The sequence below is a fragment of the Lactuca sativa genome, chromosome 9, assembly GCF_002870075.4.
Source record: "Lactuca sativa cultivar Salinas chromosome 9, Lsat_Salinas_v11, whole genome shotgun sequence".
NCBI lineage: Eukaryota > Viridiplantae > Streptophyta > Magnoliopsida > Asterales > Asteraceae > Lactuca > Lactuca sativa.
Genome location: NC_056631.2, coordinates 43,384,696 through 43,456,784, shown reverse-complemented (window position 1 = coordinate 43,456,784; position 72,089 = coordinate 43,384,696). Strand labels below are relative to the sequence as shown.

Here is a 72,089-nt window from a genome sequence, read left to right as displayed (position 1 = left end):
GTAAAAGTCAAAATTAGGAAAAGACATAACATTTTTTTTCCCGTTTTTAAATGCATGTTGTGTGTTTTTTTTTTTCAAGTTTTTAGGTTTTTTTTTTCATTGTATGTTTTTTATTTTATTTTAAGTTTTTAGTTTCATGTTATGTATTTTTATTGATGTATATATATATATATATATATATATATATATATATATATATATATATATATATATATATAAATAAGCACAACCTATTGTACATATATATGTAAAAAACCTTTATATATCTTTATGTTTAAAAAAAACTCTTATGTTAATGTTTACCATTCAAATAAAATAAAAATATGAGTTTTTAAGAGAAAACATCGGCTAAAAATCTGATGTTGCATTTTTTTTTTCTAATATGACTAGGATGTTAATTGTTATAAAAATGATTAGTTAAGGAAAGCGAGAAAATCAAATGTATAGTTTCATACATAAAACACAATCAAGCAAAATTAATCGAAATAAATGTCAGTTCGACATGTTTTTACATATGATCGACAAAATTTAATGTGTATGTCATATTATATTTTTAGTTTGTCATTTCTCATCGGTATTTTACTTTTATTTGAAACGTTAATAATAATATAAGAGTTTTTATATATATAAAAATAATATAAATGTTTTTTATTTATATGTATTTGAAACGTTAATAATAATATAAGAGTTTTTCTGAATATAAAAATAATATAAATGTTTTTTATTTATATGTAGAGTCGGTTGTATTTTTTTGTGTGTTTCCATTTTAATTTAAATTAATACTAAAATTTAAGATTTTTGTTTTAATTGAATTATTTAAAAAAGTTATAAAAAAAATAAAATAATTAATGCATGTCATTGGTTACCATCGTAGTGTGGTAAGAAAAAATAAAAGTATGATAAAATTGAGACAACCTTGATGTGATCAACAAAAGAGACTCTCCTCTCTCCATTTGTCTCGAAAATTATTGCAATATGTTTAGGCTACAGGTGAAGATTATGTAACTCTTGGTTGTAAAATCGCCTATGTCATCCGCACATCAAAAGTGCGTCAGCACCCACCAGTAGAGACTATAGAGTGGATCCTTGCGATTTCCACACCAAGGCTTTACATCAGCTCCCACTCACAATTTTACCAATCATATTATAAGTATATAATAATAATTATAAATATATAATAATAAGTAATAACTAACTCGTAGATTAAATATTTAAAGTTCTTATATCAATAAAAATACATTTGATAAAAATCAATATCATTATACTTATAATTTTTTTTTTTTTTGGAAAGGGAACTTCCCTAACGAGGGTTTCTGGGTCAGCTTACGCGCACCGACTAATCCTCCGCTGCAGCTCATGCCTTGGAGTCACTGCAGGCGAACCTTCATGGTCACAAGGGCTGAGTAATGTTAGGATTTGAACATGGGTCAATAGGTTATCCATCATATCTTCCACATGTCTTACCAAGTCACCACAACCCAAATGGTTTATACTTACAACTTAATATGAATGTAAAACGTAAATTTAACATAAATTAAATTTTTAACTATAATAATAACTAAGTCATAAATTAAATATTTAAAGTTCTTATTTTAATAAAAATACATTTGAAGAAAATCAATATCATTATATTACATTTGATGCTCCCCTTTCAAAACGGCGAATGATATTCAAATCCTTTTGTTCAATTGGGTAAAGAATAGATTGAAGTTTAATCTTATCATAAGGTTTAATTGGTGTATTTCTTTTTTGTGCTAGAGTCTTGCTAGTTTATAATGCATTTGTTGTTAAAAAAAGGTAAAATTAACATAACTTTTGTGTTAAGAAAAATATTAAGATTGATTTGACAGATATTTCAAAAAAAAAAAAAATATAACTTATATCAAATGTGAAATATTCTCATTAATCATCATAGAAATAGATATTTACGAAGCACAGCCAATTTTATCAATGACTTGTGACAATGGTTAACAAACAAATACAAAGATTTGAACTAAGATCTTCTATAAGATCTTTAAAAAAAAACGTTAACATCACAATCCTTCTACAATAAGCTTTCAACAATAACAACAAAATAAAGAAAATCGGCCCCCATCTAGTCAACCAATTACCATCTCAATTTTCCAACACACAAAAGCAACTTATCCATAATTCAAGAGTCGATCTTTAACTCAGTTTACATACGAACATTTGAGATGGATATTTCAAGAGCAACCTTTATCCTTTAGACATTATATATAATTGAGGTAAAACCGTAAAAGAAGTCAAAGTAATAAGTCCAAAAGGTTATAGTGTGATTTGGATTTTGGTGACTCGAATAAGTACTCTGATTCGAAACGGAGTAAAAAACACGAATGATGATTTCAAAGGGATAAATGTTTAGAGTAAACTACTTGTAATCTTGTATAGTTATATATGTGCTCGACCCAACAGTTGCTAGATTTTATGATTATAAGTATTTACAATTAGGATTCCAATATAATCACTTTTGAAAATAAGTGTAAGCATGGGAAGTGCAAGGGAAACAACAAAATGCAAAAAGGCATAACTCCCAATCTACAAGGAAGTACATAAGGCATGAGCAAAGCACGTAAAGGTCTTGGTGCATGGGTTTGGCTCGACCGTCAGTCCCAAATCTCTTCATTTGTGTCTTCAAATTCCGTATTTTATTTATATTTATTAAGATTTTTGGTTTTATAAATTACTTTTTTTTTGTATAATAAACCACATTACATATTAGTTAGTCACATGATATTTTAAGAAATAATTACCAATCGACTTTGTTGCTTTCTAATTTGAAATTTAGATGTATATGTGAAAATTATAACTCTTTTATATAAAAAGATCATATAGTGTCTTTTATTGCGATGAAGAGGTTAAGGATATTACAATTTCCTTTCTCCTTAAGACCTTAACATTTGTAAACATCATGTATTCTCACTTTGTCATGCGTAAGTATGACCGACAAACCTCTAAAAGCCTTTATAATCCAATGAAAACCCCTACCACCACATTAGGTAATGGTTGGTAATGGTATGTAGTAAATAAAGAGATGATTAAAATTAAACAATATGTTTGTTTGTCTATAAAGAATGTAACGGGACATTCCTCGTGAACTTATTTACATTGTCAATGAAGGAAAAAAAAAATGGGGTGAAAGAAAAGCGGAGGGAATCCCTCCCGACCGGCTTATATCTTGAAAGATATTTTCCAAAGAAAAAATGTTTATAACTTTATTTCTCTTTTTTTTTTTTTTTTAATTAATAACACGCTACATTTCATTTCTTTCTAAAAAAAGTTAAAAAAAACACATTTTTTTTATCTTCCTTTCCTTTTAAAACTCAAACACATTGCATAAGAGCGGTGTTTTTTTTTTCTTCAAGAAATGCAATGATATATTATAATAATAAATTACTTTTTATTCACATAATCTTTCATAATACCAATCTTTTAAAAAAAATCAAAACTTCAATCAAAAATACTTTTTATTTTTATAACTAACTAAAATTTATTTTTATTATAGTTCTATATTAAAACTTTAATTAAAAACATTTTTTATTTTCATAAATAAATAAAATTATTTTTTATTATAGTTATATTCTAAAATTGCATGGTATTTCTTTTTCGTAAACAGTTTTTTAATGTTAAATAGTTATTAACTATTACATGACATATATTTTTTAATGAAATGAAATATGATTATATTGTAATTTATTTAACCATGTGTCCTTAGTGAAATGTTGTAATTTAGCTAATACTATACATTTATTTTATTTAAGTTTATTATTATATGATAACATTTTTTCTTTATCTCGCAAAATAATCTTCTTTAGCTTTTTATTTATAGAAAGTAGACAAAATATTTGAATAATTTATTTATTTCTTCGAACTAACTAAATATGACAATATATTTTAATAAATCATTTTTACGTTGTTTAATTCTTTTTTCAAGAATTTATTTCATCTTACAAAATAGATCCTAGAGATTTTTAATTGTTAAAATAAGTTCTAAATATTTTAAATTATTATCCAAAATAATGCTTTTCACACATTTAGTATAAAAGATCATTCATAAGACTCTAAAACAATAGTAATATGAAGTGGCAAAACTTTGGGGCCTTTATGCATAAAACATTCTTATTACTTAAAAAGACAACTAATTTGAGTGAATTGAGATCTCAACCTTTTAGTGAGTGGGGTGACAACAACACCATCATGACTCTTCCCCAACTATAAAGACACTCACATTCTCTATGCCAATATACCATCATAGTAATGTATAAAATCGATGTCGCTTATTAAAATTACATAAATTTTATCATAAAAATGTTGCATCTATTTACAACAATGTATAACAAAATTAAATATGTTTAGCTCATTACATATTGCCTCTGTATAGTGTATGCATGTAGATATTATTATAACACAAATGAAGTAAAGTATCTCTATCTCCTATGAGAAGTTTCTTGAAAGATCGATCAATAATATTGCATTTACTCAATTACTCTATTTAATTTCACATATTAAAATGAATTTATTTTATTAAATATTATTTTTGGATATGTTTTTTTGAATATGATGTGTCTAAAACTAAAATATTATATAATAGACTTTATTAAACATCTAAAAAAGATTAGATGAAATTAGTTGATGGTTGTAAAAGATTTTTGATAATAGTATTTTTTAAATAAAATTTATATAAACTGATTTGTCAAATTAAAGTCATTAAAACGTCAATAGTTCTAGATGCTAAGAATGATAATTATAAACACAATATATGCAAGTATCGTGATTCAGTAATGTAATGATAAGAAAAAAAAAAACAATAATAAAAAGATTATGTGGACCGAAATTAATGTACCAATAACTAATACTAAAATTCCGCTTTTGAAGGTAATGTATCATGCCCAACCAACACCATTAGCCATAAGTGTCACTAAAATACTATTTATAATGTAAAAGAATACATGAGGCCACCTTTTATGGAGTGGGATACAACACAATCATATCCACTTTGCTCCCATTGGTTGACTTATCACCATTTGCACACTAAACACAATAACTATGTGAAACTACACCCCGAATATTTTCTCTCATGAACCTACTTTCATTACTTGCATTACTCATTCATTTCTCATCTCATTTTTATGGCCATTGTATCACCAATAACATTCATCTTGGTTCGGAAACTACCCTTGATGTACCCATGTTGTACATTACAGGACTTGTCGAAAAAGCATTTATTCTCGAGACCAGTCAGCCTACACCTAACTTTCAGGCAGGGCTTATTGTTGAAGCAACTGAAGACAAGTATGTTTGTTCGTTTGTACTTTTTCTTGGGAACATTAAGGTTTGGAGTTCATCTCATTTATCACGGTTTTTCACCTCTGGGAAATGTATGCTCACTCTCAATAGGGATGGTGACCTACAATTAACAGGCCAAAAGGGTGAGATAGGATGGCGAACCGCAACCTATGGGCAAGGTATAGAGGTAATTCTGGTATATTCTGGTGTATTTTGTTAATTAAGACCCATAAAAATGGTTTCATTTGTTAAGTGCTTATTATGGAACATGCATTAGGGACTTGTATTGTACAAGTCGCCAATGCATATGGCATACGTCTCATGGTATACTTTTTTTTTTGTGTCATGAAAGTTTTTGTTAGAGAACCGTTAATACACACATCTCTTATCTTACTTTTAAATCTACAGACGCATGCATTGAGCTTCTCAATGTAGGTAACTTATTTTGTCTTGAACTCTGAAGTATAATTCATTTGGTATACACGTTAAAAAACCCATAAAATGAAATAACGAATATTTGTTAATTTGTTACTTTTAAACATGCATTGGTGACTTATATCGTACAAGTCGCTAATGCATGAATCGAGTTTCTATCTTAGAAATACTTTTTGCATGCTAGAAGTTATTAATGAGTTTCAAGTTATAAATGTAGTTCGTGAAGAGTACTATTCTTCTATGCATATCTAGAATAACAATACACCATATGCCACAATCATCATATATGAAATTCGAGTATAATACATGGTCTCATACATGCATTGCTTACTTGTACCATACAAGTCATTGATGCACTCACTTGATATCTAGAACCCCAACTATATTCATTTTTCACAACATTGGAAATAAAAATTGCTTCAATTTCAGTTACAAAGTTTTTTTTTCCATGTTTTAGAGGCTGCAATTATCAAACACCGGGAATCTTGTTCTTTTGGACGAATTTAACACGATCAAATGGCAAAGCTTTCATTTCCCCACAGATGTAATGCTTTGGGGACAAACATTAGACGTTGGAACAAAGCTAACTTCCTTCCCTACGAATTCAAATTCATTTTATTCATTCGAAATTCATCGTGAAAAACTTGCACTTTACCTAAACTCAGGCAACTTCAAGTACTCATATTGGGAATTCAACCCTACAAAACCCCAAAAAATCTCGTTCATTCGTTTGGCATTAAATGGGTTACAGTTATTCAACGATGACAACCACAAGATCGCTCAAATCCCCTCAAAAAGACTCCAACGTTTAAGGTTTTTAGCCATTGAGAACACAACTGGAAACATAGGGTTCTACTACTACTCAACCACCACAACAAAATTCGAAGCTTCATTCCAATCCCTAAGAAACAAATGTGATCAACCGAATCTTTGCAAAGCCAATGACATTTGTACCCTTTCAAAGGAATGTTCAAGGTTGGAAATCGAGGGGTTTTCGGGTAACTTTTGTGGGAATAGAAGGGTTGATATGCAAGAGATACGTAGCGCAATAAGCATCCTGAGAGATGAAAACAAGAAGATGGTTAACATGACGAGGGAGACGTGTGCAGGTTCTTGCATGGATGATTGTACATGTGTTGGTGCATTGTTTACAAGTGGGAATAACGAGTGTTATTTATATGAAGAAGTTAGGGGTGTGAAGGAGGTTGGTGATAATGAAAAAGTGAGTACTTTCATGGTGAAGGTTTTGAAGAAAGGCAGTAATGGACTGAAGAGATGGGCATTGATTTTGATTGTTGTTAGTGATGGATTGATCCTTTTTATATGTTTGGGAGGATTGTGTTTTTATATATTACGAAAAAGAAGATAAAATGAAACAAACTTAATTGTATCTTTTAAAGCTTGTGAAAATAATTTAAATGTAGTTTTGATCTGAACATGATATTGAATGTTTTGTATTTGTTGTTGGAAAGCAAAAACTGTATTTATGTTCATGAAATACAACAGTATATTGAATATGCCACTATAAAATGTAAATATATTTTGTAAACTTGAATAGGACTCATTGCCATGGCCCAGTGGGCCAGTAATATAATTTGCTATGCGTATGTACTATATACCTCACAAATCACATATATCTAAATTTTAAAGTGTATCATGTCAAATAATCTCAAGTTTCACATGTTTTAGTCTAACTACATTACTATAACATAATGTTGTATTATTTTTATTGCATATTTGAATAATTACGATCTTGGTTTATAACATGTTTTCTTTCATCTCGGTTATAAGTACGGACACTACAAAATAACCAGGTTTTTAGAGGAAATAAAATACCTATTTTTCTGCATTATTTATAAATCACAATCATGTTCAACGTTATAGTTCCAACCGGTTATTTTTGTCTTCTTTTAGAGTTAGATGATATAAAACTAAACACTCCGTATTAAGATCGTCCCAACCTTTAACATTACATTAAACTGATAAAATTAATGTAAAATATATAAACATTAAATAATTTTTAACCTATTACATTATATTTTACACAAAAAGTATTATATATATATATATATATATATATATATATATATATATATATATCTACCCTAATAAATGAAAATGTTATTGTCACTTGTCATTCTCTCGTTTAATTTGCCACATGTCATTTTGTTATAATTTTGAAATATATTTATTTTCCACTTGTCAATTACATCATTATTCATTTCCACTATATCATTAATTTAGTTTCCAAAAATTAAACCTACTATAATAACTATTAATTTGAAATTTGAAATTTGAAATTTCAATTTCAATTTCAAATAAATTTACACTTTAAACCATTGTATTTAACATTTTATTATAATAACTCATTTAGTACACGGGTCTAACAATTAAACACATAATTTTAATTAATTTATTTTTTGCATGTTTTTTTTTTCATAACTTTCACTTATTTCATATTTCAAACTCAAATAAACTTCTCACTTAATCGCTCTTATTTAACATTATGTTTTAATTAACCCGTATAATATACGGGTTTCACAACTAGTATATATATATATATATATATATATATATATATATTCCTTTTTATCAAACTTTTATAATTTTATAAAAACAATTTTTATATTTATTAGTTTTTTATAGACTCTAACATATATCCTTTTTTTTACAATAATTTTATACATTATATTGTCAAAGATTCATAACCAAAATTAATTATTCCATTATTACAATACGAATTGCATTTACATTATTAGATACATTAACACAACTAGATTTATTAAAAAAAACATTATAATCATATAAAATAAACTAAAATAAATGAGTTTAAAGTTGAAAGAGCAATTTTTACCATTGAAACCTTGGTGTTATATTTGTAACCAATATTATCTTTGATGTAAATTTTAGTGTTGGGTAATTTTGATGTAAGTTTTGAATCCTAACAATCATTTGATGGGTTTTTAGGTAAAACAAATAAACTAGAAAAACAATTCCTAAGTTCACATGCAACCTACTTTGGATCTATGTTTTATCTATTGAACATACAACTTTGAATTGCATAACAAGAACCCTAGAGGAGAGAGGCTATAATCGAAATTTACAACCTAGGGTTTAGTAATTACATACCTTTCAATTGTTATAGTAAACAATTGATAATTCCCTTGATCTTGATCTTGATCTTCTTGGAAGCTTAGCACCACAAGTGTAATGCCTCTAGTGGAATCACACCCAAACTAGCAAGAAGGAAAGTAGAGGAGAGAGGGGAGAGGGAGTATGCAAAATTTTGGCCCTTAGGGTTTCTTCAAAAGAAAGAGTGACCAAAACATGAACCAGGAGGCTCCTTATATAGCTGAGGGATCTAGGGTTTAGGGGAAACCCTAGTTATCCTTTGCTTAGGGCCTAAGCAAACCCAAGGGCCTTATCCAAGCCCCTATGGACGAAATTATTAGGGTTTCCTCTAAAGATTTCGTCCACCCTTATCCAAGGGGGTTCTAGAGCCTTCCACTCAACTATTAGATAATTGCAAACTAGTCCCTACACTCTATAATTAATTCTTTTAACCCCAAAATTAATTAAACAAAATGATTTCTTATTAATATATTAATCTTTTAACATATTCATTTATATTAATTTATTAATCTATTAATAAATTAATATCTCTCCTTTCATAATTTCCTTGTCTGGTTGCTAGGTTTGAGGGCAACCCAAAAGGACTGTGCTGCTATCAATTCAAGTACATATCAATTATAGTTATGGGCTTAGACACCTAATCCAACAGTCTCCCACTTGGATAAGTCTGTAACTATAATTGCTAGTATGCCTTCTAAATTTGACCAGCAAATTGTAGCTTCCAAAAAGTTGCTGCCGAACTCTGACCCAGTCAGTTACGTGTCCTAAGATAAGTGATCATATAATCCTTCGTTCTACTAGATATCCCTAGACAAAAGACATGGAATGCAATCAACCTCTTTTTCCAGAATCTATGTTTCCTGATTCCTGATTTGTGATGATGTAGGACTTCTAATTGAACACATCAATTTAGTCCTTGTTGGGCCCAGCACACAAGTCAACACCAAATCATCGAGGGGCCCACAGATATCGCTTTTCCTGTTAGGGCAAAAGGAACGAATAAACATTGACTCATATTCTTGTATCTTTTACTCATCAAACCATACATGATAATACGTTTTATAACACCAAGTTACTGATGCGTTTTCGTATCACCAATGCATAGCCGACTTGCAAATCACAACTCATATATCTTCTGTTTCAAGATTATAAGATATTATCGTCTCAGTATTACTCGTGATGAATTCCATGAAGTAATACTCTGAGCGAGGGTTTATCCAATACTCAAATCTCAATTTCTGAGTACTCATGAATGTTGCAGCAAATACATTGCCATGTCTATCCTTAGACAATCTACAATCCAGTTCATGACAGCCTTGATTCACTACTTACTTCCAAAAGTACGAGCGACTGTGGAGTTTGAATAATCTTATTATTCGGGAAGTAAAACATGCAAAAATGAAACACAATAATAAACAATTGACAAAAGGTAGAACCCAAACTTATAAATAATAATTTATTATTTAATCACCAAAATTCAATTACATTTACTTTGTTACAAGTTTCAGAAAACTAATCTAACTACTAAAACTAATATCATCTTTCAGTCCTATGCTCCGAGCATGCTGAATATGCTTAGCCCTACTCAGACCCTTTGTGAGGGGATCTGCTGGGTTATCTTCAGATGACACCCTCTTCACTATAAGATGGCCTTATTCTACTCTATGTCTGATGAAATGGTACTTTCTGTCGATATGTCTGGTTTTACCATGATCTCTCGGTTCCTTTGTCAAGGCAACCGCTCCTTCATTATCGCAGAACAGTTCCATAGGCTCCTGGATGGTTGGAACAACTCCAAGATCCCCGATGAAGTTCCTCAACCAAGCTGCTTCTTTCGACGCTTCACTTGCTGCTATGTACTCTGATTCACAAGTAGAATCAGCCACCGTATCTTGCTTGGAACTCTTCCAAGTAACTGCTCCTCCATTTAATAAGAATACCCAGCCTGACTGAGAACGGAAGTTATTTCTATCCGTCTGAAAGTTGGCATCAATGTAACCATCTACTCTCAAAGTATCATTGCCACCAAGTACAAGGACCCAGTCCTTCGTTCTTTGCAAATACTTTAGTATATTCTTCACGGCTATCCAATGAGCTCTACCTGGGTTTCCCTGATAGCGACTGACCATGCTCAAAGCAAATGCCACATCAGGGCGAGTACATGTCATAGCGTACATGATCGATCCGACAGCGGAAGCATAAGGTACACGACTCATATCATCTATTTCCTCATCTGTACTCGGGCATTGAGTCTTACTCAATTTGGTATTGCTCTGGATAGGTAGCTCTCCCTTCTTGGAATTTTCCATACTAAACCTCTTTAATACCTTATCCAAGTATGTGCTCTGACTAAGTCCAATTAGTCTCTTCTTTCTATCTCTCAATATTCTAATCCCAAGAATATAGGCGGCTTCTCCTAGGTCTTTCATGGCAAAACACTTTCCAAGCCAAGACTTAACTTCATTCAAAGTTGGAACGTCGTTGCCAATGAGTAATATGTTATCGACATATAACACCAGAAAAGTTACTATACTCCCACTAGCCTTGATATACACACAAAACTCATCTTCACTTCTAGAGAAACCAAACTCTTTGACTTTCTCATGGAAGCAAAGATTCCAGCTGCGAGATGCTTGTTTCAATCCATAAATGGATTTCTCAAGCTTGCATACTATATTGGGAAACTTTGCATCAACAAAACCCTTTGGCTGACTCATGTAAACATCCTCAGCCAACTTCCCGTTAAGGAAGGCAGTCTTGACATCCATCTGCCAGATTTCATAGTCATGAAAGGCAGCTATGGCGAGCAATATCCTAATAGATTTAATCTTAGCCACCGGCGAAAAAGTCTCATCATAGTCAACCCCTGGGGTTTGAGTGAAACCTTTTGCAACCAGTCGAGCCTTGAACGTATGCACGTTCCCATCCATGTCTGTCTTCTTCTTGAAGATCCATTTGCACCCAACTGTCTTCCGACCTGGTGCACTATCAACCAAATTCCAAACTTGGTTGTCATACATGGACTCAATCTCACTGTCCATTGCCTCTTTCCACTTGGAAGCCTCTGGGCCTGCCATTGCTTCCTTATAAGTGACTGGTTCATCTAAGTTTACCAGTGTTCTGTCACTTATGAATGTGTCACCATCTGAAATAATATGAAAACCATACAACTCAGGTGGCACACTCACCCTAGTGGATCTTCGAAGAGGTAATGATTTATCAACCGGTTCAACAGGAACTGTTTCCTCTGGTTGAGTGCTAGTGTCATATAAGGTTCCTTCATTGGTTGACTCTTGAATCTCTTCAAGGTCAATGGTACTCCCACTGTCCTCTTTGAATATGAGCTCTCTTTCCAGAAAGACTCCTCTTCGAGCTACAAACACCACGTTTTCACTAGGTCTGTAGAACAAATATCCAAAAGACTGCTTTGGGTAACCAATGAAAACACATTTCTCACTTCTAGCTGCTATCTTGTCGTGAGTCTCTCGTCTTACGAAAGCTTCACAACCCCAGACTTTAATATGTGCTAACGAGGGAACTTTCCCTGTCCACATTTCGTGAGGTGTTTTGGCAACCTTCTTTTTAGGGACAAGATTGAGGATGTGGGCGGCTGTCTCTAAGGCATACCCCCAGAAGTGAATTGGAAGTGAGGCACGACTCATCATAGAACGAACCATGTCTAACAAGGTTCGATTACGCCTCTCAGCTACACCATTTAACTGTGGTGTCCTAGGAGGAGTCAATTGTGAGACTATTCCACATTCTCTCAGATAGTCGTTGAACTCGGTACTAAGATACTCCCCGCCTCTATCGGATCTAAGTATCTTGATCTTTCTGCCCAATTGATTTTCGACTTCATGCTTAAACTCTTTGAACTTTTCAAATGTTTCTGACTTATGTTTGATCAAGTAGATGTAACCATATCTGCTATAATCGTCAGTGAAAGTCACATAGAATCGATTAGCATCCCTTGTGGTTGATCTGAAGGGCCCACACACATCTGTGTGTATGAGATCCAACAGACCTTCACCTCTTTCACAAGACCCTGTGAATGGTGATTTTGTCATCTTTCCCAAAAGACAAGATTCACACATATCATCTGATTTTAGGTCAAATGATTCCAACACTCCATCCTTTTGGAGTTGGGCTATGCGTTTCTTGTTAATGTGTCCAAGACGACAGTGCCACAAGCATGCCTTGTCTACACTATTAGACAAATCAATATTAAGTACACTATTTCCTAAGCTATCAACACAAGTCACTGTTTCATACACATCATCACAAGGTAAAGCTTCAAACACAAAAACACCATTCTTATAAACAGAAATTGAACCATTCAAATCATTAAAAGAATATTTAAAACCTTGTCTGAACAATGCATGAAATGAAATAATGTTTCTCGTCATCTCAGACGAATAGCAACAATTTATTAAATCTAATCTAACATCATTACTGAGCAAAAGTTGATAAACTCTGGTCTTGGTAACTGGTGAAGACTTTCTGTTCCCCGTGATCAAGTTTATTCTCCCATGCTCTATCTCCTCACTTTCCCTTAGCCCCTGCAAATCAGAACAGATATGAAATCCACATCCTGTATCAAGGACCCATGAACGAGAAGATAATGAGTTATTAGCAGAAATAGTGTAAATACCTGCCGAGGATGGCTTCACTTTGCCATCCTTGATATCTTGCAGATATTGTGGGCAAGATCTCTTCCAATGCCCCTTTTGATTGCAGTAAAAGCAAATGGCCTCTTTTGGATCAGAAACATGGGGAGTGGAACCATTGGGCTTAGCCTTCAGGCCATTACTAGATGACACAGCTTGAGCCTTGGTCTTCCAATTTTGCTTGGGAGGACCTTTCCTCTTCTTCCCCTTTCCCTGTCCAATGGCCAAGACAGGGGCACTTGCAGGTGTGGAGGGTATACTTTTACCCTTCATCCCTGCCTCAGCTGTCTGCAACAAGTTGTGCAATTGGGCCAAAGTCTGCTCAGTGTTGTTCAAATGGTAAGTTAAGATAAACTGACCATAACAATCAGGCAACGAGTTCAAGACCATGTCAATGGCCAATTCCTCATCGAAGTGAATGTTGAGCTTGACCAAACGCTCTATGTAGCGTTGCATTCTTTGCACATGAGATACAACTGATTCCCCCTCTTTCATCTTGCAAGCCATGAGTGACTTGACTACCTCAAACTTTTCTTGACGAGCTCGCTTATGGTACTTTTCCATAAGGTCCTTGTTCATCTCAAAAGGCCAGTAGTCCTCATAGTACCTCTGCAATTCTGGGGACATGGTTGCAACCATGATGCATGCCACTTTGGTAGCATCATCATAATGTTTCTTGTAGGCAGCATACTCTTCGGGAGTGGCTTTTGACTCATCAAGTTCTTTGAGCTCCTTTTCAAGAACATACTCTTTGTCCTCGAAACTAAGCGCCATCTTGATGTTACGCATCCAATCGTTATAGTTGGAGCCATCCATAACGACTTTGGAGCAGATGTTTAGTAGAGAGAAGTTGTGGCTGGAGGATGATGAAGCAGAAGTGTTTCCAGGAGTAGACATCTGAAAAGAAAGATAGTTTTAGTTAGATTCCATGACACCTCAATATAATAACCCAAAGATATCATATCAAGGTTAGGACCCAACTATGACGATTTACAACTTAGAAATGGGATGCCGAGATCCAAGTTCAAATCTCATAAAGGTATGTGAATGATGATTCACCAATTCCACCATTAGACAAAATAAACGAAGTGAAATTCCTAATTCTTTTGAGATACATTAAAACTATTTAATGGCATGTTTTAATCTCGGATTATGCTCTACTATTTGTGACTGGGATACCGAGGATCACAAACTAGATGTGAATAACCATGCAAATGTGCTTGGTAGCCTTATTGTCTTTATCATTAACTATTGATGTGCCGGTAAACCACACACGCTCCATCAAAATGATAATTATAAGATACCCATTACTACTCTTTATTAGTTCCTTTTAGTGTGCCGGTTAACCACACACGCTCCACTAACGACCAATAAAGCATAATGTGCAATTTCATGGATTAGCATACTTTTCACATTTTTCCTAAAGTAACTAGAGTTGGGATTTTGAAAAATAGTGTTCTAGTACTTTCTTTAATAGCATTATACTTTTAATGGGAATTAATTGTCCTATCAAATTCGTTCTGCTAACGACCCTCCACTAATCAAGGAAGCGGTGGGTGAGAGTGGACATCCATTCAACTACCATTTTATAGGCAGTTTCCTTATACCCCCCTTATAGACTAGCTTCGTGAATGAGGCATACTACCGATTTGACTGGCCATATTCTTATACATATATAATATTTAACTTTTAATTATAATATATATAAGGTGTGTTTTAAAAACATTTTAAAACTTCAAGGGTTTATATAAATTTTTTCGAAATTTAAACTATTAAATTTTAAATTTAAATAAACCAATTAATTAGATTTAATATTTATCTATTAATTAACTTTTAATTAATTTATTAAATCTTGTAAGAATTATCTAATTAAATTAAACAATTAATTTAATCCTAATCCATATCCCTTCTAGATTTCGAAAATATGGGGATAGGATAATTTCCTTATTTTTCTCAATTATCCAATAAGGCAACTATTATCCAAAACAAAGAAACCCTAATCTTTATAGCATATTTCGAAATTTTCAAGGGAGGAGGCTAGGGTTTTCAAAACCCTAACCCTAATTTCGATTAGGGTTCTTTGGAGGCTAGGGTTTTCAAAAACCCTTTGATCCACAACCCTAAAAATCGAAAAAAATGGCCTTTAGGGTTTAATAGCTATAAACCCTAATTTGCAATTCAACAATTATAACAATTCAATTTAAAACAAACAATGGCTCTGATACCACTGATGGGTTTTTAGGTAAAACAAATAAACTAGAAAAACAATTCCTAAGTTCACATGCAACCTACTTTGGATCTATGTTTTATCTATTGAACATACAACTTTGAATTGCATAACAAGAACCCTAGAGGAGAGATGCTATAATCGAAATTTACAACCTAGAGTTTAGTAATTACATACCTTTCAATTGTTATAGTAAACAATTGATAATTCCCTTGATCTTGATCTTGATCTTCTTGGAAGCTTAGCACCACAAGTGTAATGCCTCTAATGGAATCACACCCAAACTAGCAAGAAGGAAAGTAGAGGAGAGAGGGGAGAGGGAGTATGCAAAATTTCGGCCCTTAGGGTTTCTTCAAAAGAAAGAGTGACCAAAACATGAACCAGGAGGCTCCTTATATAGCTGAGGGATCTAGGGTTTAGGGGAAACCCTAGTTATCCTTTGCTTAGGGCCTAAGCAAACCCAAGGGCCTTATCCAAGCCCCTATGGACGAAATTATTAGGGTTTCCCCTAAAGATTTCGTCCACCCTTATCCAAGGGGGTTCTAGAGCCTTCCACTCAACTATTAGATAATTGCAAACTAGTCCCTGCACTCTATAATTAATTCTTTTAACCCCAAAATTAATTCTAATTAATTTCTGGCTAACAATTAATTAAACAAAATGATTTCTTATTAATATATTAATCTTTTAACATATTCATTTATATTAATTTATTAATCTATTAATAAATTAGTATCTCTCCTTTCATAATTTCCTTGTCTGGTTGCTAGGTTTGAGGGCAACCAAAAAGGACTGTGCTGCTATCAATTCAAGTACATACCAATTATAGTTTTGGGCTTAGACACCTAATCCAACATCATTTTCAACCTTTCACTAAAACTCATATTTATACTAAACTTTTATATTAAATTGTTTAAGCCAACACTAAATTGTATAATAAATATAGTATCGTAAGATTACTATGTTATTCGTTAAAACTAAATTGTATAAAATAAAAATCAATGTTTTATAAATAACAAGTTCTATATGCAAAATATTTTTGACTTAAACTTGTTTTAAATCAAACTCATCTTTGGCATTATTATCTTTATTATATAAATGAGATTCACATATTCCAACCTCAAGAAAAGAAAATTTGAAGACAAATAACGTAGTTTATTTGACATATGTAAATATTATTTATATATAAAGGATTCCTAATGATATTTTCACTAAGTAGTTGAGAAAATAAATTATTAAGGAACTATACACTATGGTGGATGACTTCCTTTTTAATGAATGTCTAAGATTTATCATAAGATACCAAATCAACTTTATTAACAACTATAGTAGTTATAATTTATATTTTACATGTTAATTCATTTTTGTGAAATCTTTGTTGAAGGTTCCAAAACAAACATTGTTTTATATTATAAGTACATTATGTAAGTAGCATAATTAATAAACTAAACTCCGAGAGTATAGTTTCAACTTGATTGTGCTCCGTTGGTTACTCTTCTGTAAATATCTACAAACTATTTACAAATATTATATTAACATTTAAGTACCAAGTACCTGAGTGTTATATGAAAAGTATGAGTTCTATCTAATAGATACCTGAAATACTAGTCTCTTTCAAGCTTTCTTTCCAGATAAGAGGAGCATATCCTCTTCCAGTGTCCAGTTTCTTCATAAAAGAAACAAGATCCATCCATATGGGCCTTATTGGATTTCTTGGGCTTAAAGATGTTCAATCCATAAAACATGGGCCTCTCAGATCACTTAAGGTGATTCTTTTGGGCCTTGAACTATTCGTAGTTTAATGTTAGAAACATCTTTGGCATCACGTTGATGCCTTTACTAGGTATCATGTTCAGGCTTATTGCTCAAAGCAAATAGTTTAGGACTAGGACCTTTAAGAGTATACAATTTCATATCTCTCACAAGATTGTCTCTTAAGATATGAACTCATTCATTGAATTTGTATCTAGTGAATGATATTGTTTCATTAAGTCATTAAAGAAAAATGACAATTCAAGGTAATGATAATAGATTATCATACTACAAAATTTTAACAAAATTCATTTACTATTTTCAATATTTAAACTCTTTAATAACTAATACCCTTTTAGTTTCCAAAAACATTAATTATCACAGTCTAGGATCCAAGTTGCAAAACAAATAAATGGTTAGGTATCCTTTATCCCATCCATTTGAATTCAACCTGGTAGATATCAATTATTAATTATATCTTACTATCTAATTCCTAGATTTATGAGATCGCTAATAACAAATTCAATTAGACATGTTTGATCCCATCTATGCCTCGAAGTTCTCTTGCTCAGGTATACTTTATCACAAAAGATTTTCAATCAAATCGTCCAATTTGAAAAACATGTGTAATCGACCTATAACTTGGTTATAGAAATCGTGAATATACCCCGACCATCTAAAGATAACACTAAGCGGTTAGTTATCTTTTATCCCACTGGTGCACACAAGAGATGTGTAAGTGCTCTTCAAAACGGATTGCATATATTTGAGGTTTGTAAAAAAGGTCTTTTATATGTTTTATAATTCTAATTTTAAAAAACACATGATATCATGGTTATTACATGCATATAATAAACCATGGTACCAAATTTCAAAAGGAAATCACTTTTAAAGGTTCAATATAAAAGTTAGTTTTTATATAATTTAACTTGATTCAATTTTAATAACCCGTATTAAACCTTTTATATTTTTAATAAAACTTTCACTTGTTACTTACATGTTTGGAGTTTGTACAAGTTATAAAAATCACCATTTTAAAACTTATAACTGAGTATTTCAAAATTTGACATTATTAACATTTTTATAAAATTAGATTTTATTGTAAGACAATAACTTGTTACATCTTATATCCATATTATAAATTTTGAAAACCAAACTCCATGTGATGTTTATTTTGTCCAAAAACTATTTTAGCATGCGAAAAACTAATTTATCAACCACACATAATAATTGCATTAAATAAATAGCACAAACATGCATAAAATAATATGTGCATAAACATATAATTTTTATGGCCAAGTGAAGATCATGGGATTTGGAGCTTAGCCGAGTATGCGGGGCGTACTCACCAAGTACGCTAGGCATAAAGGGTTAAATGATCGCGAGTCCCTTTTTAGTTCGCTAAACGTACTAAGGGGTACGCTGGGCGTACTCCCTTCAACATCAAACCTTAATTTTGGGGTTTTACCCCTATATAAGCAACATTATATTCTTCCTCTGGACATTTTAGGACAACCTCCATCCCCTTTAGCCTATATTGAAACCCTAGAGTGCCGTGAGTGAGTTTTGGAGCTTGGAAGAGTGTTTGTGGTGGTTTGTGTTAAAGAAGAAGGAGCTTGAAGACTCATTCTTTGGAAGAGGGATTTGAGATCCAACTTTATCATCTTCTTTTGGTGGCTTGTGAGGTATAAAGTTCAAACCTTGCCATTTCATTCCCTAGATTTGCTATTTGGTATGTTTTTGGTCATTTAGGGTCTCCTTGGTTGGTGATTGGGAATTAAGGCCATTTTTGGAGTTTAGCTTTATGGATGTGGACATATTAAGGATTCCTTATGCATAAAGGTACCAACTTTGTGGTGGCTTTGGTCTCATGCAGGTATTAAGACATTTATTAAGCTCATTTGAGCTCTAGGGTCCCATTTAGTCATGCATGCACATAAAGTTGGCAACTTTATGTGATTAGCCACCTTAGGGAAGTCAGATATGAGTTTGGATCGAAGTCTTATTGGATTAAGAGTTGAATTGGGAAAATTGGCCAAGCTGGTGAGTACGTGGGGCATACAAGCATGTACATTGTGCGTACAAGCCTTTAAGTCGTACGTTTCGCGTACTCAGCAGGTTGGAATTCTTTTGGGCTTTGGTTTTGGGCTTGGTTGTATTGGGCCATTTTGGGCCATCAGAATTCATGGTTTGGGTTGTTGAGATTTTGTTGGACTTTTGGGGTAAAGGCCCATGAAAAGGATTGGTCCTAATTTGGTAAATTGGGCCATATTTGGGCCTTAGATGCTTATTATGGATTTTGGGCTTTTGGACATTTGGATTGGGCCAAGTTAGTGGAAGGGCGAAAAGGTCTTTGACCTTAATTTGGACTCTTTGTGTGAGTCAGGGTCTAGTTATTAATGGGTTGTCATTTTGATATTTGATAGCGCGTTGATTTTAGCGGATTTGCAATTAGATTTTTATCCGTGGGTTTCACTTGTCTGAGGTGAGTCTCCTCGCTATACTATGGGTCGAAGGCACCAATGTCGACCCATTGGCTTATGTATTATGGAAAAACTATGGGGTGACCCTTGTCATTTGTATGAAACACCCGAAGGTGGCTCCTGGCAAATCAGTATGCAAATAAGTAATGAGTTAGTAGTAGATTGTATACTAATTGTTTTTGTGATGCTTGCATGGAAGAACATGAGGTGGCTCCTAGAACTTGTCTGTATGACTCAGCTTTTTGGCCCCTATTATGGCAGGGAAAGACCATGACACGAATTGTGGTATGATGGTAAGACTATGGTTGGCACATAGCACCTCCTATTGCATGTTTGATATGTCTGAATTGTATCTTATTTATGGTATGTGGTATTTTGGGGAACTCACTAAGCTTTGTGCTTACAGTTGATGTTTATGGTTTCAGGTACTTCTGGCTCTAAAGGGAAGGGTCCAACTTAATCGCAACGCATATACCCACGTTTTCTACAACTTAGTGATTTTAAGATTGTACTCTGATAACTATTCTTCTATGTTATACTTTTAAATGTTTAAGTAAAATATAATTGGTGTTTTAATTATATCAAAAATGAAATTTTTACCTTGATATTTTGGGATGTTACACATTAAAACCAAACTCCTTGTGGTCATTTTATGTTTAAAATACTATCTAGCATTTTAAAATCTAATTTTATACACGTGCATAATATAACATAAAAATAAGCATCACAAAACATATAACATATAACAATAAACTAATGATATTTTGTGAGCCATCACAAAAATGTCAGGTCCAGTCCTAGGAGACATAAATGGATCAAAAATATTATGATGTCTTCATGCTTTTTCAACACCTTGTAGCAAGTTCATGAAAAATAATTTTATAAAGTTTATAAAATTTTAATAAAATTAAGTGCATGGGGTTTTGATTTTTAAAATGGTCATCATCTTCATTCTTGTTACATTTTTATAAAAATAAACTATTCTAACTAATTGATTACTTACAAAAACAAAAACAAAATGAAAAACTATCTATTTAATTATTGCATGCCATATGAATAAATATATATTACAACAAGTTTAACAAGTCAACACAAATAACATCACAAATAGTCTATGACTAGTTTATACACATCTCACACACACACACACATATATATACACACACACACACACACATATATATATATATATATATATATATACACACACACACATACATACATACATACATAAAAAATATGTAAAACAACTTTTATGACTAAAAGGATGCATGTAAACTTTTAGTACTAAAAAAATAACAATCATACATATTTAAAGGTTGTCTTAGAAAATATTGATGATATTTTCCTATAATAGAAAACCATCCATGTTTTTCTAAAACAAATATTATACCAAATAATCTAATAATCTAGCCAATCTTACAAAAATGGTTCTGATACAAATTGTTGGGTTTTATTCGAAATTCTACTCTAATGAATAAAAGTTATTTTTGCAAAATGTCATGATTTTATTGAGTTTGACACATGTCATTTTCTAAGATATTTTGAATTTTTTTTCACTTGTCATTTTCTTGTGTTTTTGAATTTCTTAAATTTAAAATCCACTTTTTAGTTATGTAAAGTAGACCATTGACCATTCTATTAAATTTCATAATAAATGTTCGTTTTTTCTTTTTTCTCTTTCAAATCTCTTAAAATTAAATCTTAAATCAATATATTACTTCATTTTTTAAAATGTCAATATTTTTTTATTAATATATATTGAATTGCTTACTTTATTCATTATATTCTTTGTGTTAATCTAAAAGAAATTCTTTAAAAAATATGTATTTTTACAACTTTATATTCAACTTTTATTTTTACTAAACCCATATACTATATGGGTCTTACACCTAGTAATACAATTAACTATGAGTTTATCAACAAAAACATTAAAATTTGAATAACATTAAAACCATTTTATACCTAGATTAAATCAACAATAGAAAAGAAAAGAACCACAACCTTTGAATATTTGAATATCATGAGAGATTGGAAGTTGATGAAATGATGCAAAAGACTCAAATTAGAGGTTCTCTACAAGTATCCACTAAGCAAAGTTAAACCACCAAAAGATGCTAGTCTTCACTTGTATTAAACACTTATTAAGCCTTAATGATCTTATACCAAATAAGCCTTAAAGGAGAAACAACTTAGAACACCTTAACTCTACACAATAACATATAATAGAGGAGATGAGAGAGAACTACATGCTCTTGACATTTAGAGAGAATAAGAAGAAAATAAGTCTTGAAAAAACTAGCCAAGTTTATGTTTCTTCTCTTGTTTATATACTTATTGTTTATATACTTACACATTTGTACAAATGCACCATACCTTCTACTAAGTCAAAGTATGGTATTATAAGAAGTATGGTATAAAAGAAGTAAACACTACACTTAACCTCACGTTCCTCTTGGTAATTCACGACAAAGAGGTATGGGACAAGATGATTGTGTGTGTTTCACTCTTTCTTACTTACTAGCATGTGCACATTTTAATTATACAAGCTACCTTTATATAAATGGACTTCAATATTTCAAAAAAGATGTACACAACATATAAATCATATTATATGAGTTTCTAATTGTTATTCTCTTTAGAAAATATTATTTCTGTAAATAAATAATTTCCAATTAAATACAAATGTTGATAATATTTATTAGTAATCAAATTCTAGTAAATAATCAATAAGTAGTAACCTGCTATAAGGTGTGACTCTATATGATTACATGTCACTAACAAATATCATTTTATAATGACTACCAAGCATATATATATATATATATATATATATATATATATATATATATATATATATATATATATATATATATATATATATATATATATATATATATATATAGGGAAGGGTTATTTGGAAAACAAAAAAAACCCTAAAATTCATAAAAATGCATTAAAAAAATACCAAGACATCACAAAACTTTTTTTTTTTATTTTTTTATCAAAAAATCGCAACATTTTTTACAATTTCTGTAACATCGAGAAAATTTACAACCAATTTAAACTTTTCAAAAACAACCATATTCATTAAGTTATTACAAAAAAGTTTTCAATTCATTTATTATCAGAGTATCCCAGAAACATCAACATAAAACTGAGGAGCGGTACGATCATGCCTTCGTCTTGCCACAATCTCCTGAAGTACCTGAAACAATACACTGAAACTATAAGTCCGAAAGCTTAGCGAGTTACCCCTAAAATACTACATACATCACATACGCCCTTCTAGGCCATAAACACCACGTACGCCCTTCCAGGCCATATCAGCACATACGCCCTTCCAGGCCATAACTCCATAGGATCTTCTGATCCATATGTCTCAGGGGATTTCCATCCCATAACTCTGTTGACCTTCCCATACTCTGTTGACCTTCCGGTCCATATCATCTTGACCTTCCGGTCCATATCATCTTGACCTTCCGGTCCATATCATCTTGACCTTCCGGTCCTTCCATACATAACATACATAGTACATACATATCATATAACCGCATATAACATGATGACCTTCCGGTCCATAACATACTGCTCATATCGTAACATAACACATACAACTCTCATAACATCTAACAACATATATCTCATACTCTTCATAGCACATAAGACCTTCCGGTCACACATATACCATCCTAACTATCAGGAGACCGACCTTAACCAGGTCCCTAACATATACCATCCTAATTACCAGGATGCAAACATATCAAAGCAATAACATAACACCAATACCCGAATTTCCATCCGATAGAGGGCCCGCCTTGGTGTCGTAGACCCTGTCAGTATAGTGAGGATAACTCACCTTGCAACTGCCAAAATCCTGCAAATCTCCGACCGCTGACTCACCTGGACTCCCAACTATCACATGATAATCACCAAGTTAGAGTCTGATCATGACTTTCTAGACCAAGGGCCCACATCACTCATTAAGTCCATTATCCTCTTATTGGACTAAGTCTCAAAATCAAATCCTCATGCAAAGCCCAATATTGGCCCAATTTACTAAATTGGGCCCACCTCACCAAATGGGCCTAGATCCAAGGTCCATAATAATTATTGTGTCCAAAATACTCCATCCATAATGTTCAGTCACGGCCCAAGCCCCACTAGCCCAATAACAACCCAATCACTTAGGGCCCAAAATAAAAAACCCAACAAGAGGGCGTACGTTGGGCGTACTCCTCTGGTATGCGGGGCGTACTCCGACTCAGGTTGATTGGAAAACGGGTTGTTGACCCTGTACGCTGGGCGTACAACTTCCTACGCGGGGCGTACGCGAGTTCCACAACAATCCTCATAAGTGCTTAATGGCTTAATCTCTTAAGCCCACACTTCAGATCCATAGACCAAATGTGCCTAGGATTCATAAAATCTCAAACTTTATTACTTAGGACGTCCATAAAGCTCTTAACCCAAGGCCTTAATCCATTAAGACCTACTTATATCACACATGAGATAACCAAAGCTATTGGGACCTTATTTTTCTCACTCAAGACCTCTCCTAAGGTCTGAAAGGACATCTAATCTCAACCAACTCGCAACATGCATCACTTTGGGGCTTTTGGGACAAGAAATGGTGTCAATACCTCACAACACCAAGATCTACACAAAATAAATGTCAAGCAAGAGACTTTATACCTCAAAAGGGCTCCAGAAGATGATGTTATTCCATATCTATAAGCTCCAACTTCCCAAGTCCTTCTTTGACAACTTCCTCTTTTCCTCTTCCAAGCTTAAACCACCAAAATGAGCTTCCCAAGGTCAAGATCTCACAAAAATCGTTCTAGGGTTTCTCTGAGGTTGGGGAGGTTGATAATGAGGCTAGGGTTTGAGCCATTATGTTCTTTATATAGTGGCTCACCATCAAATTAGGGTTTAGGGACTCTGAGCGTACGTTGGGCGTACCTCTAGTACGCTGGGCGTACGCGTCCTTGCACCCATGACCATTCGCTATACAACGTTGGGCGTACCCACACGTGTCCCAATTGCATTCATGGCCTGCTTCAACAACTTTTTCCATTAAGGGCCATAAATGTCACTTTCTTTAAAATGCCATCCTTCATCCTAAGTCCGTTTCCGACAAACTTTATATCCACGAAAAGGTGGCGAGAAGCCCTATGCTTCTAATGACATACCCTGGTCCGAAACCTTCTTGAATGAAACCCAATGCCCAGAAAAGACCGAAACGCCCTTACTCTTGATCTCGGAAATTCATAAATAAGTACTTCTAGAATGGGGCGTTACAACTTCGCTGAAAAAAAAATCAATTATTTTTTTGTAAAAAAAGGAATTATTTCAATGATTTTGACCTAAAAGTTGCGGTTTTTTGATAAAAAAAATTAAAAAAAAAAGTTTTGTGATCTCTAAGTATTTTTTTTATGCATTTTAATGATTTTTAGGGTTTTTTGTTTTCCATAGAACCTAAACCTATATATATATATATATATATATATATATATATATATATATATATATATATATATATATATATATATATATAGAGAGAGAGAGAGAGAGAGAGAGAGATTTCAATGAACAAAAGAAAGTAGTTTTGAAGATACAACTTCAACATTATTAGATTGATGTCGTTCATTATTCAAATTATAAACTATTGCCGTCTATGTTAGAATTGTGTCAATGATCGATAAAGATTAGAAGGGTAGTGAACTTTCGTATTATTTATCGAGTAGATAGTATTATACTTACTCTTTTAATTTCTCCTATTACAACAAATAGATCATTTTCAGCAATGAACCTCATTAAAATAAAGTTACATAATAAAATGGAAGACAGATTTTTGAACGACTCATTGGTTTTGCACTTTAAAATAAAACTTGCTGAAAATATCAGTTTAGAGACATCTGTAGAGGACTTTAAAAATACAAAAGATCATCGCGTTCACTTTGATAATCAATATAACAGTCTTTATATTAATTTTCTTGTTTACATTTTTGACATGTCATGATTTTGAACCAAATAAAACTTGTTTATATAGTTTAATTATGAAGTTTTGATTCCGACCCCCTATTTGTAGTGTTTGTGTTCCGTAACTGATTGGAACACCATTGCAACAAAACTTATATGGTATCAGGTCATTATGTCATTGGTGAATGCTCATTTTGGCAATGATTACAAATTTTGTAACGCTATAAAACGTGTATCTTTTTTGAAAGAGAATACATATATTGGCTATCTTTAAATAGATTATCAAAGAAATTGGTTATTTTAAAATTTGATTATTTTAACTTTAACAAATCAAAATCAAAATTACTAAAAAAATAAAAAAAAGATAAACACCACCCCTATGCATTTTCATTAATCGGTATTTTAAATAAACTATTTAAGACGATAAACAAATTTAAAACACATGTAAAATAAATAAAATTCACCATGTGGTTTAATGAAATGTGGGGAGTGTTCGGTGTCATTTCCTATAAAGCCTTTTTTTTTTCTTCAATATTTTAACCCCGGAAAATCCACCATTTCGGACCTCCTTTCTCTCGTTCTCTCTCTCTCTTCGGTTCAGCCGCACTACTGTACATGCGCCTCCATATCCCACCATCATCAATCACCTGCTTCTGCTCTAGGGTTTCTTCTACACTTTTAGGGTTTTCAGATACCCAATCTTTCTCATCGTTTCCCATCTAATCATCCTCCATCCCAGGGGTTTTGGAAGAAGCTGGATAATCCCCTCACTTTTCTCAGAAGAATCTCCATGCGCCGCTGGTTTAGCGGCTTCGTTGATTAGGGATTCACTTGTCTCTTTTTCAAAAGGTACAAATCTGTTCTCAATTTGAAGCGGGGCAACACACCGTTGTCCTATCTAGGGCTAAGGGTTTGTTTGTTTTCAATTGAATGGCATTGGGAGATTTGATGGAGTCTAGATTTTCGCAATCGCAGTCGTCAATGGTGGCGATGGTTTCTAATCACCTCGACGGGTATTCGAATTTGCAACATTCTAATTTGAATCCAACTGTTCTCCTTCAAGACGGAGTAGTGGCTGGTAATAGAGATAGAGATTCTTCTTCTGATTCAGTAGTTGCAGTGCAGAGGAGGGAGAATCACATCAACAGGGAAAATAGCGATAGGGAAAGGGAAGATTCTGAGACTGTTGCTAGTACTACTAGCTGTGGATTTGGAAATGGGAATGCGGTGGCCACTGGGATAACGGCTACCAGTATGGCTTATTTGCCTCAGAATATTGTTTTATCTGAGCTTCGGCATGATGCATTCGAGGCTTGCACTCCATCTGGTCCTGCTGAAAGTGGGTTGGTCTCCAAATGGCGGCCTAAGGACCGGGTAATCTGTTGTTTCTTGCATTTACCCTTTCATCATTTTCGATTTCCTTTTGCATTTTATACGCTTATGAGATAATCTGCTATCAGACAAGATGTATGCCTGTTTCTGTCTTGACCTATTAGTTTCCCACTAATACTGATTAGATGAGTAGGGTGACTTGTAATCATGTATGCTTGCCACATAAAGTTGTATTTTGCCATACCTGAGTTACTTGCACCAACAGTTATTAAGCAAAAAGCTTGTAGTGGGTGATTTAGTTTTATTAGTTGGAGTTCACATGGTTATGAAAGTAGTTCGCTTTAGAGATTTGCTGGAGGCTGCTGTTGCTATATGCTAAACCCCAGCAGCATATTGCTGTTGCTGTGATAGACAAAGCTCATCATGCTGTTCTTGTAACAGTGATCATTCATTGCTAATTCGGCTATGCATTTGAAAACAAAGGCTATGTTGTGTTGGGTGATTATTGGTAGTGTATTTTAACTATAGTTACCTCTGAAATGATGTTTTTTTAATAACTGCAGATGAAAACAGGATGTGTTGCTCTTGTTCTATGTTTGAATATCAGCGTGGACCCACCCGATGTAATCAAGATTTCACCTTGTGCCAGAATGGAATGCTGGATAGGTATAGTTATGAGTTTATGACATTCAGATTCTTCTTCTTGCTATTAAAACATCTGTTTCTTCTTTCAAGGCTGTTGGTTTTTTTTTAGTTATATACTGCTTAAGATGGTTATACTCAATGTATTTGATTTCAGATCCATTTTCTATGGCCCCACAAAAAGCTCTTGAAACAATTGGAAAAACATTGAGTTTCCAGTATGAAAGGTGGCAACCCAAGGCCAAATACAAGATTCAGTTAGATCCTACAGTGGAAGAAGTGAAGAAACTTTGTACTACATGTCGCAAATATGCCAAATCTGAAAGGGTTCTTTTCCATTATAATGGTCATGGTGTACCTAAACCAACTGCCAATGGTGAAATTTGGTTTTTTAACAGGGTAATACAATAGTTTTCGTCATGCCCTATCTTTCCATCTCCATGCCTTGTATACAATAGTTTCCCTAGACTAATTTCCTCTATTCTTCTCAAATGTTGTAGAGTTATACACAGTATATTCCTTTGCCTATCAGCGACCTTGACTCGTGGCTCAAGACTCCCTCCATATATGTTTTTGATTGTTCTGCTGCAGGGATGATTGTCAATGCCTTCATAGAGGTATTATTAGCTATTTATTTCTTGACAACATTGTTATTATTGTTTGACTAAATGCTTAAATATCATTTATATGTATATAGCTCCAGGATTGGACTCCTTCAAGTTCTTCTTCTTCAGGAACTTCACCAAGAGACTGTATTCTACTTGCAGCATGTGAAGCACATGAGACTCTACCACAAAGTCATGAGTTTCCTGCTGATGTCTTCACTTCTTGCCTTACAACTCCCATCAAGATTGCCTTAAGATGGTTTTGCACTCGATCATTATTACATGAATCACTTGATTATTCACTTATAGACAGAATACCTGGGAGACAAACTGATCGTAAGACACTTCTTGGTGAGCTGAACTGGATTTTTACTGCAGTTACAGACACAATAGCCTGGAATGTGCTTCCACATGGTATTATTGATAGACAATTTTTCCTTTTTTTGACTATGGTTCTTTATTTTGGTGATTGAAATCATTACATGATTATATCTTTTGCAGATTTGTTTCAGAGATTATTCAGGCAAGATCTTTTGGTTGCGAGTTTGTTTCGGAACTTTTTACTTGCAGAGAGAATTATGCGTTCTGCAAATTGTTCTCCTGTATCTTATCCAATGTTGCCTCCAACTCATCAACACCATATGTGGTAATAATAAACACATGAACTTGCTTATGATGTTATAATTTTTGAATCTTTGATTATTTTGGTTATGGTTTGACCAATGTGTCATTACAGGGATGCATGGGATATGGCTGCTGAAATCTGTCTTTCTCAACTTCCAACATTGCTCGAGGATCCCAATGCAGAATTCCAGGTCTGAGATTAAATTGATTTTTTTCTAGTTAGTTCTTCAGATGCTTTCTTGATAAAGTTATTGATTAATTGTTGGTGTGGCATTAATATTTTTCAGCCAAGTCCTTTTTTCACTGAGCAATTGACAGCATTTGAGGTGTGGCTGGATCATGGTTCTGAACATAAGAAACCACCTGAGCAGTTGCCTATTGTTCTTCAGGTTTTACTCAGTCAATGCCATAGGTTTCGTGCACTTGTGCTTCTTGGAAGATTTCTTGATATGGGTCCATGGGCTGTTGATTTGGTAGGTTATTTTACCTTTTACAGTTTTACTCAATCTGCATCACTTATTACATGTTTCTAAATGCATCCCATATTGAATTAGGCCTTGTCAGTGGGAATATTCCCATATGTTTTGAAGCTATTGCAAACAACCACACCTGAACTCCGACAAATTCTTGTGTTCATCTGGACAAAGATCCTTGCACTTGACAAGGTATGACTATGTCTACTCTTCCCTTTTGTTACTTTTTCTCTAGCATGATATTGATAGCCTTGACTGATGTTGACCTTTTGAATCTATTCTACAGTCATGTCAAGTTGATTTGGTGAAAGATGGTGGACACACGTATTTTATCAGGTTTTTAGATAGTGTGGAAGCGTATCCAGAACAACGTGCAATGGCTGCATTTGTTTTAACTGTCATTGTTGATGGACACAGAAAGGGGCAAGAAGCTTGTATCGAGGCTAATTTAGTAAATGTCTGCTTAAAACATCTTCAAGGTGGTTCCTCCCCTAGTGACACACAAACTGAGCCACTGTTTCTACAGTGGTTATGTCTGTGTCTTGGAAAGCTTTGGGAAGATTTCACAGAAGCACAAATCATAGGCCTACAAGCCAATGCTCCTACTGTATTCTCCCTTCTATTATCCGAACCCCAGCCTGAGGTTAGTTAATAACTTAAAATGGTCTTTAACTCTTCATTATCTGATAACTTGGGGGGGAATTCTTCTCAATAATTGGATACCATTTCTTTTCAGGTTAGAGCTTCTGCTGTTTTTGCATTGGGGACTTTACTTGATGTTGGATTTGACTCATCTAGAGATGGTGGAGATGATGAACGTGATGATGATGAAAAAGTTGGGGCTGAAATAAGTATTGTTAAAAGCCTTTTAAATGTTGTTTCAGATGGAAGCCCTTTGGTCAGAGCAGAGCTTGCAGTAGGCATGTTTTCACTTTATATCTACTTAATTTCTTTTCTCAACATTATATAAAATCTTAAATTAACTTTTTAAACTGATTTTACAGCTCTATCGCGCTTTGCATTTGGACACAACAGGCATTTGAAATCAATTGCAGCTGCATACTGGAAACCACAGTCTAATGCTGTTTTAAGCTCTCTACCTTCATTTACAATCAGGGGTTCAGTTTCTGGCTACAATACTCCCAACCAGTATTCCCAAATTGGTCCTTTATCAAGAGTAGGAGGTGGTGACAACCAATCAAATTCAAGAGATGGAAGGGTTTCTTCCGGAAGCCCTCTTGCCACATCTGGAATCATGCATGGATCTCCACTCTCAGATGACTCATCACAACACTCTGATCCTGGGCTCCTGAATGACATCATAACAAATGGTGTCACCAACCATACAACAAATACAAAACCACGCCAGCTGGACAATGCCCTCTACTCCCAATGTGTGTCTGCCATGTGTACATTAGCAAAAGATCCATCACCACGCATTGCAAGTTTAGGGAAGCGAGTTCTTTCCATTATAGGGATTGAACAAGTTCCCACAAAGTCTGTAAAACCAAGTGGAAGTGTAAGGTCAGGGGAACAGTCATCATCAACTGCTAATAGTCTAGCTGGATTAGCTCGATCATCTTCTTGGTTTGATATGAATGGAGGTCATCTGCCTTTGACTTTTAGAACTCCCCCTGTTAGTCCACCTAGACCAAGTTACTTAACAGGAATTGGAATGAGAAGAGTCTGTTCACTGGAGTTCCGACCACACTTAATGGATTCAGGCCTTGCAGATCCTCTTTTAGGCTCACCTGGAGTTCCAGGAGCTTCAGAGAGAAGCTTTTTACCTCAATCAACTATTTACAACTGGAGCTGCAGTCATTTCTCAAAGCCTCTTCTTACAGCAACTGATGGATCTGAAGAGATTATGGTTAGACGTGAAGAAAGGGAGAAGTTTGCTCTTGACCATATCACAAAGTGTCAACATTCTTGTGGGTCCACATATCAGTTGTGATATAATTTTAGCAATGGTTAAGTTGATTTTTGATTTATGTATTTGAAACTTTTTATATTTTTTTCATTTTCAGCTGGTAGCAATCTTCATAATCCAATTGCTCGATGGGATACAAAGTTTGAGACTGGTGCTAAAACAGCTTTGCTGCAGCCTTTCTCTCCAATAGTGGTTGCTGCAGATGAGGGTGAATGCATCAGGTATGCCACCTTTGTTTTCCTTTTGTCATGTTTGGAATTAGTTATGTTATGTCATTGTATGCTTTATCTTCCATTTGATTGATATTTATATATATCATATGCTTTATATATGGAAGTTCTTGTGTTATGATAAATATACCAGGATCATTGAGTGGTGGTAGAGTAGTATGTATGCCTGGGTTTTTTCTTGTTTTTCTAAAAGATTTCAGTTACAGATTTGGGAAATTGCGTATGTGAACTCTCAGTCCAGGTTGCATTTCAGAGGGGCAGGACCAAATATGGAAGTACAGTTCTGAATGCTGTTTAAATAAGGGTCATTGAAGTTCTACTTTTTAGGTCTAGGTTGGAAAATGTGTCTCCACTTTATGAATTTCGTGCAGAAGTTTTAGAGTGTTTTAAGTTATAAAGTACAAAAGCTTGTTGTCAACTGGATGAAGTATGGATACCAAATAATTTGGTGGAGTGTTTTCTACCAATATGTGACTACACCTTCGGAGTTAATGTTCCATTTGTTGGACATCTTTTTGTGGTTTCTTGACCAAGAAAAGCATATATATATATATATATATATATATATATATTATATCACCCCAAGTAAGTTCATGTTCCTTTTGAAATAATCAAGGAACTGCTTCTGATAGGGTAAGACTTTTCTTGCATATGCACCCATGGTGATCTACAAGACTAGGACTTGAAAGATTTATGACTTGTAGGTTATCACGAACATCTTTCTAGTTTCTACGACGTGACATGGAAAGTTTATCATATTGGTTTAAGTATATTGTGTTTCTATTCTCGTTGATTTCTTTTTATATCTGATTTAGAAAGGACTAATTGCACGTTAAAGGAACTTAGTAACTCGATCATGATTAATCAACTTTCTTTATCTAGGAACTATAATTCATTGAAGTTGGAATGCGTTTTGGTACTCTATAATTCAAAAATTTAGAACTCGAGTTTGGTTACCATGATATATTGTAGTTGACTGCTACCCATCAACAAGAAGTCTCAAAATCCTGTAGGAGGTAGATGTAGGCGACCATACCTTTTGTGGGGGGTAGAGTGGCTGCTTCATAAATGACCTTTGGCATAAGAAAAAGTAACAACTCTGTACCCTTTATTTAGAGATGATGTCATTGGAAAATGCCAACTCTGATATGTTTTATAGGGTGTCCTTGCCTCTTACCATCAACCGTAACCGTCTCTACCATCAATATCCTTCTTTGGACATGTCCGATTGTCCATACCACCATAATTTTCTTTCTCTCAATTTATCGATGTTTGGGGCAACTCCTAATGATTTTATGATCACCACATTCAAAATTCTATCTACCACATATTCATCGGCACATCCTCATTTTCGCAACTTCCCCTCATAATCGACCAAAATTTGGATTCATACAACTTCCACGCTGTAGAACTTCCCCTTTAGTATCAACGGAACCTTCTTGTTGCACAAAAGCACCCTATTATAATGCTCTACCCATTTTTTGTGATTGTGATGTTTGAGTCTGGACACTTGAATAGGTTTTAGATATCACGAATATAGAAGGGAATCTATTTGCTTCTTAGTGAATAAAACCATATATGGATATATGCAGTGTATCGTAAACATACATGCTTGAAAACGGAACCAACTTGTACAATAAATTGGTTGTACTACATATACATGTGTTACGAATCTTTGGTTTTATTATCAAATCCCATGTTGGTTACATTCACACTTTCTTCATTGAAATAATGTGACGCTTCTTGCAAGTTGCAACAACAAACACCAATGGTGGAAAGGACATTTTGACCTTATACTACTCTGTTACCTTGATTTTAAGCTTCCACACCCTCCTATCTATCTAACTATCTATCTATCTGAGGTCTTGTCGTCTGAAAGAGCCAAATCCTTCGACCCTAATCTCATGCTATCTTCCCACTTTTTTCTCGTGCATCCTCTTCTCCCCACACCATCGATTGTGGCTGTCTTACTTAGAAATTGGTTAGCAGAAGTCTTTGTATTTGTAAAACAAGGCCATTGTTTCATCTTGGAAGTTGGGTTAATCAAACTTATCATGAAAATAAGCTGCTAAGATTGGAAGTTCAATGTCTACATTCCACCAAGAATTGCAATCTCTTCATGATTTGATTTGAGTTGTTCATGCAAGCTTCCAGGAGTTATTATGAGTTTATGGGACTTGAGAGTATTGAGTAAAACACCCATAGTGAGTTTATCATATCACTTTTTGTTGGCAATGATAGCAGTTTTGTAATAAGGAGAAGATAAATTAAATTAGAAGGGGGTTTATATGGAGCAAATTAATGTGTATGAAGTCATTTAAGGTAAAAATTAGGTTTTCCATTTTCATAATAAAAATAGCCATGTTTTACCACCGTTATATTTATATTATGGTATTTTCAATAAAATTACAGCATGCATGTGCTTTATAGTTATTTGCCATCTCTGTTGCCACTTATTATTGCTGTATTAGATTAGAATGACATTTATTGTCTTATTGTAGCAATGAGCTTAGAAGTTTGATATTAGTTTTTTAGCATACAAGAAGCCTCTTATACTACCAAACTACTTATAAATTTGAGAATAAGACATAAAACACATGAAATCTAGTGGCTAGTAGATAACATATAAAGGTCAGCCACATAAGGTTGTGGGATACTTTATTAATTAGTGACATTTCTGTTCATGATTGTTAACATTTACAATTTTAAATGCATAGTCAAACCTTCCTTTTTTTGTAAAATCCAGTATGTCCTGTTGCTTTAAAACCTTATTATTATATTCCTTCTATGGATCAATACAACACATGCAAATTTTTGTCGTTTCACATATCTATCTATACGCTGTCTAGTTGAAAATTTAACATTTTTTGTTGATTCACAACTTTCACATGAACAAGTCCATATTTATTTTCTCACATGGTAGTCCCGATATGCGACATGCCATCCAAATATGACTTTTATTATATTGATTTTCGGAAAATATAATCTACATATGTTTTGATTTTTTATGTAAATTTATCAATCCATTTCCATCTTTTATGGAAATAGATTCCACACTTGATTTCATTGTTTGTATCTGTTTGCATACATGTTTATAAAAATTCTTAACATTTGCGATGTTTCTAAATATTCCATTTTAATTTTGTTGTTTTATAGAATATGGAATTACGAGGAAGCTACTTTGGTGAACAGCTTCAGTAATCATGAGTGTCCTGACAAAGGGATATCAAAACTATGCCTGGTGAATGAGCTTGATGAAAGCTTGCTGCTTGTAGCCTCAAGTACGTTTACCTTTATATATATATATATATATATATATATATATATATATATATATATATATATATATATATATATATATATATATATATATGATCTCATGCTTACTGATATAGTTTCTTTATTGTTAATATTATGTACCTAATGAATACAGGTGATGGAAATGTGCGTATATGGAAAGATTACACTTTAAGGGGTAAACAGAAACTTGTAACTGCATTCTCTTCCATTCATGGCCACAGACCTGGTGTCAGAAGTGTGGGTGCTGTAGTAGATTGGCAGCAGCAATCTGGCTTTATGGTATTTCATTCACTTTGATGCTTTTTTATAGGCTGTCATTTGTTTATAACAACATATGTTTATGTTTTACTTATTGGTGCAGTTTGCTTCTGGTGAAATTTCATCAACCATGGTTTGGGACCTGGATAAAGAGCAACTTGTGAGCTCTATTCCTCTAGCATCAGATTGCAGCATTTCAGCTTTGGTAGGTTCACTTTGAGTTTGACCCTAATTGTCTTTTATTATTATTATTATTATTATTTATATTTTTTAATTATTTGATGTTGTTTCTAATATTCTTTGTGTGTCTCTTTTAGGCTGCTTCTCAAGTTCATGGAGGTCAATATGCAGCTGGTTTTGTCGATGGTTCTGTGAGATTATTTGACATCCGAACACCTGATGGGTATTCATCTTAATTCTTACCCTGTTACTAATTTTACTCATATATGATATATGAATGAATTCCTAGTTATTTAATTTAATTTAATGATTTGGTTGATCTTCATTCTTCAGTCTTGTTTGTGTTACACGACCACACACTCGAAGAGTAGAAAGAGTTGTTGGAGGTATAGAAAGAGTTGTGGGAATCGGCTTCCAACCCGGACTCGATCCCGCAAAGGTAAAAAAAAACAAAAAAACTTCAATTTAGGAATTTTTTTTTTAGGAAAGTTATAACTTTTTGTTTTAATAATGTGATTTGATTTCAGATTGTGAGTGCATCTCAAGCAGGAGACATTCAGTTCTTGGACATAAGAAATCAAAGTGACGCGTACTTGACCATCGATGCACACCGCGGTTCATTAACGGCTCTAGCCATTCACCGGCACGCACCGCTTATAGCCAGCGGTTCAGCCAAACAGCTCATCAAAGTCTTCAATCTTGAAGGCGAACAGTTAGGCACAATTCGTTACTCTCCCACTTTCATGGCTCAAAAAATCGGATCTGTCAGCTGTTTAGCTTTCCACCCGTACCAAATACTGCTCGCAGCTGGTGCTGCAGACGCTTGTGTTTCCATCTATGCTGATGACATCTCACCACCAAGATAAAACAACAAAAACAACAAAAAAAAAAAGTCAAAGAAAACTCATGCGGACTCTGAGTCTGAATCTGTTAAGATATACATTCGTTAAGCCTCCAAGGCTACTGATGTTGGAAAAAGTGAAAAAAGTAATGTTTGCATTGCATTTGGTGGAGAGGCTTCAGGAAATAATTTCATTTCATACGACTCAACAAACACATAGCTGGTATTGGTATTGGTAAGTATGGTAACGTCAACATGTTATGGTATGGTATAAAAGTTGTGTACATATTTCTTTTTTCTTTTTCTTTTTAGTGTTTGTGTGTTTTTTCTTTTTCTTTTCTTTTGCCAGTCTTGTTTCTCTAATTTGTAAAAAATCCCCTCCCCTCCCCCTCTCTTTTCTAAATCTTTGCATTTATATATAATTGAAATTCCTTGTGATTATGTTGATGAAGCTTTCTGTTTTTTTAAAATTCTTTTTATTATTTGTCTTCATCTTTGGTCATTTCGCCGGTTGTGTTAAGCCCATTACTTATCCATACAAAAATAAGATACAACCAATCGACTTAGACTGATGTAGATGTATGATCACGGCTAACAAGTTTGAAGCATGTTTACAAAGATATTGTTATGGGGTTAATTATTTAATTTTCTCTCCTTTTTTCAAGTTGTGACATTAGAGAAATAGAAATTCCAATCGTAAAAGCAATACTCGAATGTTAATTTTATAATACAGTTCTTTTTATTAAATCATATTTAGTCAAACTTATTATCATACACATAATCATACTTATTAAAATCAAAAATAATTTTTGTTCACTACTATAACAGATCGAAGTTGAATGGAGTTTTTTTTTCGGACATTTCACTTCCTGACCATACTCGGCCCAGAAGTCCCCGGCGCGCCGGTTGTTCTCACGTTTCCAAGCACATTAAGATCTTCAAAAAGTCGATACGAAGGAATATACTGGTTCAAACCCGAACCCGGACTAGAACCAGTAGGACTAGTGTTGTAATACGACGCCGTTCGTACACCTGAACACGTGGTGGGAGAATATGGGTTGCAATAATAACCAGGAGTCGGCGCCCACGGCGGAGGAATGTAGTCCGATTGCTGTTGAGACGCCTGAAAAGTGGGCACTTGTGCGTCGAATTCCGGTTGACCTTGAGTCGACGCCCATGGCACGACATAGCTGCTCGACGGGACTTGTGTTTGGTTTTCCAGAACGGGTGAGTCCGGAGGCATTTGGCCGACGTTTGACGGAGAAGTACTCGCCGGTGACAACGTGATGCTCAAAAAATCAATCATGTCTTCCGAACTCTTTTTATGCGCCGGTGGTGGTGGTGGAGGATCGGAGAGAACCATAGCCATAGTCAATGGTGGATCCGCCACAGGTTTTTCTTCGTTTTGAGTTCCATTATGCCTGCAAATATATCAAAAACAAGTTCGATTTTAGCTTTTTAGGGTTTATACACGTAAAAGGGGTTCAATTTCATAAATCATAAGTTCATAATCGACCTGGTAGCCATTGAAGCAGAATCGTTTCCTTCTTCCTCTATTTCACCATGAACTATCGGATTCGAATTTACTTGTGTGTTTTCCACTTGTTTCATACGAGAATTGTTTGAATCAGGTGGATGATTTACAGGAATCGGGGAACCCGATGCAATAGCATCATGTTTCTCAACAGTCTGTTGCAACATATCGTTGAATTGAAGACCTTGCCGGAGAAGCTCCTCATCGGTTGTAGAAGCTAACATTTGTCCAAGTTTCTTCTGGTTTGATCGACATTGATCAATAAGATCAACGATTACTTCATCTTTTACAGCCTGAATATATAAATAACACGATATAATATTATAATTTGAAACCCCACTTATAATTCATATCTTTATTTATGCGTATTCATACCATACGATCTTTTGGGTCAACTGCTTGCAACATTTCTGATAAAACATCCATAACACTCCTCATAGCATCCAAAGTCGAGAAACTAACAACCAAAATATTAATATAAATAACAGTCTCAATATCATATCAGTATAATTGTATAAGTATAAGTATACCTCAAAGTCTCGCTTGAGGAAGCTGTGGGATCATGTCTTGATGAGGAACTAGCTTGAGAATGTCCATGGCTAATTGGAGGTGTAATAATAGGAACCGAATTTGATGATCTTCGGGGAAAATCAACACCATAACGCTGTTTCCATGAACATAAAATCAACAACTTTCTCTCTTTTTGATTATTTGATTGATGTGGATTGGATATTATATAGTTACTTACCCTTAGTTCCTCATAAGCATGGAGATATTGAGCGGTTTTTCCTCCACGACCCGTAAATGCTTCTTGCCACGTGTCTATCAGCACCAAGATTTTCTCCCTTACACGCATATGCGCCTGCAAAATGGATTTTCCATTAAATTTATAAAACTAAAGCATTTAGGGAAATTGAGAAGGAAATTAGTGAGAAAAATGAGAAAATGAAACCTTTTTCTTAACAATTTTGATCATCTCATGAAGTATTTTCCTCTCAGCCATTTGTCCATGAATGTTTTCACTACAGTTCTTCACCAATGTTTCCAACAGCTGTATGCATAATCCACATTGATTCAATGGTTTTTGTTTAAATTTGTGAGATTAAAATTTGAAGGTTTAAGAAGAAATGAGATACCGTTAAGGAGAGTAGTTGAACATTTGGATTCTTGTGTTGTAATCTAGTTCTAAGAGCTTTAATGTAGTCTTTTGCAAGCCTGAAATCACCGACAATAATGGAGAAATTTGGATTATTTCACCTCAGTTGCATAATTTCTTTCAATCGATGTAAAAAACAGTAAAAAACAATTACACATGACAACACAAAAACCGAAAATCTCATTATGAAAAAGCTATTGATGATCTAGATTATAGATAGATACATTACCATTGTCTAGAATTGATTGTGTCACATATTCCGATATTGATCCGCCAATCAGGACAATTTAAGAATTCGCTGGTGGCTTTATCGACTCGAGCATAAGCTGATATCACTGATGGTGATGGTGAAAATGGAAGCATGGGCATCATCTTGCTCTAATTTTCTTGTTTCCAGATTGCTGTTTCATTCGATGATTATTTGTTGGAACAGGAATCTTACGGGATTTGATTGTTTATATGGAAGGGGGAAATGAAAGGAGAAAAAATGGGCGATTTCCATGGATTTTTGATGGGAGAAAAAGCTGCCGAAGCATTTTTTTGGTCCAAAATGCAAAGAACGAATAGTGGTGTATCTCAACAGATTTCCGGAGAAAACGGACATGGTGAAACATGATTTGTGTTTTCGACCGGAGTCGCGGTTTCGTTATTAAAAGAGTAAATTACAGAAATGGTCCCTTAGGATACACCTATCTTCAATTTTGGTCAAGTTTTGGGAAATTGATGTCAACAGTTTCCAAATCAATCGCATTTGGTCAAGGTTCTAAAAAACTCACCGCGTCATGACTCAAAGCTTGTATTGGATGTCAAACTTTAATAAAATGCTGTCTTAATTTATATATGTAATTAAAACTGAATAATAGTAGAAAAAAAATATATAAAATTATTAATTATATACAAAATTGTCATTTTAAGTCATACCTTATAAACTACGTGACTTGCCACAACTAGTAAAGGCGTGAGGTTTGATTTGTTGCTAAGTCACGTCTAATGTTATTTTGAACCATTCATTTGGTCCTTGCCGACGTTGCTATCCATTTGGCTCCATTAAATGCATGTACAAAGACGTTTTTTCCCTTATATTTATCCACTTTCGTTTTTAGAATTATAGATTTATTTATTTTTTTGTAAGATTTTTTTTAAATATTTATATTCTTAGTATACTCAATCGCTACCAACATTACCCCCTACGTGACTCCACCAATGTTGCCGTCGGATCCACTAATGTCGAACCCCATACCGTCATCATCGCAACCATCACCACCAACAAATTAACTGAAGAAAGACAAAATGCTTGAACTAGCAAAATGCTTGGGGTTCATACCTAAAACAAATCACCATTGACTCAAACTCACACATATATGAGTTCAATGATGTTAGATCTAAACAAATTCAAACACTTCAATGGTTTGATTTTGAGTTTTCAGATAAAAAAAAGTCAAATAAAAATTAAAACCAATAAAACATCTCTATCTCTTTCTCTTTCTGACTCGAAGTTGGTTCATGAAGAAGACAAAAAATCGTAAATTTTTCCACGAATCAATCTTGGAAGCCAAATTGAAAAACTTTTGTTGATCATGGAAGTCAATATGAAAATACAAAAACACTCCACTGGCTTCATTTTTCTTTCTTCCACAAATATTGGTTAAAGATCTAGGTTTATGTGATATTGGTAGAAAACAACCCACAACCCCTTGGGGTTATCCTGCACTTGGAAAAAGAAGTAGAAAACTTTGCTTTCCTTTAGAATGAAAGTTGCTATGAAGCCCCTACTACTTACTTTGTTTGATTCAAAAGGCAAAAGTGGGAAGTTTCTTGTTGGTTTTTCTTCCTCACTCTCGAATAGGTGAACTTGGTTCGTTCAATTCTTAGGTAGAAGAAGGATGGGAAAGAACTTAATCAAACTTTAAGCAATAATTCAAAGATTTGGGTTTTGCTCAATGCTTACATATTTGGGTTTGTTTGAGAAAATCAAATAAGGCACAAATATGAAGATGATAAGAGACTAAAGAGAAGGGGTTCTAATCCAAAAAATGAATATGAACCGAAGCAGATCCCGAAGTAAAAAACTCAGAAATCAAATAAGGCACAAATATGAAGATGATAAGAGACTAGAGAGAAGGGCCTCGCCCACACTCATGGAGATATGGGCCTCGCCCACACTCCGCCAACTGGGAGATACGGGCCTCGCTCACACTCCGCTATCTAGGAGATACGAGCCTCGCCTACACTCCGCTATCTAGGAGGTACGGGCCTCGCCCACACTCCACTATCTAGGAGATATGGGCCTCGAAAAGTAGCTACCAAAAGTCTAACTGCTGGACGTCTGACTGCTACACCGGTAATCCCCGGCTACAAATCCATAAACATAGATTAGCCACTCATAAATACCCTTAGATCAAATGATTGACCCACCCCTGGTCCAAGGTCAACTCCTTGGTCAAAGTCAACTTCCAGTTGACTGGACTCGCCGAGTCATGGCACAGACTCGCCGAGTCCTTCTCCTACTAACCTGGTCCTACACGCCAAGTCCCTCTTCCCACTCGCTGAGTCACCCTTAACTCACTACTTGGGATTATAGAACCGACTCGCGATCTGACTCGCCGAGTCCAAGAACAACTCGTCGAGTCCCCACGAGCAGACCTCCCACTCGCTTCCAAATCCTCATCAGAGCACCCTTTATGAGGATTTGGGTTTCTGGGACTATTGCTACACGTTAAATTGCTAATTCCGCGTGTAGATACGAAGGGTTGGACCTTCAACACTTAAACCCCTCTTACTCAGTAATAGTTCATATGACTCGCCGAGTTTGAAGAGCAACTCGTCGAGTTCCAGGCAATATTCATAGGACTCGCCGAGTTGTTCATCCAACTCGCCGAGTCTAAGGCCACCTTCATAGAACTCGCCGAGTTCCACTTTGGGACTCGCTGAGTCCCTACGACCCATTTCCCATACAGACCAAATCTGAGACATGCAACGCTTCCAAACCATAGATCTATGTTCCTAGGGCATGCTTATCACGTAAAGTTGCAAACTTTACATGCATGCATGACCCTATAGGCTCCAAAAGGAAAAACCAAGCTCTTAATGAGGTCATACACTCAATGGGGACCTCAATCACTTCAACCACATAAACTTTATACTTCTAATACGTCCATAAGGTCTAGATCTGAAGTCCTTTCAGAACATAGAGCACAAATACATGGATTTTGAGGTTGTAGGGCTTGAAAACCACTAATTTGGGACAAAAAAGGGATCTAATGAACTAGTGATCAAGGTAAGAACTTTTCTACCTGAATGGAAGCTTCTATCAGTGTAGATTCCGGATTTACCTCCCCTCCTTGCACACTTCAACCTCTTCCTTCTTCTTCTAAGCTCCAAACCTTCTTCACAAAGCCAAAAACACTCTCAAGAACAATATGGGGGCTAGGGTCTCGCTCTACAGCTCTCTGGGAGTGTTAGGGACAAAGGAGACCAAGTTAGAGCGTTTAAATAGGGTGCAAACACCCGGATTAGGATTTTTGCCCAAACAGGGTCTATTCGCCGAGTCCGGGGATCGACTCGCCGTGTCCAAAGCTTGGACCCTGCGCCTCATCCTGCTTCTACTCGGCGAGTTGGTCCTTCAACTCGCCGAGTCCAAGACAAAAATGCAAGAAATAAGAATTATTAATTACAAGGAATACGTACCGGGAACCAGGTGCTACACAAAATATGAGGGTTATTTACCAATTTATGTGTATTGATATGGGAAATGATCAATACACACTAAAAAAAAGTTCACCTCCTCCTTGTTCCTCCTAATTACTCATAGATTTCTCAATATCCATTAATTTCATTTTTAATGTTTCAGGATCTCTACTGTTTTTAACTTCGCTAGCTGATAAGTGTTATTTGTTTCAAAATCATCAACTATAGATCGAGGAGTTCTTCAACAATGATTATTCACTTCAAAACCATACCCAGGTTTACACTACTCCTTAATTTCATTTTTCAATTACAAACACTATTATGCATACCTGACACCATTGAATTGCACAAAGACATCTCACTTATGCTCTTCCTTCTTAGGTTTTAGACCGTTCCCGAATCAAACCCTAGACCTGTTATGAGCATGGTTCACGTCTTCTCTTTCAACTTTTCTAGAGAAAGCCAAATGATCAGCATTCTTAAAAATATTTGTTCCATTTAATTTTAGAACTCTTAAAAAACCAGTTTAGATAATGTTTTCGATCTATTTCTAAAAGAATATGAATTTTCATGATTTCAAACATGCTAATCCTATTAATTTTGAATACAACCTTCAAATGTAAGGTTTAGGAACACTAAATTAGTAACCTATAACCAAAAATAAGTGTGGTTAAGTTGTGAAAACATGAGGACAGTTTAATAAGCTTTCAAGAATTGTACCTATGTATAAATGGGGTTGTATATGATTGTTTATAAAATTAACATTGGTATAGTCATTAAAAAAAAATCCTTAATCCATGTTGGAATCATTGAGAAAGTTATGAAGTGAAAGGTGCAGACATTGGTTGTAAAATGATTTTTGATGAAAGTTTACAATGCAACCATTCTGAAAGTGTTGCTAAATAGGACCATATACCATGTTGCGAAGTCACTACATGAAATATACATAACATGATGTTAAATTGACTTGTAACCTACGTCATATCTTACATGGATGATTTTTGTTTAGACTCAACGTTGTACATGACTTAGACCTCGTTTTGCACATCTTGTGGGGATGGAGTATGAAGTATATTATGTTAGTCACAATATGCAAGTTATATGGATTCTTGTACATCAGTCAACTTCCTAGCTACGCCATGCATTCGATAAAAAAACTGGAAAGGAAAGCAACAGGGATGTAGCACCTGGTTCCTGGTATGTAAGATTTATATGAGTATTTTGTATTTTGGCCTTGGACTCGGCGAGTTGGAGGCCCGACTCGCCGAGTAGAGACGAGACTTGGGACGCGGTTAAGTTGGCGACTCGGCGAGTCCATATTATGGACTCGGCGAGTCCGCGTTGTCTGATGAAACCCTAATTTCCAAGGGTTTGCACCCTATTTAAACGACCATTTGCGCCCCAACTCTGCCCCCTTCACCCTCAGAAGCTCTCCATACATTCTAGCCCTTGTTCTTGTGAGTTTGAAGCCTTTGGTGTGTTCTTTTGAAGCTTTGGAGTGAGAAGGAGAGGAGATCAAGAAGAAGAAGAGGAGGTTAAGCACCTTTGAGCAATCTCAGAGTGTTCACTAAGGTATGGCTAGTTTCCCCCATGTTTTCATACTTATGGCTCCATTAAAGCCCTTTGTGATCCGTTTCCAAGCTTATGTATGATTGTGGACTCGTAATAAGCTGGGTAACTTCTAGATCTAGGTGAGATCGAGCTCCAGGAGCTTGGATCTACTGCCTTTATGGACCCATGTTGCATGTACACCCTAGATCTACCCTTTTTGGTGCATTTTGAGCCCTAAAACCCTCATTAGTGAGTATCTACACGTAAAGTTGGAAACTTTACGTGTTATTCATGCTCTAGGAACCCAAATCTGTGGATAGCATAAGCTGGATTCAAGCAAAATCGACCATATAGAGACTGCATGGTAACGACTCAGCGAGTCGTTCATCTGACTCGGCGAGTCTGCTCGCGAGTCTCCGAGTTTGTCCCCTTTTCGTTGTGTCGAGTAGAGTAGTGAGTCACGGGGTGTGACTCAGTTAGTTGGAAGCCGAACTCATCCATGAAGGAACTCGACGAGTCATTGCCCTGACTCGTCGAGTTCAAGGCAATCTCCTTAGATCAAGATCAGACTCGGCGAGTTGTTCATACAACTCGGCGAGTCGCAGCATAAGTGTTCGTCGGATGAAGATGAACTCAGCGAGTTGTTCATACAACTCAGCAAGTAGGATGAAGGACTTGAACATCAGTTTGGAAGGAGAACTCGTCGAGTCAACGCCTAACTCGACGAGTAGAGACGGGATCCAGGTCAGTCGATTGGACAGGGAACTCGGCGAGTTGGCGAGCCAACTCGGCGAGTCGGGTCAACTGAAAGTTGACTCTAACTTTGACTTAGGGCATGATCAGGGGTAAAATGGTCATTTTACCCAAAGGACAGTTAGCAGTGTTTGATTGAGTATGTTGTGGGAATTACAGCCGGACGATTTCCGGAGCAACAACAGCAGTAGACCGTCAGTTCCCGATCAGATCAGCAGCTACTTCGAGGTGAGTTACCTTCTAGTAGCGGTGGGTCTACGACCACAATGCTGGCCCACCAGTAGGAGTCGTATGTTAGATGATTGTCTTTGTGATATCATCTAGGTTTGCTACTACCTGATATGTTATATGCTAGCATGATATGATATATGTGATAGAAGTAGAGACCGGTTGTTAGGACCGAAGGGTAGTTTAGACACCCCAGAAATGTATGTCAGTATGTGATGATATGTTTGTATGCTGGCTTGTTATGTTATATGAGATAGAGGTAGTAGGAGGGGACCAGTCCCCGAGTTCGGTTGTTAGGACCGAAGGGTAGCCCAGACACCCCAGATATGTCTGATAATATGTTATGTATGATATATGTGTAAGTAGCAGTAAGGGATGAAACAGTCCCCGAGGATCGGTTGTCAGGACCGACGGGTAGTCAGCACCCCAGAATAGCTTGACACGGGTAGTCAGCACCCCAGAATGGCTTGACACGGGTAGGACGGCACCCCAGAATGGCCGCACGGGTAGTCGGCACCCCAGAATGGCCGTACCGGGTAGTCAGGCACCCCAAAATAGCCTCGCAGTATGTATGTTATGTGTTTGTATGGTATGTGGTACGATGGGGGAACTCACTAAGATATGTGCTTACAATTTACAATTTTGGTTTCAGGTACCTCTTCATCAAAGGGGAAGGAGCTGGCGTGGTAACGGCACATCATGCACACACACTGGTTTCCGCATTTACGAGATTTCTTTGGGATTTATACTCTAATATTTCGATTGGTTGTATGATTTGGCTTTTAGACATGGTTTACGTTGTGATGTGGTTTGATCAAACAATGTTTTTAATTATTAATGTTTTCTAAAGTAATGTTTCAAAAACGAAATTTTTGGTCGTGAAAATTGGGTCGTTACAAGTTGGTATCCGAGCCTTGGTTTGAGGGATTCGGACACACCTTCAGGGGTGTCTGAACTCAAATCGAGGGATTAAAAGATTTTCCAAAAAGAAAATGTTTTCTAAAGATTGAGAAAAGAGTTTTGAGAAAGAACGAAGTGTGTGATGTGCGCGACCAGCCGAGCTCAAGTAAGTATTCCCCAAAGTACCCATACAAGTTTATGTTATGTTTATCATCTTTTGTAGAACAACATGCTAGAATAGGACTAAGGATCTAGGAGTGATGCCTTATGTGCCTGCGTTATATGTTTCAGCTGTATGAGAAATTGCATGCTAGTGTTGAGTAGACAGCAAGTAGGATAGCCTGATTAGGTTATGCCTGATAGTATGAACTTAGCATTGTATGCTAGTACAAGTTCCTGTAAGCAGATAAAGTTGATAGAGATTGTTAACCTTGTCTGAATGCTGCTTGCTGGCTTCGTGCTTTGTGGGACTCTGAATAATGGGAGTTAGCCATTAGGTGAATACATCACGTCACATGTGATCAGGGTTGAATAATCTTAGAGTGCTGGATTTGATCCTATTGCGCATCTCTTGTTTGAGTCCAACCGTTGTAGGGACGAGTCTGTTACTCGAAGGATTATCTGAGCCTCATCACATATGATGGTATTCAGGTAATGGCTAATTGGCATTACAAGGAGGCCTGCAGCAGCTGAGGACTGGATGTAGTAGAGTCTGAGATTTCCCTAGGGCAAGCCTAGGATGAGTATAGCGGAGGACAACAATAGTGAAAGGGATCTGGCGGAATCGAGGCAGTCCTTGAAGAAGGTACAGATAGATGTGGAAGGTAGTATGGGCCCGTACTACTGAAAGCAGAGGATCCGTACCCGAACCAAGGAAGGCCAAGATGAGACCAGGGAACTTGTAATAGATGTAATCCCTCAAGAAGTATTAGTATCGCTAATAATTGTTATTTATGTATTGCAGAATGGTGGTACTTCGATCGAGGCCGATAGATGGCGGTTCAGGAGAGGGGTCAGGTTCGGGATCAGGTTCCGAGCCGGTAGATGAGGGACTACGCGAGTTGATCGCGTCAGAGATCACCAGGGGTATCCTTGAGTCGACCCCCATTATCTTCGGGTCGATTAAGGAAGGGATCATCGAGTTGATGGAGGATCGCCTCAGGGCGTTCAGGAGTGACATGGCATCTGGCCAGTCAGGATCTTGCACGCTGTCCTTTAAGGACTTCAGGGGCAGTGGTGTGCCAGATTTCCACGGGGTGAAAGACCCCATTGCTGCCAGACGATGGATTGCGGACATCGAGTCTGCACAGTTGACTAGCTTCTGCCCCGAGGGGTCGAAGGTGAGGTATGCAGCAGGGTGTTTACGAGACCGAGCTCAAGATTGGTGGGAGTCAGTGGGTGACTCGTTGGGAGCCTCAGCTATCGAGGCTATGACCTGGTCGGACTTTGTAACCATGTTCAGGGCAGAGCTTGCGCCGGCTGTCGAGCTTCAAAAGCTGGCCAGAGAGTTTTTGGACATGAGACAGACGACGGAGACTGTGGCGGAGATCACCGCCAAGTTCCGGGAGAGGGCACTGTTGGTGCCCCAGTATGCGGGCGATGAGGACATGAGGAGGACCCGCTATCATGACATGCTCCAGGCTGATATCCGGGAGCACGTTATTTTTTCAGCTTGCCCCACCTTGGACTCCATGATTGCCAGGGCGAGGGAGAGGGAGATAGATTTAGAGCACATCCGGAAACGAAAGTCAGAGGAGGGACAAACAGGAAGGGCTTCGGGGAAGAAGCCCAAGGGATCAGATGGTAGGCCGAAAGGCCAGTCAGGACCGAGCCGCTGCAGGAAATGCGGCAGGCCTCATGAGGGGGCATGTAGACTGGGATCGTCAGGCTGCTATAAGTGCGGCAAGACGGAGCATTTTAGCAGGGATTGTACCGCCCCTACACCTGTGTTACAGACATCGGAGTTGCTGTGTTTCCACTGCAACCAGAGAGGCCACAAGAAGGCCAATTGTCCCCAGTTGACAGCTACCGCGTCAGTGAAGGTGCCAGCACCAGTGACCCTGTGGATTATTGATGGCCGGCAGGGCAAGGAAGAGGCTCCAGTGGTGAGGATTCGGGCATTTCAGCTGACTACCGAGGAGGCACGCACCGCACCCGATGTGGTGACGGGTATGATTCTTTCCCTCTATTTTATTTTTATGATGTTATGATATTGATATGTGCTCGGTATATATATGTGTTAGGATCGTTCCATGTGAACGGTATCCCAGTTCAAGTGTTGTTCGACTCGGGTGCTACCCGATCGTTTGTTTCTCTTGCGCTTAGCAAAAAGTTCACTGAGTCTTCGGGCATGTTGGATTGCCCTTTGGAGGTAGAGATTGCTGACGAACGATCGGTGCGAGCGTCATCGGTGTTCAGGGATTGTGTTCTGAGGTTATTCGAGGAGCGCTTTTTGGTGGATTTGGTTCCCATTCCGTTGCATGGGAACAAAGTGATTATAGGCATGGATTGGTTGAGCCCTAATGGGGCAGTGATAGATTGCGCATAGCAGCTAGTACGGGTCAGGACCCCAGGTGGGGGAGAGTTAGTGATACGTGGCGAGAGGCCACAGTGTGGACCCACAGTCTGTTCGGCAGCGAGGGCTAGACGATACCTTCAGCAGGGATGCGCAGGGTATATTGCGTACGTGATGGATACCCGGGAGGCGGGTAAGGCGACCGTTAGCGAGGTTCTGGTGGTGCGAGATTTCGCAGATGTATTTCCAGAGGAGCTTCCTGGGATACCTCCGGAGCGACAGGTTGAGTTCAAGATTGACATCGTTCCTGGTACGGCTCCGATAGCCAAGGCACTGTATCGGTTGGCTCCTCCTGAGATGCAGGAGTTATCTACACAGCTGCAAGAGCTGTTAGACAAAGGATTCATTCGACCGAGCAGTTCACCCTGGGGAGCCCCAATTCTGTTCGTGAAAAAGAAGGACGGGTCGCATAGGATGTGTATAGATTACCGGGAGCTGAACAAGGTAACGGTGAAGAACCGTTACCCACTCCTGAGGATTGATGATCTCTTTGACCAGCTTCAGGGAGCATCTTGGTTCTCCAAGATTGATATGCGTTCGGGTTATCATTAGATGAGGGTCAGGGAGGAGGATATGCAGAAGATCGCGTTTCGGACGCGCTATGGCCATTATGAGTTCGTGGTGATGCCGTTTGGGCTCACCAATGCTCCTGCCGCGTTTATGGACTTCATGAACCGCGTGTGCAGACCGATGCTGGATCGGTCTGTGATAGTTTTCATCGACGACATCTTGGTTTATTCCAAGACACAGGAGGAGCATGAGGAGCATCTGAGAGAGGTATTGGAGACCCTGAGGAGGGAGAGCTTGTATGCCAAGTTCTCCAAGTGTGAGTTTTGGTTGCGCGAGGTGCAATTTCTCGGACACCTTGTCAACCAGAACGGGATTCTGGTCGATCTGACCAAGGTCGAGGCCGTGATGAGGTGGGAGGTTCAGAAGTCTCCATCTGAGATTCGGAGTTTCCTAGGATTTCCAGGCTACTATCGGAGATTCATTCAGGATTTCTCCAAGATAGCCGTACCCCTAACACGGCTGACGAAGAAAGCCGTCGTCTTTCGGTGGGGACCCGAGCAGCAGGCTGCGTTTGAGACACTGAGACAGAGATTGTGCGAGGCGCCAATCTTAGCCCTGCCAGAGGGCGTAGAGGTTTTGTGGTTTACTGTGACGCGTCCATTTCAGGGTTGGGCGCGGTACTGATGCAGAGGGGGCATGTCATTGCCTACGCTTCGAGGCAGCTCAAGCCTCACGAGGCGAACTACCCGACGCATAATTTGGAGTTGGGGGCAGTGGTTTTTGCCCTCAAGATTTGGCGGCATTACCTCTACGGGGTTCGATGTACCATCTACACGGACCACAAGAGTTTGAGGTACCTCATGGATCAGCCGAATCTGAACATGAGGCAGCGTCGGTGGTTGGACGTGGTGAAGGATTATGATTGTGAGATCCTTTACCACCCAGGGAAGGCCAATGTGGTGGCCGATGCGCTTAGCCGCAAGGCGGCGCCGATCAGGGATATTTGCATGAGGATGACCGTAGTGACTCCCCTATTGGAGCAGATTTGGGAGGCTCAACAGGAGGCTATCAAGGAGGAGCATCGGAAGAGCGAGCGTGTGGTGGGTCAGGTTTCCTCCTTCGATTATGATAGCCGAGGACTATTGACACTACACCGTAGGGTGTGGGTGCCGTATCATGGAGGCGTGCGCCAGATCTTGATGGAGGAGGCGCATAAATCCCGATTCTCTATTCATCCAGGGGCGACGAAGATGTATAGGGATCTTCGTCTAGATTATTGGTGGCCCTGCATGAAGCGGGATGTGGCTTGGTACGTCGAGCAGTGCTTGACCTGCAGGAAGGTCAAGGCCAAACATCAGAGACCGCATGGCAAGATGCAGCCGTTGGACATCTCGTTGTGGAAATGGGAAGATATCACGATGGATTTTATCACGAAGCTTCCCAGGACCGCGCGTGGAGTAGATTCGATTTGGGTCATCATGGATCGATTGACCAAGAGTGCTCATTTTATTCCGATTCAGGAGAGCATATCGACCGAGAAATTGGCCGACATCTATATTAGGGAGACTGTGGTGCGGCACGGGGTGCCAGTATCGGTTATCTCGGACAGGGATGTGCGTTTTACTTCCAGGTTTTGGAAGAGGTTTCATGACGAGTTGGGCACTCGTTTGCATTTTAGCACCGCCTTTCACCCGCTGACAGATGGTCAGAGCGAGCGGACCATCCAGACTCTGGAGGATATGTTGCGGGCGTGCGTGCTAGACTTCGGTGGTAGCTGGGATGCTTATCTTCCCTTGGCCGAGTTCTCATACAACAACAACTACCACACGAGTATTGACCGTCCCCCATTCGAGATGTTGTACGGTCGGAGGTGTAGGACCCCGATATGCTGGGGTGAAGTTGGCCAGAGAGTCATGAGGAATACCGAGGTGGTGCTCAAGACGACCGAGAGGATCCAGCAGGTTCGGAGCAGGCTTCAGACTGCTCAGAGTCGACAGAAAAGTTACGCCAACAAGCATCGATCCGACTTGGAGTTCCAAGTCGGGGATATGGTTCTCCTGAAGGTGTCGCCTTGGAAAGGCGTCATTCGATTCAGGAAGCGGGGCAAGTTGGGCCCGAGATTCATCGGACCGTTCAGAGTTGTAGCCCGGGTGGGCAAGGTGGCGTATAGGCTGGATCTGCCAGTCGAGCTCAGCCAGATCCACAACACTTTCCATGTTTCTCAGCTGTGAAAGTGCCTAGTGGACGATTCAGTAGTAGTGCCGTTAGAGGATATACAGGTTGATGACAGCCTGAATTACATTGAGCGCCCAGTCGCAATCCTCGACAGGAAGTCGAAGGATTTGAGGAACAAGCGAGCGGAACTCGTGAAGGTGCAATGGCAGCACCGGAAGGGATCAGAGTGGACTTGGGAGCCGGTGGAAGAGATGATGGAGCATTATCCCGAGCTGTTTCAAGATCGAGCAGCAGACTTCGAGGACGAAGTCTAAGATAAGTGGGGGAGATTTTGTTGGATTAATGTCTAAGTCCATAACTATAATTGGTAAGACTTGACCCGACCCGGCATGGTCCATTTGGGTTGCATACCATCATGCACTTGGATGAGAGAAATAAGACACTTATGGTTATTAATATATTATAAGTTCTAGTATATTAATAATAAGAATGATAAGATTATTTAATTAGTATTGATCAAGAATTAATCTAGGATTAATTAAGTGATCAAAAGAAGACTAATTAAATATATGGGTTGATTGTGTAAATCATCCATACTTGTATAGTGGGCTAATGCTCCATGGATAATCAAGTTGGGCTAAAACCCATAGGATGGTCCATGGATGCTCCATGGTGTATTTGTACCCATGGATCCAAGGAAATGGAAAGCCATGAAAATTAAGAGTTTACCCTAATTGTGTAACTATATAAGCATCTTATTATTGAGGAAAAATCGGCCACTAGTATTATTCTAGAGAGGGCTAGCCGATTTCATGAGTTGTAAGAATTCTCTCAAGTCATTCTAAGTGTTTTGATGATTGTGATTCCATTTGAGGTGTCACACTTGGGGCACTAAGCACTCAAGCTTCATGAAGACTTTCTACATCAAGAGGTATGTATTCTATCTTGTTACATTATTGTTTTGTATGCTAGATTAGGATAATACCTTGGAAGTTCTTATTTGCATGTATAATAGAGAAAACATAGATCCAAGGTATTTAGGGTTGCATGTACACTTAGGAAGTGTTAGAATGCTCAAAACCCAACAGTGGTATCAGAGCCACGGGTTGTTTTCTGTTATATTGATGCAAATATTTTATTTTCAAAGTTGGAAAAAAAGAAAAAAACCATGAAGTTTGTCAAATTTTAAGATAATTACTTGTTCTTGTGAAAAACTAATTATTTGTAAAATTTGAATAATTTGCTTTATGAGTTGAATTAGGTCAAATTTAATAAAAGATAAAATAATATGATTATTTTATTAGTTTTAAAAGTTTGATCTAAAAAGTTTTATTTTTTTTTGAAACCTCCATAAGTTATGGATTTGAAAAGGTTTTAAAAAAAAATTGATTCAAAGTTTTTTTGGAGTTACAAAATTTGGTGTTAATGTTTTAAAGGATTACATAACTTAAGAATAAGTTATGGATCACCAAAAGTTTTTTGTGTTATCTTGTTTTATGAGTGAATTTGGATTAATGATGAAAATTATGTGATAGTTGGTTTTAATCCAAATTAATCTAAGAATTGATTCAAAAATGTGTTTTTGTAACTTGTCCTCAAGTTATATGAAAAGTCACATTTAAGAATCATAAAACTCATAAAAGTTGGCAAAGGTTACAAAAATGAAGAGTCTAGTTCTAATTAAATGGTTTTATGACTCCATAACTTGTCCTCAAGTTATGGAGGACCAAGAGTCTCTTCATTTAATAAAATAAAATAAAATAAAAAAAAGTGTAACCTTAATTAATTCCATAAGTTATAAAATAAAGAAAAGTTAATTCTTTTATTAGTTTAAATCTTCCATAACTTGTCCTCAAGTTATGGAACTTGAAGAGTTTTTGGATTAAAACTACTTTAAACACATAAGTTATGGAATTAATTAGTTTTGAATAGTTTCAAAACTTGCCCTCAAGTTTTGGAATTTGTAAAGTTTTCACTTATGAATACTTTAATTCCAAGTTAGCCCTTAGAATTTTAAAAGTTAAAATTCAACCCTTATACTTTATAATATTATAAGTTAATAATATATATATGTATAAGAGTAAAGTCAGTCTTACCGCTAGTACGCCTCATTCACGAAGCCGGTCTATAAGGTGGGTATAAGGTTGTTGCCTATAAAATGGCAACTTAATGGGTGTCCACTCTCACCCACCGCTTGCTTGACTGGTGGAGGGTCGTTAGCCGAACGGGTTTGACAGGACTAGAATTCTCCCTTCATTAAAAGTATTAATGATAATACTAAGTAACTAAACTCTTAATAATACCCAATCTTAGTTACTTAGGAAAAATGTGAATAAGGTGCTAACCCATGAAATTACACTTTACACTTTGTCTAAGTCGTTAGTGGAGCGTGTGTGGTTAACCGGCACACTAACTTGGACTTAACAAGGTAGGTAAAGGGTGACTTAATATTTATCATAGTATCGATGGAGCGTGTGTGGTTAACCGGCACATCGATTGAGGGGTAATTTATTAAGGGTACCAAGTGATTTGCATGGTTACTTCACACCTTGTTTTGTGATCCTCGGCATCCCAGTCACAAAACCTGAAGGGCACACTCGAGATTGAAACATGCCTTTGAAAAGTTCAATGAATCTCAAAGATCTAGGAGTTTCAAAACCAATTAAAACCTAATAATACATTTCGTTTATCTTGGTGGAAATTGGTGAATCGTCATTCACCTACCTTCAAATATTTTATAGCTTGGATTACGGCATACCTCTTCTAAGTTATAAAATAGTTTGTTGGGTCCTAGCCTTAATATTTCATATTGGGTGTCATATTAAGGACTTTAAATCAACTATCTTGAATATCTCCCAAAAGATGTCTGGTTTAGAAACCTATGATCTTCCCAAATCTCTTGAAACAAGGTTTCCTAATGAAGATGATGTCCCATGGATATCATACTTCTTCACCTCTTCAAATTATTCTCCCTAACCCACAAGTTCTTGAAAAGTTTAAGGTCACTCAGGCCCTATTGGCAAGGCAAGGTCTAGGTGTGGTCACATCTTGGAGATGTAGTCACATATTGACAAGCCGGGAGAGTTGGGTGTCAAAGTCTTGAGAAAGTTGGTGGTTCAACTACTTTCTAAGTCACATAGTGAGTTCTTTTGGAACACCTATGAAAAAGACTATGACAAGACCCTTAATGATCTTATCTATTTGTTAAGATCAACTTCCTAAAACTTTATGGACATTGACAATGATGACATTGGATATCCAGTAAAGCATTCTCTTCCCAATGGAAAGGGATCGGCTATAGTCAACTCGGTTGACCAAATGGTAAAGAGAAAAGCTAAGTCTGTGATAGTCCTGTGTACCATTATCAAAGGGTCCATATGTTTGTATTGCCAAAGAAAGGGCATTGGTTGCGAAGCTGCCAAATTTACCTAAGGATGTTAAAGTCAATAAGTTTGACTCTACTTCAGGTAAATTCCACTATCTAACTCTGTTAAGTTTCTATTCTGAGATTCTTGATACATGATGTGACTGGGTCACATGGCGATGTTTTAAGAATCAAAGGAAAAAAAGTGAAGAAACTTAAAGAAAGAATATGCTGAATCTGATCGCGTAGATGGATTTCTATCGCATAGTTTGAAAAATCGGATTCTTGAGCTACTTCTTAGGAGTTATGAGATATTGCCTAGGAATAGATAACAACAAGTTCTCATATGGATTGTAAGGATAAGTTTTTTCCGCAAAGTTTTAAAATAAAAGAGAATTTTTTGATTTTATTTATTTTAAAATATCCTTACAATGGCATTTGAGGAAAAATTGTTGCTTATATAATTCCGTTAAGAGCAAGAGTGGAAATATGAAATTGATTCTTTCATTTGTGGTAATGTCTAAATTTACCAAATAAGGAAAGATTCTCATCATCCAAGGTTCAATTGGACCAGAACTTGGAATCATGCAAGTTGTATAGCATGATGAATGAGAACTTTCAAGTTTTGGAAAATTAAGACTAATTACTTGTTCACATGGATGTGTGAATCAAGTAAAGGACTAAGGGATCGAGTACACATTCTTGTGCACTGGTCAAGTCCACCACAAAAAGTTTGATAAGACTATTCGTCATGATTTACTTAAGTTCAGTAAATATGATTATACTTACAAGCTTAAGTGTAACTCTGAGACATTGGAAAAGGTTCCAATGTAAGGCAGAGCGAATAAGAAGAATCAATTTAGGCAATAAGATAAAAGTTTCTCAAATCTGAAAAGATGGGAGAGTACTTTAGTATCAGTTTTTGTGATCATCTTAATGATTAAGAAACCATAGCACAATTAGTTCTCTAAGGAAATCTTAGTGCATTCTTATGACTAAGAAGAGGGATCTTGAATTGTTGAAGTGGTTAAATCAAGAAGATGAGTCATACTTCGTTCCAATACAAGTCTTAGAGTCATACTCCAAGATTGTAATTTGAGTGACATGTCTCAAAAGAAGGTTAAAACACTTGTCAAATGTAAGAGTAAAAGTTTTTCTACTCTTGTACATTTGAAATTGGTAAGTTGTGATGTTTTGGATAAAACAAAGACCAACTTAGGCCAATTGTGTGAAGTGTTTGTCTTGATTAGAATCCTCACTATCTCTTGGATATTTGACAAGGGAGTCTTATATGTCAAGAGGACAGTGGGAGTCTTAAAGGTCTTGAAAGTCTCAAGAAATAATCAAGAATAAAACCTGAAGTTCTTCGCTAGCACACGACTTGAGGTTTATAACCTATCGTGTTGACATATCTGTGCCCATTCCAGTTAAAGTTGGCTTTGCATATGAGTTCTTAGAGTTCTCAATTTGTTGCACAACAACTTGGAAGCAATGGCAGGCCCTTGAGCTGCCAGGTGGCAAGAAGTTAAGATTGAGTTCAATCCATATGAGTTTGGATTTGTCATTATCCTTGTCTTGTGACTATGGTTTTGACAATTCACATGGATAAGAACACATACGCCATTAAATCTAAGTGTCATAAGGTTTCTCTCTGATTCATGAAAATGATGGTGAGGAAACACTTTCACTAAGTAGATTTTAGCTAGATAGCAATTGTGATATTTGCATTCTCAAAGTCGTTAGTGGAGCGCGTGTGGTTAACCGGCACACTAATTTGGACTTGTGAGAAGTGGCAAAAAGGTCTAAACATTATGATTACGGCATCCCTCTTCATAATTGTTTAGATACACAAGTATGCTATCTAAGGGAAGGTGTATGATTTTGATAAAGACTTATCAAAACAATCTAGTATCAGAAATCTGAACTTTGGTAAGAAAGTCAGCTGATTTCTGAGAACATGTCAAAGCTAGTGGGAGCATAAGTGTTATGCTAATAATCATCATGTTAGTGGGAGCATGATAATTATGATAAGTATTGCAAGTTAGCAATGTTAATTATAGAAAACAAAAAATTTCAATTGGGAAAAAGTTGTTTTGCTATAATTAAGGGAGAGGAAATTATACTTCATATCAAATCTATAAGGTTTAGATCTGAGGTTTTAATCATTTAGTCAAGGATATATATGAATTTCATGTTGGAATGGCTCAACATAAGGAAATTCTGTATATGGGTCCATTATTTGCGTTCTAAAATTCGATTATGATTACGGCATCCCTTTTCATAATCTGAATTATGAGAACTTGGCAAATTGAAATGGAAATATTATAGCAAAAGACTGGTTTAGTCTTTATGTAAGACATCATGAATCGTGTCCCATATGCTTCGGATATAGGATCGATTACATGTGCTATAATCATCCGTTCTAAAATTTTCCAAATGCCTGGGGCATTAAGAAGGGAAAAGGTTTAGAACTGGATATGACTAAAAGGATTAAACAATTGTCGAGGACAATCTAAGGTTTACCAAAGATTGGTTGCTCAAGGACAGTTGGAAGTATAGTGATAATTCTGGAATGACCATATTGACATAATCTGTAAGGAGGCAACTCTTGTTCAGAAGTGATAGTCAAAATGGAATCTGGAAATGTTTCAAAGTTAGAATTTTCACTCTGTGTAAGATTAAGGAAACTTAATGCAAGAAGGATGGTTCCAAGGAGTTGATCTCCTTTGGAATGATCTGTAATGTTTGTTGTCAAGTCTTTATGACTTTGTGCATAATCATTACAAGAGGATCAATGCATATAAGTTTAGAATCTGACAGATTCCAGTAAATGGCATGAATTTGGAATTCTTGCATTTGCAGTAAGGATTTGGGGGTGTGAAAAGAGAATCATTGAAGTTATGTTCAATTGATCTAGTTCACAAAGTAAAGATCATAGAAAAACATAGTATGCATACTTGGTGTGTGGCATGACTAGTGTTTTGGAAAAAAAACATAGTGTACATGCTTGGAGCATGGGACAACTATTGTTTTAAATTCAAGAATAAAGTTGATAGCTGAAACAGTGTACAATGAATAATGTGTAATCATATGGTGATAAATAAAAGGTGTTTTATTTATGTTCAAAGGGTTGATACCATATTGGATTCAATTATTATTGTGTTTCACTTTGCATGTTTTGACTTCCCGAATAAACTGGGTTATTCTTCCGGAATGACTAAGTTATTCAAACCATCCACAGTCGGTCATATTTTGGAAGTAGATATGAATTAAGACTGTCATGATGGGTTGTAGAGGTCTAAGGTGTTGGACAAGGCTACAACAATCATGAGTGCTCATAAGTTCTGAGTATTGGATTCAACCCGCGCTCATTGGAATCACTTCATGGATTTTATCACGAGTGATCATGAGACGATAATATCTTATATTCTTCAAACCTAGAGATATGAGTTGTTACTATGAGTTGATAGTACATTGATAGCACGAAAACGCATTTGGTAACTCGGTGCTATAAAACGTGCCTTTGTGTATGATTCAACAAGTAGTAGAACAAGCCATATGAGTCGAAGTTTATCCGTTCCTTTTACCTTCGGGATAAAAGCGATATTTGTGGGCCCCTCGATGATTTGATGATGACAAATGGAAGTGCTCGGCCGGGCCAGGACTGATTTGATTTGTTCAATTAGTCAGTTGTCATAAATCGGAAATCGGGAAACAACAAATGGACAGAGAGAATGATTATAATCCATGTCTCAGTCCATATGATATCTAGAATGGAGGAATATATGATCCCTTATCTAATGGACAAGTCACTGACAAAGGTCAGAGTTCATCGACAAGGTCAGAGTTCGACAGAAGCTTTGAGAGCCACGATTGCCAGTTGGTTCCTGAAGTCATACGCAATAATAGTTTTAGACTTATCCAAGTGGGAGACTGTTGGATTAATGTCTAAGTCCATAACTATAATTGGTAAGACTTGACCCGACCCGGCATGGTCCATTTGGGTTGCATACCATCATGCACTTGGATGAGAGAAATAAGACACTTATGGTTATTAATATATTATAAGTTCTAGTATATTAATAATAAGAATGATAAGATTATTTAATTAGTATTGATCAAGAATTAATCTAGGATTAATTAAGTGATCAAAAGAAGACTAATTAAATATATGGGTTGATTGTGTAAATCATCCATACTTGTATAGTGGGCTAATGCTCCATGGATAATCAAGTTGGGCTAAAACCCATAGGATGGTCCATGGATGCTCCATGGTGTATTTGTACCCATGGATCCAAGGAAATGGAAAGCCATGAAAATTAAGAGTTTACCCTAATTGTGTAACTATATAAGCATCTTATTATTGAGGAAAAATCGGCCACTAGTATTATTCTAGAGAGGGCTAGCCGATTTCATGAGTTGTAAGAATTCTCTCAAGTCATTCTAAGTGTTTTGATGATTGTGATTCCATTTGAGGTGTCACACTTGGGGCACTAAGCACTCAAGCTTCATGAAGACTTTCTACATCAAGAGGTATGTATTCTATCTTGTTACATTATTGTTTTGTATGCTAGATTAGGATAATACCTTGGAAGTTCTTATTTGCATGTATAATAGAGAAAACATAGATCCAAGGTATTTAGGGTTGCATGTACACTTAGGAAGTGTTAGAATGCTCAAAACCCAACAGATTTGTAGCACCTGGTTCCTGGTATGTACGATTTATATGAGTATTTTGTATTTTGGCCTTGGACTCGGCGAGTTGGATGCCCGACTCGCCGAGTAGATACGAGACTTGGGACGCGGTTAAGTTGGCGACTCGGCGAGTCCATATTATGGACTCGACGAGTCCGCGCTGTCTGATGAAACCCTAATTTCCAAGGGTTTGCACCCTATTTAAATGACCATTTGCACCCCAACTCCGCCCCCTTCACCCTCAGAAGCTCTCCATACATTCTAGCCCTTGTTCTTGTGAGTTTGAAGCCTTTGGTGTGTTCTTTTGAAGCTTTGGAGTGAGAAGGAGAGGAGATCAAGAAGAAGAAGAGGAGGTCAAGCACCTTTGAGCAATCTCAGAGTGTTCACTAAGGTATGGCTCGTTTCCCCCATGTTTTCATACGTATGGCTCCATTAAAGCCCTTTGTGATCCGTTTCCAAGCTTATGTATGCTTGTAGACTCGTAATAAGCTGGGTAACTTCTAGATCTAGGTGAGATCGAGCTCTAGGAGCTTGGATCTACTGCCTTTATGGACCCATGTTGCATGTACACCCTAGATCTACCCTTTTTGGTGCATTTTGATCCCTAAAACCCTCATTAGTGAGTATCTACACGTAAAGTTGGAAACTTTACGTGTTATTCATGCTCTAGGAACCCAGATCTGTGGATAGCATAAGCTGGATTCAAGCAAAATCGACCATATAGAGACTGCATGGTAACGACTCGGCGAGTCGTTCATCTGACTCGGCGAGTCTGCTCGCGAGTCTTCGAGTTTGTCCCCTTTTCGTTGTGTCGAGTAGAGTAGTGAGTCACGGGGTGTGACTCAGTTAGTTGGAAGCCGAACTCATCCATGAAGGAACTCGACGAGTCATTGCCCTGACTCGTCGAGTTCAAGGCAATCTCCTTAGATCAAGATCAGACTCGGCGAGTTGTTCATACAACTCGGCGAGTCGCAGCATAAGTGTTCGTCGGATGAAGATGAACTCAGCGAGTTGTTCATACAACTCAGCAAGTAGGATGAAGGACTTGAACATCAGTTTGGAAGGAGAACTCGTCGAGTCAACGCCTAACTCGACGAGTAGAGACGGGATCCAGGTCAGTCGATTGGACAGGGAACTCGGCGAGTTGGCGAGCCAACTCGGCGAGTCGGGTCAACTGAAAGTTGACTCTAACTTTGACTTAGGGCATGATCAGGGGTAAAATGGTCATTTTACCCAAAGGACAGTTAGCAGTGTTTGATTGAGTATGTTGTGGGAATTACAGCCGGACGATTTCCGGAGCAACAACAGCAGTAGGACGTCAGTTCCCGATCAGATCAGCAGCTACTTCGAGGTGAGTTACCTTCTAGTAGCGGTGGGTCTACGACCACAATGCTGGCCCACCAGTAGGAGTCGTATGTTAGATGATTGTCTTTGTGATATCATCTAGGTTTGCTACTACCTGATATGTTATATGCTAGCATGATATGATATATGTGATAGAAGTAGAGACCGGTTGTTAGGACCGAAGGGTAGTTTAGACACCCCAGAAATGTATGTCAGTATGTGATGATATGTTTGTATGCTGGCTTGTTATGTTATATGAGATAGAGGTAGTAGGAGGGGACCAGTCCCCGAGTTCGGTTGTTAGGACCGAAGGGTAGCCCAGACACCCCAGATATGTCTGATAATATGTTATGTATGATATATGTGTAAGTAGCAGTAAGGGATGAAACAGTCCCCGAGGATCGGTTGTCAGGACCGACGGGTAGTCAGCACCCCAGAATGGCTTGACACGGGTAGGACGGCACCCCAAAATGGCCGCACGGGTAGTCGGCACCCCAGAATGGCCGTACCGGGTAGTCAGGCACCCCAGAATAGCCTCGCAGTATGTATGTTATGTGTTTGTATGGTATATGGTACGATGGGGGAACTCACTAAGTTTTGTGCTTACAGTTTACAGTTTTGGTTTCAGGTACCTCTTCATTAAAGGGGAAGGAGCTGGCGCGGTAGCGGCACATCATGCACACACACTGGTTTCCGCATTTACGAGATTTCTCTGGGATTTATACTCTGATATTTCGATTGGTTGTATGATTTGGCTTTTAGACATGGTTTACGTTGTGATGTGGTTTGATCAAACAAGGTTTTTAATTATTAATGTTTTCTAAAGTAATGTTTCAAAAACAAAATTTTTGGTTGTGAAAATTGGGTCGTTACAAGGGATGACAAAAAAAGAGCGATTTCCTGTATTGAAAAAAAGGACCTAAAAGAAGAGTTGTTTACTAGAAACATTGTAGAATCCTATGTAAGCAGGAAAGAAACTCTAGAAGTTCAAGTATTTTTGACTGTGATTAAAAAGATTAAAGTGGCTCAAAGTGAGGTCTTATTGGACCAAAAAAAAGGAAGATAAGCTGAATAAACCACTAACATTTGAATATGATAGTTGTTTACTAGAAACATTGTAGAGTCCTATGTAAGTATTTGATATGCACACGATTTTCTTCTACATAAATACTTAGATTTTAATTGGTTTTTGGCGACGAAAACTGACGAGGCTAAGTACGTTAGGAAACATAAAACTTGTTTTTGAGTGAAAATCTAACATTAATAGTCGTACAAGAACTTATTTCCTTCAGAGGTTATAGTGGGTAATGTGATAATTTGTGAATGGAATTTATTCCGAAGTGACCTAAACTATGAAAGGTCATATAACATGATTTCGATGATAGTTGATTTGTTAATGAAGCTTATGCATTTCTTGGCAGCACATGACACTTGGTTAGTGGAAAAGCTATCTAAGGAATATGTGAATAAATTACAAAAAGCTAAGATTCCTTTATCAATTTGTCTATGTTCGAGAAATCATGTTTATAAATTATTTGTAGAATGGTTTTTGTTACTGTATTGTGTCTCATTTATGAGACCTCTTATTGTGTTATGTCTCGTTACTGAGACCTATCATTATGTTTCTCTCATGGAAACGTGCAACTATATTTCTCTTAGGGAAATTACTACTTTGTTTCTCATGGGAACTTACTACTCTATTCCTCTCATGGAAATCTATAACTATGGTCATCTCATGAGAAATTACTACATTGTTCCTCTAATGGGAACTTACTACTATGTTCCTCTCATGGGAATTTACTAATATGTTTTGTCTCATGGGAGCCTATTATTTTTTTTCTCTCGTGGGAATCTACTACCTGCTCCTTTCATGAGAATCTACTATTGTGTTCCTCTCGTGCGAACCTACTACTATGTTCCTCTCGAGGGAATCTACTACTATGTTTCTCTTATGGAAACCTATTATTATGTTCCTCTCGTGGGAACCCAATACTATGTTTCTCTCTAATGGGAACCTACTATTATGTTTCTTTCTTGGGAACCTACTACTATGTTCTTCTCGTAGGAAGCTACTACTATGTTCCTCTCATAGGAACCTACCAATGCGTTCCTATCATGGGAACCACTACTACTATGTTCCTCTCATAGGAACCTCCCAATGCGTTCCTATCATGGGAACCTAGTTGTGTTTCTCTTGTGGGAACCTATAATATGAAGGTATTCCCAACATATAATCATAATAATGAAAACTCACCATGAGTAATCCAATCTCAATCAATACATATATAACATACTAATCTTTCTTATTGAATTGTTAGCAATACTCTTTTCCAGTGAAACCATAATCACATAAAGATTTAATAGCAAGTAATTTCACATAAATAACTTACTTTCATATTTCTCATAAAACCAATTACTTTTCTATGTATCCAGTAAATTCTCATGCACTCACCTTACTAGTTAGTGGAGACCAACTAATGTCGTCACCTCAAGCTCAACACTGCTTTTCAATTTATTACCTTGCCAAAGGCTTATCTCGTTCTACAAGTGTTTTATCGTAATAAACATCGTTATACACATCCTTTATCTATGAGTCACTACTCGAACATTCATAACTTTAGTCGGAGAGACTTGTAAGTGAGAAGCATTTCGAGCTAGTATACTTGGCTATGAAAATGACCTACACGTCACGTCGGGTAAGTGGGTGCGCCACTTCCATGTCTCACGCCCATAATCTGCTTCGTGTCTCACCTTGTGACACATGTTACACTCGTACTATACGCGTCCTGCCACCCAACCATGTTGACGTGCCACATCAAAGGGTCACTTGCTGCGTTTCTCGCAACAATCTTATCTTAACTTCGAACAGTCATAATTTTCTCATACAAACTCGGATTTTAAAAAACTTAATATTCACAGAACCGTCTCGGAGTGAACTACAACTTTCTTTATATAATCTTTTGTTAAAAACTTATAAGTGTTTTTTTGTAATTTAATAAGTACAAGGATATACATACTACATTACTACAACAACAACAACAACAAAACAAAAAAAAAACATTTATGTTTCACAACGCTTTGCCAAAAACATTGTGGTGTCCCTACTTTAGTTCACTTTTGAATGAACTTAGACCAAATAAATCTAACAACACACAGTTTGGGATTTTAGGTTCGTTACAAAGACGCTACTTGGGGCAGATTTGGTACAAAAGACAATCGATAAAGTGAAAGTTATTTGAGAATAAGGTCTGTAGGTGATCAGGTTTTGATGAAAGTGTTTCCACGGAATGGGCTAATTAAATTTGGGAAGTATCATAATGTATCTAAATTCATGTTTTATTGGGCCTTTTTACAATGATGAAGAAGATTTGATATGAAGCTTACACGCTTGAGTTACCATTAGAGTTGGAGGGACTACACGACATGTTTTGAGTGTGCTACTTATGAAATGATTTAGTGAGAAAGGTGTGATTTACTTGCAGATTTCAAATTGGATAAAGGAAAGCGTTTAGTTACATTGAAAATCAAGCAAAAAAAATTGTGAAAGGAAGCATTAGACTTGGTTTCCATGAAATTAAAGTAAAACTAAATATAAGGGAAAGACAGTACTCAGAGCCATAATTGGTACAGAAGACGAACGATAAAGTGAAAGTTATTTGAGAATAAGTTTTGAAAATGATCTGGTTTTGATAAAGTGTTTCCATGGGATAGGATAATTCAATTCGGGAAGTATCATAATCTATCTAATTTTGTGTTTCATTGGGCCTTTTACAATGCTGAAGAAGATTTTATATGAAGCTTACATGCTTAAGTTACCATCAAACCCGGAGAGAATGAACGACATGTTTCGAATGTGCTTCTTGCGACATAATCCAGTGAAAAAGTTGTGATACATTTGAAGATTTCAAAGTGGACAAAGGAAAACGATTAGCTACGCCAAATCGATCATCAAGCATAAGACGAAAATATGTGAAAGAAAGAGATAGACTTGGTTTCCATGAGGTCGAAGTATACTGGAAGACCAAACTTTATTTGGGAGAAAGATAAAAATACAAGGAATTCTATCCTTAAGTTTTGATATTATAGAGATTCTATGGATGGAATCATATTAAGTGGGGAGAGTTATATCTTTTGATATTTTGAGAATAAATACCGATTAATTTTAATATTAAAACCACAACAACGTGAATAGGTGGTTATGAGATGTAAAGTTAATAATTGTGGAGGTGTATAAATAATAAATGTAAATAAGGTAATCTTGAAACCTTTAAGTACATTCTTACTATATATGGTTACCTTAAAATGTAAAATTTAGTGGACTTGTTTGCTTTTATCTTTGGTCTAAGAAAAGAACCTGTTAGGGCTTCTTATTTATTTTCTAACTCAAAAGGAGGAGGAGGGAAATTTTAGATTTCAAGGAACCAAGGGGGAGATTTTGATCTTATTCAAGGTTTTCAGTTTGTGGTTTGTCGTGTAACCCGTAGAGGTATGTTTTTCATGCATTTTTTGGATGTTTTTTTTGTAGTATTTGGTAGCCATGGGAGAAACGATGATTTTCATTTTTCAATTCTAATTAGTGTCCGTTTGGTATGTGATATTGAAAGGGAGAATGAAATGGATGATTTCAATTCCCGATATCTACTAAAAAAGTAATTTATTTTGGCAAATACCGGCATATAAAAAATATTACTTGATTTGATGTCATTTACTTGAACATATCGTTCACAAAAAAGCTTACACACTATAGATAATTTGAGAAGAATTTCATAGCAAACAAAATTTGTTAAGAGAGGATAACCCATTTCCTAATTAGCAACTAACAAAGTCCTTTTAACAAAATGCGTTATGATACAAAACCTCCTATTTTGGTCATTTTAGTGATTATCCCAAAGTTCAAATTTTTAAATCATGGAAAAATTCACAATTTGAAGACTTTAGGAGCTAAAACATTTAAGGTCAAAATCTATATAAAAAAAGTCAAACCAAATTCAAATTATAATACACTTAGTTAAACCAAAAAACATGAATCAAAGTATTCGACTTTGATTCATGCTTTTTGGTTTGATTAACTGCTTTCAAAAGTGGGTATACATATGATACAAAAACATGAAATTACAGAGTGATTGTTTATTAATGTACACTATGAACAAATTTACTCAGTATCATTCTTCTCTTCGTTGATTTCATGGAGGATAACAACAAGTGCAACAATGAAGGCGTAGTCGACATTTGGATACACAGTCACAGAAAACGTATCTTTCCCAAGTGCAATGCTTTGGACAGTGTGCTTCTTGTGCATCTGCATTTCACCATTTTTGTAACCATGTGTTAAAGTCTTAATATTACATTTATAACCCATTACTTATGCTTAATTACCAATATCCCCCTCAAGGATCTTCATGAATCATGAACATTTTGTGTCAAGATGAAAATAGGGTTTACCTGTGCAACAATGGTGGTGGTTTCACCAGCATAAATGGTGCATGATCGGTCAAACCAGCTGCCTTTGACTTTGTAGTCACAGACATTTTCCTTTTCGTTAAACCCCAAGAACACATCAAGGGAAGTCTTGAATTGGATCAAAGAAGACTGTTTTGCACTGAAGATGATGTCTTTTGCGTCTGAACTATCACCCCTAAACACCACCCATCTATTGTGAACACTTAGCAGCTGTTCATAACACCAACAAAAGAATTAACAACGATTTCGTTAGTTACACTTTGTAACATTTTCAAAGAACACAAATGATGATAATTCATCGGCAAAAACAACAGAGGTAGCACTTTCAACTCAATTCATGTAAAGATGAGTATATTTGGATTATATTTTATTTATAATAGTTTAAATTGGTAAAAGCATCAGATAGAAAATTATCGGGTTAAACAGGGTTAATCGTTCCCCAAATCTGCTTTTCCAATGATGGCATCACAACGTTCAATCACCTCATAACAATCAAGGTATTTAGATTATCTTATACTCCTGAACTTATACTTGCTCCTGTTGGAAATTAAAGTCCAATTTTGGCTTTTAGGGTTGAATTAAATACTGGAATATAAAAGGAGCATGAAAGTTCATAGAGGGGAAACAAAGAGACGAGAGATCAGAACCTTTTTCTGGAAGGATAGGATCGGATTACCAGCAGCATCGAGCAAAACACGGCGATCACGAAGACTTAAATGTTTGCTTTTAACTTTGAACATAACGCTGCCGTTTACGTCGGTGACGGCGAAGTTTCCATCGGAGAGAGACAGCAGTTTCCTGACGATGGTTAGATCTACCGGATACGGAGCCAGGAAGTGAGGGGCAACGACGGCGACCGGATTCGCCGTATGCGTCGGAGGGTAGGCATAGCTTGTTTGAGCCATTATAGAGAGTAGAGACGATGGTGTTGGACTGTTGGTGGGTGGAATTCGAGTTTAAATGGAAAGAATATAACGCGTCAGGAACATATTTTCGCCGCGTATATACGGAAACGAAATATCGGTCGCCGTTTGTTACGTATATTGGCAATATACACGTTATTCACCAATATAACCGGTTCGAAAAATATGATTTTTAAACTATTTTATGAATAAGTTTTTAGGGTAAATTACACCATTGGTCCCTCGTGTATATGCCAGAAAGCATGTTTAGTCCCTATTTTCAAAAATTAACTCGGACCGTCCCTTGGTTTGTTTTTTCTTGCATTTTTAGTCCCTATTGAAATGAAATGACGATTTTAGCCTTAATACTTTCATTTTTCATTTTATTTTATTCATTTATCAGTTTTAGATTATAAAAAAATAAAAAAAAATCAAATATTCCCACCCCTCCCCTCCCATTCTCTTTCCATTTTCCTTCTACCTTTCCTAGAAATCAACACTACCAAAACCACTGTCTACCACCACCGAATACCCCCGGAAACTGCCCGTCCTCCTCCTTCCTCCGGCGAAACTAACTAGCCAAAAATATTTTGTTTTCCCCTCTTTCATATCACCATCGTTAATCTCAAATACCATCCAGAAACCACAAACAATTACAGTTAATATCCACCACCTCCAATTATCGTCGATCTCCACCATTGATAAACCATACCTCACTGTCAAACATCAAATATTCAACCCAAAACCTACCTTCTAATCTGAAAATCAAACCCCTGATGAATCTCGAAACGATTCAGATCTACATTTAGATCTGAAACTCAAACCCAAATCGGAAATTCGAACATCAAAAACCACGTCCTCACGCTCTCTACATTTAGGTCTGAAACTCAAACCTAGATCTACATTTAGAGTTTCATACGGTGATGTTAGGGTTTCTACACAAATCTATGGGTGCGGGCGGCTCACAACAAGTGATGGTGAAGAAAGCTCCAAGAAGATATGCACATGCGCACCAAACCCTAGCCGCCTCTCATTTTTTCCAATGAGAGGGTTGCAGATCTCCACTCTGGTTTGAGTAAAATATATCTGCACTCCTCCTTAACCTTCTCCTTACCGTTTAGATCGACACTTCTGTTTGGATCCTTCGTCGGAGGAAACGCAGGAAGCAAAACAAGTTCTTGAAAAGCTTGAGAATATTAAACTGGAGATTAGTCAGACTTCTGTTGATGTTGCTGTGGAGGTCACCGAAGCTTTACAAAAAGTGAATGAAAGATTGATTGAGGTGGTGGTTGGTGGTTATTTTCAATGGAAAAGATTTGCTTTGAACCGGGGAGTGGGTGGGGTAAGTTGAGGGGTGGAAGCGGTGCTCTATTTTTCGGCGATGGCATAGATTACCGATGGTGGTGGTGGGGATTACCGACTGTGGTGGTGGTCAAGTATTCTTCAGAAACATAGAAAAATAATTATAATACTTTTTAATAATTAAAAATAATTGAAATTGATAAAAATAAATGAAAAAGAAAATAAAAGGGGCATTATAGTCCTTTCATGTCTCACAAGGGATAAAACATGCAAAATTAAACTAACGAGGGATGAAGTGTGCAACTTTTAACGACATAAGGGACTATCCGAGTTAATTTTTGAAAATAGGGACTAAACACGCTTTTTGGCATATGTGCGAGGGATGATTGGTGTAATTTACCCAAGTTTTTAAAACAAGGAGCATTGGTCGGAGTTCAAAATATGTTTATGAAAAGGGCTTACTAAATCATAGGGCTAACTTTTTTTTTAGCATATAGATTAGTCTAGGTTCATTGTTTCTACCGGCCACAAGAAACGCATGTAGAAAAGCATACACGTATCGCATCACTACTTCAAAAGCGGGAAAAATCGAGTGAAACTTGGAGAAGCTAAAAAAAAGTATATCGGTTTCTTTGTTGATTATGTGGATAGTAATAATGTATTGAATCGTCTCCAATTCTAGATAGCAATTGTCTTAATCTTTGAATAAAATCAGTCAATTATATAGAGGTTTGAGGTTTCTATTTTCGATTTATTTTTTCTTTCTTCTCGAAAATCAAAAATCAGAAGAAAAACAATCTTACAACCTTCTTGAAAAATCGATTTGAGTTCTTACAATCATACAATCTTTCGTTTTGTTTGTTGAAAATCATATTTTAGAGCTCCTAGGTTCGAAATCATAAGGTAAAAGATTTTCTAGATTTTTTTTTGTGTGGTTCGTTTTTTTTTTGGTAATATAATCAATCGTTCATTTTTTTTTTCTTTTATGTATCTATTTTTCTGTTTTTTTGGAAGAGACACACAAATTAAACTTGAAAATCAAAAGGATTAAATAACATAGTCAAATTAGAAAATCATAAGGAGCATATTCAATTTCTGGTAAGCTTTTTTGTTTTAAACTTTTGATTATTTGATTTAGATTATGATAAGCTTCTTCAAAATTAGATTCCGAAGGTAAAACCAAAACACATTTAGTTTCTGGCTCATTTTTTGTTTTAAATATCTTATTCTTTGATTTAGAAGCTCCAAAGGTTTCGAAATCATAAAGTAAAACATCTTCTAATTTTTTTTGTTGGTTCATTTTTTCTAGTTCAGTTGTTCATTTTTGTTTTCAGTTTCTGATTTTTTAAAGGACACATAAATCAAATTCGAAAAATAGAAGGAACATGTTGTGTCACATATTTGTATATAGATTTGATGATGCAAAATATATACTTCATAGTTATAGTTTATATGCTCATTGTAGACAATCAGTCTTGTCTAAGTAATTGTATATAGTATAACTTAGACAAGCTGATCCGTCAGAGCTAGTTTAGTTAGTTAGGCTTTGTTTGGCGTGCCACAGCTAGCTGATAAGCTAGCTTATTTTTCGAGCTTTTTTATGTTGTCGTGTTTGGTAAACCAAAAAGTAGCTTATAAGCTAGCTTAAAATCTAGCTTTTTGAAAAGCTACTTAGACTAGCTTTTTAGGAGCTTTTTAAAATTTTTCCAAATACACCTATTAATTAATTATAGAAACGCATACTCTTACATGTCCTTTTATTTAATTTTATATATTTCAGCTAGCTTTTCAGCTAGTTTTATCAAATGTTATTTTTTATCAGCTGACTTTTTATTTAACAGCTAGCTTTTCAGCTATTAGCTAACTTTTCAGCTAACAGCTAGCTTTTCAGCTAGTATGCCAAACATAGCCTTAATATAAAGAAATGCTTATGAAAGTTCATATGTCGAAGACTGAAGAACATCCCCTGATGACTGAAATACCCTGAAGACTCTATCAGCAACAAAGGCATGAAGACACCATATACCGAAGACTGATCGGTGTAGCCAGACGATGATGGTTATGCACTGATGACACACTGATCAGATGATACGCTGATGATACTCACTGATGGTCATTCACTATTTGCTAAAACTGAAGCTGATTACCTTGACCCCGACGCTGATGATTGAAGTTGAAGCTGATCTCCCAGACATTGAAGTTGATGCTCTGATTAGCTTCTAAAGTGTCTATACTGATATCCGAATCTGGAGAAGATTTGATTTGATACCAGATCAATTTATATTTAGATTAGGTACAATCCCTTGATTGAAGGGATTCTCTAGATTAGTTTAGTATATATATATATATATATATATATATATATATATATATATATATATATATATATATATATATATATATATTCAACATTAGGGTGAAACCCTAATGTGGTGAACGACTTTGTGTCAATCGTCTTTGTGACAACTCGTCTTCTTGATAAAGACAAAACTCTTTCTTGGTGAAAGAAACAGCTTGGTGATACTTCTATGTTCTTCATTATTCTTTATTGTTCTTTCTTGTTCATATATGATTTAAGAATCTACAAAGGGTTTGGGACTTTCAATTGGTATTAAAGCATGCTAGAACATTCGATATAGGATCTGTTGAAAATTCATAAGTTTATTCATTATTAAAAAAAAACTCGAAAATCAGAAGGAGAAGAAGAAGAAATCGTTCAGATATGAAGAAAATTTCAGAATCACAGATGAGAGAATGTGGTATTTGTCCCTATCTATGGTACTTTCTGATTAATTCATGTATTTTTAGTCCTTATAATGTTTCTTGGATGAGAGAAAAATGTTGGATTAGTGTCTAAGCCCGTCACTATATTTGGTAAGTACTTGAACCGGTTGTACATGGTCCATTTGGGTTGCCTTCACCAAAGCAACATGATAGGATGATTTATAAATCAAGAGGTTATTATGATTTATTAATATATTATATGATTAATATATTAAAGGAGAAATCATATAGTTTAATTAATATTAGACAAGAATTAATTAAGAATTAATTTTGTGGCTAAAAGAGATTAATTAAATAAAGGGGACTGGAACTATCAATTGTGTGATAGTTGGTTTTGGGCTGTGGATCCTTATGGATCATAGGGTGGACGAAATTAAGGTGTATGGACTCATTAAATTCGTCCAAGCCTTATTCTAGAAGGATCATTTGGACTGCTTAAGGCCTAAGTTATCTAATTAGGGTTTCAGGATGTAACCCTAGCAACTCAAGTATTTAAAGACCCCAAGGGCTACACAAACCAGCTACCAGAAACCCTAAGGAGTTCTTAGAGCCGATTTTGTGCCTACAACCTCTCTCCAAATCATCCTCTTGCTTCTTGGTGTTTGTAAGCTATTAGAGGAGTGACATTTGTGACTCTAAGCTCCAAGGATAACAAGATTCAAGCTTTCAAGAAGAGGTAATCATCTAGATCTATTCTATTATGTCAATTTCGAATTGTTTACTCTAGATCTAGGGTTTGCAAGTCTTGGATGAAAAGCATGTTCATTAGAGA

General features: G+C 36.3%; 4 protein-coding genes across 7 annotated transcripts; 2 read left to right on the top strand and 2 right to left on the bottom strand.

Annotated features, from left to right (window-relative positions):
- The first annotated feature begins 5,002 nt into the window (after positions 1-5,002).
- On the top strand, positions 5,003-7,180 carry LOC111898219 (G-type lectin S-receptor-like serine/threonine-protein kinase SD2-5). 3 transcript variants are annotated; one of them, XM_023894150.2, is made up of 3 exons: positions 5,003-5,310; positions 5,416-5,483; positions 6,197-7,180. In XM_023894150.2, the coding sequence occupies exons 2-3, from the start codon at positions 5,475-5,477 to the stop codon at positions 7,106-7,108; spliced, it is 921 nt and encodes a 306-aa protein (XP_023749918.1). In that variant the 5' UTR covers positions 5,003-5,310; positions 5,416-5,474; the 3' UTR covers positions 7,109-7,180. The 3 variants fall into 3 exon arrangements, with proteins under 3 accessions (XP_023749918.1, XP_023749917.1, XP_023749916.1); XM_023894149.2 differs by having other exon boundaries at positions 5,416-5,491; XM_023894148.2 differs by having other exon boundaries at positions 5,003-5,491.
- A 19,326-nt stretch (positions 7,181-26,506) lies between these two features.
- LOC111898220 (regulatory-associated protein of TOR 1) lies at positions 26,507-36,844 on the top strand. 2 transcript variants are annotated; one of them, XM_052767964.1, is made up of 20 exons: positions 26,507-26,831; positions 26,958-27,356; positions 27,878-27,980; positions 28,114-28,355; positions 28,457-28,573; positions 28,654-28,975; positions 29,063-29,207; positions 29,298-29,376; positions 29,473-29,658; positions 29,740-29,850; positions 29,945-30,301; positions 30,395-30,578; positions 30,663-31,589; positions 31,686-31,809; positions 34,975-35,099; positions 35,252-35,397; positions 35,480-35,581; positions 35,694-35,779; positions 35,890-35,995; positions 36,084-36,844. In XM_052767964.1, exons 2-20 carry the CDS (start codon positions 26,964-26,966, stop codon positions 36,420-36,422), a joined length of 4,194 nt encoding a protein of 1,397 aa, XP_052623924.1. In that variant the 5' UTR covers positions 26,507-26,831; positions 26,958-26,963; the 3' UTR covers positions 36,423-36,844. The 2 variants fall into 2 exon arrangements, with proteins under 2 accessions (XP_052623924.1, XP_023749919.1); XM_023894151.3 differs by having other exon boundaries at positions 26,507-27,356.
- Positions 36,845-37,113: 269 nt separating this feature from the next.
- On the bottom strand, positions 37,114-39,674 carry LOC111898221 (TOM1-like protein 6). Its single transcript, XM_023894152.3, has 8 exons — positions 39,317-39,674; positions 39,068-39,146; positions 38,884-38,982; positions 38,680-38,793; positions 38,462-38,595; positions 38,307-38,388; positions 37,914-38,224; positions 37,114-37,818 (listed from the first exon to the last, which is right to left on the bottom strand). Exons 1-8 carry the CDS (start codon positions 39,457-39,459, stop codon positions 37,260-37,262), a joined length of 1,521 nt encoding a protein of 506 aa, XP_023749920.1. The 5' UTR covers positions 39,460-39,674; the 3' UTR covers positions 37,114-37,259.
- Positions 39,675-65,837: 26,163 nt separating this feature from the next.
- Positions 65,838-67,300, bottom strand: LOC111898223 (protein LURP-one-related 10). Its single transcript, XM_023894153.3, has 3 exons — positions 66,977-67,300; positions 66,312-66,539; positions 65,838-66,168 (listed from the first exon to the last, which is right to left on the bottom strand). The coding sequence occupies exons 1-3, from the start codon at positions 67,232-67,234 to the stop codon at positions 66,022-66,024; spliced, it is 633 nt and encodes a 210-aa protein (XP_023749921.1). The 5' UTR covers positions 67,235-67,300; the 3' UTR covers positions 65,838-66,021.
- Positions 67,301-72,089: the final 4,789 nt, after the last annotated feature.

Excerpts from the sequence above, each read along its gene's own strand:
- LOC111898219 (XM_023894148.2), top strand. The coding sequence starts at position 5,096 with ATGAACCTACTTTCATTACTTGCATTACTCATTCATTTCTCATCTCAT. Across the intron at positions 5,492-6,196 it reads CCTATGGGCAAGGTATAGAG|AGGCTGCAATTATCAAACAC; the intron begins GTAATTCTGGTA and ends TCCATGTTTTAG.
- LOC111898220 (XM_023894151.3), top strand. The coding sequence starts at position 26,913 with ATGGCATTGGGAGATTTGATGGAGTCTAGATTTTCGCAATCGCAGTCG. Across the intron at positions 30,302-30,394 it reads TATCCGAACCCCAGCCTGAG|GTTAGAGCTTCTGCTGTTTT; the intron begins GTTAGTTAATAA and ends ATTTCTTTTCAG. Across the intron at positions 31,810-34,974 it reads GATGAGGGTGAATGCATCAG|AATATGGAATTACGAGGAAG; the intron begins GTATGCCACCTT and ends GTTGTTTTATAG.
- LOC111898221 (XM_023894152.3), bottom strand. The coding sequence starts at position 39,459 with ATGATGCCCATGCTTCCATTTTCACCATCACCATCAGTGATATCAGCT. Across the intron at positions 39,147-39,316 it reads ACAATCAATTCTAGACAATG|GCTTGCAAAAGACTACATTA; the intron begins GTAATGTATCTA and ends CGGTGATTTCAG. Across the intron at positions 38,794-38,883 it reads TCAAAATTGTTAAGAAAAAG|GCGCATATGCGTGTAAGGGA; the intron begins GTTTCATTTTCT and ends TCCATTTTGCAG.
- LOC111898223 (XM_023894153.3), bottom strand. The coding sequence starts at position 67,234 with ATGGCTCAAACAAGCTATGCCTACCCTCCGACGCATACGGCGAATCCG. Across the intron at positions 66,540-66,976 it reads TCCTATCCTTCCAGAAAAAG|CTGCTAAGTGTTCACAATAG; the intron begins GTTCTGATCTCT and ends TGTTATGAACAG. Across the intron at positions 66,169-66,311 it reads CCACCACCATTGTTGCACAG|ATGCACAAGAAGCACACTGT; the intron begins GTAAACCCTATT and ends GGTGAAATGCAG.